The 71904-nt window shown below is 39.4% G+C and overlaps 6 protein-coding genes across 10 annotated transcripts in view; 1 reads left to right on the forward strand and 5 right to left on the reverse strand.

Annotated features, from left to right (window-relative positions):
- LOC122014998 (fra a 1-associated protein-like) overlaps positions 1 to 1063 on the forward strand; it is a 2299-nt gene extending 1236 nt beyond the window's left edge. The window contains exon 2 of the mRNA XM_042571591.1: positions 520 to 1063. Within this exon, the coding sequence (XP_042427525.1) occupies positions 520 to 883 (364 nt within the window). The 3' untranslated portion in view covers positions 884 to 1063. The remainder of the gene's footprint in view (positions 1 to 519) is intronic.
- A 131-nt stretch (positions 1064 to 1194) lies between these two features.
- Positions 1195 to 5346, reverse strand: LOC122014997 (beta-glucosidase BoGH3B-like). 2 transcript variants are annotated; one of them, XM_042571589.1, is made up of 10 exons: positions 5167 to 5346; positions 4084 to 4303; positions 3798 to 4002; positions 3401 to 3491; positions 3162 to 3307; positions 2685 to 2928; positions 2491 to 2595; positions 2222 to 2404; positions 1930 to 2131; positions 1195 to 1820 (listed from the first exon to the last, which is right to left on the reverse strand). In XM_042571589.1, the coding sequence occupies exons 2-10, from the start codon at positions 4301 to 4303 to the stop codon at positions 1333 to 1335; spliced, it is 1884 nt and encodes a 627-aa protein (XP_042427523.1). In that variant the 5' UTR covers positions 5167 to 5346; the 3' UTR covers positions 1195 to 1332. The 2 variants fall into 2 exon arrangements, with proteins under 2 accessions (XP_042427523.1, XP_042427524.1); XM_042571590.1 differs by having other exon boundaries at positions 4084 to 4345.
- An 8920-nt stretch (positions 5347 to 14266) lies between these two features.
- Positions 14267 to 24384, reverse strand: LOC122014832 (indole-3-acetaldehyde oxidase-like). Of its 4 annotated transcripts, none has more exons than XM_042571271.1 (10): positions 24120 to 24376; positions 21774 to 23537; positions 20223 to 20482; positions 19913 to 20080; positions 19218 to 19436; positions 17712 to 18677; positions 17297 to 17392; positions 17094 to 17192; positions 16371 to 16560; positions 14267 to 14846 (listed from the first exon to the last, which is right to left on the reverse strand). In XM_042571271.1, exons 1-10 carry the CDS (start codon positions 24250 to 24252, stop codon positions 14614 to 14616), a joined length of 4128 nt encoding a protein of 1375 aa, XP_042427205.1. In that variant the 5' UTR covers positions 24253 to 24376; the 3' UTR covers positions 14267 to 14613. The 4 variants fall into 4 exon arrangements, 3 of the variants coding, with proteins under 3 accessions (XP_042427205.1, XP_042427204.1, XP_042427206.1); XM_042571270.1 differs by having other exon boundaries at positions 19913 to 20122; positions 24120 to 24375; XM_042571272.1 differs by having other exon boundaries at positions 19913 to 20122; positions 21774 to 23437; positions 24120 to 24246.
- A 1691-nt stretch (positions 24385 to 26075) lies between these two features.
- On the reverse strand, positions 26076 to 29542 carry LOC122015823 (protein QUIRKY-like). Its single transcript, XM_042572879.1, has 2 exons — positions 29352 to 29542; positions 26076 to 29245 (listed from the first exon to the last, which is right to left on the reverse strand). Exon 2 carries the CDS (start codon positions 29217 to 29219, stop codon positions 26217 to 26219), a length of 3003 nt encoding a protein of 1000 aa, XP_042428813.1. The 5' UTR covers positions 29220 to 29245; positions 29352 to 29542; the 3' UTR covers positions 26076 to 26216.
- A 16562-nt stretch (positions 29543 to 46104) lies between these two features.
- On the reverse strand, positions 46105 to 47600 carry LOC122013632. Its single transcript, XM_042569882.1, has 2 exons — positions 47549 to 47600; positions 46105 to 46808 (listed from the first exon to the last, which is right to left on the reverse strand). The coding sequence occupies exons 1-2, from the start codon at positions 47598 to 47600 to the stop codon at positions 46105 to 46107; spliced, it is 756 nt and encodes a 251-aa protein (XP_042425816.1).
- A 2081-nt stretch (positions 47601 to 49681) lies between these two features.
- On the reverse strand, positions 49682 to 50288 carry LOC122017641. The gene has a single exon (XM_042575308.1). The coding sequence runs from the start codon at positions 50279 to 50281 to the stop codon at positions 49934 to 49936; it is 348 nt and encodes a 115-aa protein (XP_042431242.1). The 5' UTR covers positions 50282 to 50288; the 3' UTR covers positions 49682 to 49933.
- Between the last annotated feature and the right edge of the window lie 21616 nt (positions 50289 to 71904).

The raw sequence follows: 71904 nt of genomic DNA on the forward strand, positions 1-71904 counted from the left end.
GCGGCACCATAGCTGCGGGGACGGCGGTGGTGTTAGTTTAGAGGCCATTATACTGGTGGTAATTCTTTAAATGTATTGATTGCTTTGATCAAAATTTAGTGAAGCATAATACAAGCAGCGAGAGGTAAGATTATAGCATACTGCAGATGTGCTGTATGGTGATATGTTGATGGATATAAGTCAACATTAAGGAATTGTGTTTGGAAGTCTATATTCATAAAAATCAAGTTAGACAATTGTTAAGAGAATAATGGAAACAGAAAGTCCACAAAAGTAGTTCACATATGTCAACCACTGTTCTTATGTCAGTATATGATTCTTGTTTTGAATTGGGTGAGATCTTGGCTGATTCATAGAGATTTCACCCTGGTTCCAACTGAAGAACTCTGATTTGTTTTTTTTTTTCTAATTGTAAGCAATACCACTTTTCCATTCGGTCCGTGTGTTGAAAAAATATTTTATGTATGTTTCACTGTTGTTTTGTTTGCGAACTTTACATTGATAGGTTTTTGTCATCAGGCCTCCACAGGTAGTTGAATCAAACACTGAGCATACTGAAGTCGATGTCACTGAAGAAATGAACAAGGGACTCATTCCTTTTGACTCCCCTTCCCCAGAGCCCTTCACTTTTCCGGGGTTTCAACGTGATATTGGGGGCATCGAAAGAACGTTATTTGGAGGATTCAGGAATTTCATGGAGGCCGCTGAGGAGATGATGTCCAATGAGTTCTTCCCATCAATGAGAGATCCTTTTCAGCATTGGAGGGAATCAACGACATTTGGTTGCCCTGGGCCATCTGATAAGCAACTGAAGAAAGACCATCCGTCCCAACCAAGTGAATCAGGTACCTCTGACTATATAGGGCAGATGAGCGATGTATAAACAATAACACTTCTGCTTTGCTCTAGACTGAGTGCTATTCTATGGCAACATAAGTTCTGACAAATAAACAAATGTCACACTTGATGATTGTGCTAGATAGTACCCTTTGTCTGAAGCACTTTTCCATGCAAACCTTTTATCAGTATATTCTTAGTAATCTAAAGAATAATTTTCATTCAACTCTATCAAGTGGTATCAAAAATACTTGTGAGTAAGCTAGAAAGCAGAGCTGCGGCTCGTAAAGAATAGCAACTGAAAACAAAAACTGATCTCATCCAAATTGATGGGGTTTTATCAATGACACACACACAGGAAACTGAATAGTTAAGATTACCAAATTAGCTAAAGAAAGCAGCAATAGATGGTGTATCGACATATCATGGTTACTGATACTGAAATGGACCGAGTACATAAACTACCAAAAGGCATCACTTCCTTTTCATCTAGTTCTACCTGGTCACTTTTGGCTCGGTTGTTAAGCCGAAACCAAAGGGAAACAATGGATAGTAGTTTTTGTCTCCCACATTCATAGGCAGTTGGTCGACAGATTTGAACCAGGTGCGCGGAAGCTTCCCTGTGAATCCATAATCTCCAAAGAGTACATCGGTGATGCCTTGCCCTTCCGTCCCGGGAAGCCAAGCAGCGACAAGAGCATCCATAATGGTGACATAAGGCTCGATGACGAGAGGCCTACCAGAGATGATGACAACAACACATTTGGTGGCACCACAGACAGTCTGAATCAGGCCCGGGCCAGGGTCGGGAAGCGTGAGGTTGGTGTTGTCTCCGGCTGTCTCCGCGTAGGGGGGTTCTCCAACCACAACAATGGCATACGAGAAGCCGCTGTCTTTGACAAAATTTCCATCAGGATTCTCCGAATAGATAACTTCAGTCGAAGGATCAACTGCAGATTTCACGGCATCAAGTATTGTTGTTCCTGCACGGTATCATTCCATAACATGACTTGCTTAGTTAAAAGAACTAGCCGTTAACTCGTCAAACTCGACCTTTGCCTAAATTTAGAAATTTTAAAGTCGAGATCGTACCGACTGTGATGTTTCCGCTTGCTCCTTGCCATTGAATTGTCCATCCACCACACTGGTAGCCCAAGTTATCGGCATGACTTCCCGAAACAAGGATTTTTGCCGCCTTTTTAGGAAGAGGCAACAGAGAATCATTTGTACCTTTTCCATTTTTCAGCAACACGAGCGATTTCCGAACGGCTTCCCTTGCTAAATCCCTGTGTTCCTGTTATTTCAGCAACACGCGCCACATTCTACCATAAACAACACAGTTATTGCACACATGGAAACTGAAATTTCTCGCAAAACAGCGAACCTGCTTTCCTATCTGATCGACTAAGCTAAGGTCAGCCAGAGGGTTCTCGAATAGGCCACTTGCGAATTTGACCCTTAGGATCCTTCTTACGGCATCGTCAATTCGGCTCATGGGGATGAAGTTGTTGTCAACTAGGAAAGTAAGATCATTGATGAACTCGGTGTAGATGTATGGAACCATCACCTGCCGATAGACAGACACCATTAGTGACAGAGGAGAATATTAGTTTTACGACAAATTTCATGATCCAACGATTGAGAGATTATTACCATATCGATACCGGCATTGATTCCAGCTTGCACAGAGTAAGTGTAGTTTGCACCTGGTGGGCTTGTGATTCTATCGATTCCTTGCCAATCGGAGATTACAAAGCCCTAGTTTGTTGAATTTAAACAATCATCATGAAACTTCTTTTAACGAACATGAACTCTATAGTAAACAAGTCATGTGAAGTGGAACATACCCTAAACCGAAGAGTATTCTTGAGGAAGCCAGTGACTAGATCAGCATTGGCATGCATCTTGACACCATTCCAGCTTGAGTACGAAACCATAACCGTTGACACGCCTTTGATGATCGAGTTGTAGTAGGGAGGCATATGGATGCTAAGCAGTCCATGACGGTTGATAATCGTGTTGTTCTCGTCTATGCCATCGCGAGTGCCACCGTCACCGACAAAATGCTTTGCACAGGCCACAACTTTCTCCCTGATTGATCAACAGCAATAGACTTCATTTCATTTCTTGGCAGGTAGTGAATGAATTCGATTAGGCCAAACGATTGGTAAGTTGATAGGGAGACTAATGAGGCCTAATGTATCCAATAGGCATTCATTTATCATGAAAACTATCCATTCTCTTGAAATATGTAGCTACTACTCTATTCCTTATCTATTTCATTCGATGAACTAAACACGCGAGAAATATACAAAGGTTCTTACTTTCCAGAAACATAAGGAACACCCTTGCTGTGGTTAGCAGGTACATCACCCTGTAAACCGGGGATTATTTCGGTCATTTGCTGGACGAGATTGTGGTCTTCTCCATAGCTCTCGTAGCACCTACCCCATCTCGGATCTCTGCATACCTTCACAAACTCAAATAGGTGAAACTTCAAGTGTGAATATTTTCGTTAGCGAAGAAGTTGTCGTCGCAACGTCGAGCATATGTAGTAACTTACAGCTACACAAGGGGCAAAAACATACGGTATACCGGTCGCCCTTACTTCTAGAGCCGTTGCTGCGCCAATCCTCTTCACAAGTAGAGGGTCCCTTCAACGAAAGATGTAATTGAATTAGTAAACTCGAATCATCTTTAATGAATCATCAAAGTGTTTTTAGAAGAGAGTATCATCGTTTACAACATTAGGGAACTAAATTCGACAATTCCTCGATGAACTTATTCAACTCTTATGATTTGAAGAAACTAAATGATAGTTGCGTTAGTAATGCTAAGCAAACTATGAAATACCATAAGGGAACTAGAAGAGTTGAATGAATTAGTTGGAGGGACAACCCATTGCAATATTTGGGACTCGGGTGATATTGCGGGAAAACAAAATATGAATTTCGTCTTACCGGGTTGCTCCGAGGCCAATATTATGAGGGAATATCGTGGCTTTATAGACATTATTGTGCCCATGAACAGCATCGATCCCATATATGAGAGGAATCCCCAATCTTGTCGCAAGGGATCCCTTTTGAAAACCGTTAACCATATTCACCCAATCTTCAGGACTAGCTTGAGGGCCTGGCACACTCCCTCCACCACCCAGCACACTACCTGTATAGATTCATCATCCAACAAATAAATTGAAAAAAAAATCCCCCCAAAAATATAATAATAATGATACAGATATCTTACCAATGAAGTAGTCTTGCATGACTTGAGCTGATGCAACTCCACGCTCAATCTGTGTCATTTGACCAATCTTTTCGGGTAAGGTCATTCGTCTCATCAGGTCCTTGATTCGAACACTTATCGGTTGTTCAGGATCCTTGTACTTCATGTACTGTGCTTCTCGATTCGGTGCCCAAAACAGTATGAGCAGAAGTTGAAGCCATAGTGTTTGATGTCTACTCATCTTCGATTTTGTTTATTGTTCAGATAGTTTGAAAATGGCAAACTAAACCGAATTAAGATATTGGAAGAAGTTGCTCAAAGCATTGATCGTCTAATGATTTGAGATAAACACCAAAGCAGTAATTGCTACTTTCCTCCTCCATAGTAGAATTTGCACTTCAAAACTTAAAACTTGAATAAATGCCATTAGAGATACTTATTTTTGTTAATAATGTAACAAAATAATCTTAATTGTCGTAAAATTTTAAACACATTACAAAGTCCCTTTAATTTGCTTGATCTATACCATTTATTTTAACTTCTGAAATACAATATATATTGTCTGATGAAATAGCATGTAGATCGAAGAGGAAGAGAAAAGCATTTGGGTGTATAACTTCACCTAAACGTTATTAACCTAACTTTAGTTCAAAGGAATGATATATATGAAACACTTGTAGGTTTAGAACAGCATATATGCAATATCAAAATTGAAAAGATAGATTAAATAAGGAAAAATAAAACTTGAGAAATAAAAGAAGTTGAGCAAACATTCCATCTTGTTATAAGCAAAAGTTCATCTAAAAAGGATTATATTCAACCATAATTTTCTTCTCTTCCCTCATCTCTCCTACACTATCTCATTCTTCCTGTTTGGTAAAGTTCCCCTTTTCTTTCTTTTCCAGGGTTTTTAGCAGCTTTTTCTGTTTGGTAAAGCATTCCTGTTTCTTTGCCTCAAATAGAAAATAAAGACAAAGAAAGAAAGAAGATGAAGCACAACATATCAAATCCATGTCAATTCAGCAAATGGAAGAAGAGCACTTCAAAGAGGAAGAGGAACATCAAGAAATGGAGAGGTAAAAGCTCAAGTGAGTCGATTCATACCTTGAAATGCGTGGAAGATGGAGAGAACGGGGAGGGGAAGGAGAGCAGAGGAGGAATTTATAGAAGAAAAGACAGAGAAAGAGAAATTACATTAGAATTATAAATGAATATGGTTTCCGGGGAGGCAAGTTAAGGTTGTGTGCTTGTCTTGGCCTACATGCAGTGGGAGTGGAATTAAAGTTTTTATTTTTTTGTAAAGATTTTTTTTGAGGATTCATCAAAATATTAAGATCAGTAATTAGCAGGTCAATCTGGTGAATCATTTTCTAGTGTGGCCCAAATGGCACGAGTAATGATGATGGTGATAACTTTGGTATTATTTATTATTATTATTTTTTATGAAATGGAAGCAACTTTTGTTTAAGTTGGAACTCAGAACAGAACGTACTGCGCATGCCAACTTATTTAATTTGTTTGCAATTCAAGTAAAGTTGTCTTTTATGTATGAAAAATATGATCCAAGATTTCATGGTACTAAGAAAGGTATTATAATAGGTAAAGTTGTCTTTATGTATCAATCGGAATCTATAATCGTTCAAATAATCAAATACTTAGATTAATTAAAAAATATAAAAGTAAGATATTATAATAAATAAAAATTTAAAAAAAAACACTCTTGATTATTAAAATCATCAAAAAAAAAAAAAACCTTTTTAAATAAAGCTAAAAGCACATATTATTATATTTTCATAAAGAATATATTTTTTTCTGACGTTATTATAGCATACAATAATAATTGATATAATATTATTATATCAAGTTAATCATCATTATGATAATTTTATTATAAATTTATCATATCAAAATAATTCTAATTAAATTTAAATAATTGTAATTAAGTTGATAAAGATTTTTTTATATATAAATGATCCTGTCTTGAATCTGAGTCAGAGGGACCGCCGAATGAGGTGGATGGAATATTGACCGAATCGTGACGTCCCGAAGGGGATATGCTGAGATGACTTTTATGTTGACTAAGTCGTCAGAAGTCCTGTGGTCAATGTCATCTGCAGCCAGCGATCGGGTCGCCCCGACCCCTGGTATCCCGATACTCGAGGCAGATCCAACGAATATATAAGTAACAAACTAAGACATAAAATAATGAAATGCATATAGAATATGAACGAAGAACGTACCCTGGCCTATAGGACGCCCTTGGGTGGATCGATGAGCTGGTCGAGATACTACTTGAGTTGTCGTGACCCGAAATAGTAGATGAACGGGAGCCGGATGTGGAGCTGGGTCTGGTGGCGCAGAGCTGAATGCGACCTGGATCCGGAAGATGACCCACGGGCTGGGACTTAGCATAAACACGTAAACTAGGATATGGCATTGGCAGGCAGGCCGAGATATAATATTGGCACGCATGCAGGCATATGATAGCGACACATAGGCCGGAACAAGACAACGACATGTAGGTCGGGACACGACATACAAACTGGATCAGCGTAGGTTGGCACACAGTGCACAAGCCAAATTGGCGCAAAGGCCAGGACACTATCGAAGCGGAACACGATCTGATTGGTGACCTACGACAACAGTAAGTACTAGGGGCAGCTGCGCCCGTCGGAAGTGGCACATGGAGACGACTACTACGGCAGTGCTATGCCGGCGATGGCAGATAGCGGACGGAAGGGCTAGCGTGGTAACTGGGTGTGGTAGTGGCATGGTGCGATCGAGGAAGAAAGGAGGAAAAGGGTGGAGGCTAGCGGCGAGAGGCGTGGTCCGACAGCCGACGAAGGCAGCGAGGCGGCTTGCTGGGAGCGATGCCAGTGGCCGGAGACTGCTTGCGGGGGGCTATGGAGCGGATGACGACGTTGGAAGGCGAAGGTAGTCGACCGCGTGCTTAATCGATCGTGAAGGCTGGCCATGGCGATGGAGAAGAGGTGGAGGGGGGTGTGCCCCTTTGTCAGTGGCAGTGTCGACTTCGCCAGCCATCCTTGTGCGTGAGCGTGAGGCGGTGCCAACGCTGAGGGAGCTGGCATGAGAGGTCGTGACGGCCTGTTGAGGCAGCTGTGGCGAGCATAGAGGAAGAAGAAAAGGATGTAGTAGCCGACGGCATTGCCATGAAGAGGCGATGCAAGGAGTCCCCTGCGGGGTCGCCGGCAAAGAGGCACCGGACGAAGAGGAGGGGGGAGAGCAACGCCGGCGAGGAGTGGAGCATGAGGGAGAGAAGTTGCCCAAGTCTCTTGGCGGCGGAAGCAAAAACGAACCTCCGCCTTACAACAGTACCTCCTCCCCTCCCTTAAGCCCTAAACAGTGGAAAGACCAAAATACCCCTCCTCTTTCTCCTAATTCCTCCTTTGCCCTTAAGCTATATCCACATCACAAGCCTCCCCTCAAGTCTAGTCGAAGGAGACGTAAGTCCAACTAACAGACCAAGCCTTAACATAAAGCGGAATTGCTGCCGAATGCAGAGTCGAATGGCTGGACCTATTGTATAACGTTAAATGAATAGCAACGAACGATGAGTGCGGGGCAGAGCGAGGAATGAAGGGTAGAGCGACGAGTGATACACGAAAGATGAGCGCCGAGCAAAGCGACGAATGAGATGCGAACGATGAGTGCCGAGCAGAGCTAGGAATGCAGGGCAGAGCGACGAGTGAGACGCGAATGATGAGTGTAGGGTAGAACGACTAGTGAGACACGAACGATGAGCGCCGGGCAGAGCGGCGAATGAGGCACGAGCAATGAATGAGACGCGAACGATGAGCGTCAGGTAGAGCTAGGAGTGAGATGCGAACGATGAGCACCGGGCAGGGTGGTGAGTGAGAGGCGAATGATGAGCGCCGGATAGAGCGACAAATGAGGTGCAAGCGATGAATGAAATGAATGATGACCAGATGACGAGTGTCAAATAGAGCGGCAAGTGAGACCAGCACCTGATCGGGGAGAAAACCCGGTCGACTATTATGCCCGACCAAGAGGTCGTTGGCCATGAGAGCCTTACTCGCTTATAACTTGCTCTCGGGCGAGAGCCTAGAAAGCCGACCGAGCGGATTTGATTGACTGACCAAATGGTACCTAGGGGATGCCAAGCGAACAGAAGAATGTCAAGTGTGCGTATAAAGCGAAAGACCGAGTAGTGCCAAGTGTGCATATTAACGGAACAAAGCGAAAGTCCGAGAAACGCCGAGCGGGATATAGAAGAAATACCGACCGAGCACTCGGGAGAATGCCAAGTGGAGGAAAGACGATGGGTGAGCGGTGTCGAGCACGCGATCGAGAAAGTGCCGAGTGGGTGGAAAAACAATGGGCGCATGGTATGGACCGCGCGACCGAGAAAATGTCGACCTAGCGACAATAAACCGCGATTGGGCGACAGAAAAATGTTGACCGGGTGATCAGAGAATGTGACCAAGCGATCCAAAAATGCCGACTGAGCAATAGAGAGAATGTCGAGTGGGTCGAAAGACAATGGGCGAGCGATGTCAAGCACACGACAGAGAAAATGTCGACCGAGTGATAGTAACCACGATTGGGCGATCAAAAATTGTCGACTATGCAATAGGGAGAATGCCAAGAGGGTCGAGCCAAGAGGTTGATGGCAAACAAAAGCGAATCCCGTGAGCAGAAGCGGATCCCGTGAGCGAAAGCGGATCCCGTAAGCAGAGCAGATCCCGTGAGTGGAGTGGACGCAAAGCCTATGAAATCGAAGGTGAATGGGAGCTGAGCCCTTGAGCCGAGCAGCAAGTAAGACGCGAGTGTCAGGCAATGCGACGAGTGAGATGAGTGCCAGGCAGAGCAGCAATTGAGCAGTGAGTGTCGACCGAGCAACAGCGATGAGAGAAACGCGAATGGTGAGTACCGAGCAGAGCGGCGAGTGTGATGAGTGTCGGGCAAAACAGCGAATGAGCAGTGAGTGCCGACTGAGCAATAGCGGTGAGTGAAACACAAATGGTGAGTGCTGGGAAGAGCGACGTGTAAAGCGAGTGTGATGAGTGCTAGACATAACAACGAGTGAGCGGTGAGTGCCGACCGAGCAATAGCGGTGAGTGAAATACGAATGGTGAGTGTTGGGCAAAGCGGCGAGTGAAGCGAGTGTGATGAGTACCGGGCAGAGCGGTGAGTGAGATGAGTGCCTGACTAGGGAGTACACTCGACTGGCTAGTAGTTGGCTGCGAGAGCCCGACCGAGAGGTCGTTGGTCGCGAGAGCATACTCGCTTATAACTCGCACTCGGGTGAGAGTCCGGAGCCCGACCGGGAGGTCATTGGTCATGAGAGCATGATCGTTTATAACTCGTACTGGGGCGAGAATCTGGAAAGCCCGACTGAGAGGTCGTTGGTCGCGAGAGCACGCTCGCTTATAACTCGCACTGGGACGAGAGTCTGGAACCTGACCGAGAGGTCGTTGGTTGTGAGACCATGCTCGCTTATAATTCGCACTGGGACGAGAGTTTGGAAAGCCCGACCGAGAGGTCGTTGGTCGCGAGAGCACGCTCGCTTATAACTCGCACTGGGGCGAGAGTCTGGAGCTTGACTGGGAGGTCGTTGGTCGCGAGGACATGCTTGCTTATAACTCGCACTGAGGCGAGATTCTGGAAAGCCCGACCGAGAGGTCGTTGGTCGTGAGAACACGCTCACTTATAACTCGTACTGGGGCGAGAGTCTGGAGCCTGACCAGGAAGTCGTTGGTCGCGAGAGCACGCTCGCTTATAACTCGCGCTGGGGCGAGAGTCTAGAGCCCGATTGGGAGGTCGTTGGTCGCGAGAGCATGCTCGCTTATAACTCATGCTAGGACGAGAGTTTGGAGCCCGACCGGGAGGTCGTTGGTTGCGAGAGCATGCTCGTTTATAACTCGCGTTGGAGCGAGAGTCTGGAGCCCGACCGGGAGGTCGTTGATCGCGAGAGCATGCTCACTTATAACTCGCGTTGGAACGAGAGTCTGGAGCTTGACCGGGAGGTCGTTAATCGTGAGAGTATACTCGCTTATAACTCACACAAGGGCGAGAATCTGGAAAACTCGACCGACAGGTCATTGGTCGCGAGAGCATGCTAGCTTATAACTCACACTAGAGCAAGAGTCTGGAAAACCCAATCGACAGGTCATTGGTTGCGAGAGCATGCTCACTTATAACTCGTGCTGGGGCAAGAGTCTGGAGCCCGACCGGGAGGTCGTTGGTCGCTAGAGTATGCTCGCTTATAACTTGCGCTTGGGCAAGAGTCTGGAATCCCGACCAAGAAGTCGTTGGTTGTGAGAGCATGCTCACTTATAACTCGCGCTGGGGCGAGAGTTTGAAGCCCGATCGGGAGGTCATTAGTCGCGAGAGCATACTCACTTATAACTCACGCTGGGGCAAGAGTCTGAAGCCCGACCGGGATGTCGTTGGTCGCAAGAGCATGCTCTCTTATAACTTGCACTGGGTCGAGAGTCTGGAAAACCCGACCGGTAGGTCGTTGGTTGCGAGAGCATGCTTGCTTATAACTCATGTTGGGGCGAGAGTCTGGAGCTCGACCGGAAAGTCGTTGGTCGCGAGAGCATGCTCGCTTATAACTTGCGCGGGGGAGAGAGTTTGGAGCCCGACCGGGAAGTTGTTGGTCGCGAGAGCATGTTCGCTTATAACTCGTGCTGGGGCAAGAGTTTGGAATCCCGACTGAGAAGTCATTGGTTGTGAGGCATGCTCACTTTAACTCGTGTTGGGGATAGAGTTTGGACTCCCGACCGAGAGATTGTTGTCTAAGAGTATGCTCACTTATAACTCACACTGGGGCAAGAGTTTGGAATCCCGACCGAGAGGTCGTTGGCCATGAGAGTATGCTCTCTTATAACTCGCGCTGAGGCGAGAGTTTGGAATCCCGACCGAGAGGTCGTTGGTCGTGAGAGCATGCTCACTTATAACTAGCACTGGGGTGAGAGTATGAGACACCGACCAGGAGGTCGTTGGTTGTGAGAGCATGCTCACTTATAACTCACATTGGAGTGAGAGTCTAGAGCCCGACTGGGAGATCGTTGGTCATGAGAGTATGCTTGCTTATAACTCGCGCAGGGCGAGAGTCTAGAGCCCGACCGAGAGATCGTTGGTGATACTCCGGTCTGAGACCGATGGCAATATTCTAGTCCAAGACCAGTGGAGATACTCCGATCCGAGACCAGTGACGATAGCTCAACCCTGAACGGGAGAGGTGAAGCCCTGAAGTCCATAGAAGCGGAGCCCGTAGCAATATGAGAGAGCAGAGACTTTATCATACCTGGTCATGAAGCGGTGTCGAGGATTTGACTTGATCCCTTAACTCTGAAATGCCTGTGAAGTCGGGGAGAGAAATAGTGTCAATCCCTTGACTCCCAAATATTAGTGGAGTCAGGGAGAGAATAATCTGAGCCCTAACCGTCAAAGGGAATAAAGCCCATAGCAATATAAGGGAGCATAGTCCGTAGCAATAGAAGAAAGCAGAGCACCGTGGGTGAAAGGAGCAGAACCTGTAGATGTAAGAGGATGCAGAGCCCTATGGAGAAGGGTGCAAAGCCTATAGCAGTAAGAGGATGCAGAGCATTTAGTAGTAATAGAGTGCATCGCCTATAACAGTAAGAGGATGCAGAGCCCTGCGGCGAAGGGTGCAAAGCCTATATCAGTAAGAGGATGAAGAGCCCCATGGTGAAGGGTATACAGCTTATAACACACTTGATCGGGGAGCTGGGCCCCTAGTTCCTGATCGGAAAGTAAGGCCTCTAGCCTGTAATCAAAGAGTGAGACCCCTAGATCCTAATCGGGAAGCTGTACTGCGAGTCACTAATTGGGAAGTTGTGTCCCTAGTGTTTGATCGGGTAGCTATGCCCCTAATGTCTGATCGGGGAGTTGGGCCCCTAGTCTTTGATCAAGGAACTAGGATCTTACTCTCTTATCAGGGAGCTATAGCAGATCCTATAACTGTAAAAAGGGAGTAGAGCCCGTAATGTACCTGATCGAGAAGTCATGCCAACCAGCTAAGGGTTTGTCTCGGTCCCTTGACTCCCGAATACCCGTGGAGTCAAGGAAAAAATATAATAGAAAAACTAACTTGTCAGCCAGCTGAAGCTCCAACTCAATCCCTTGACTCCCAAATACCCATGGAGTGAGGGTAGAGGATAATATATTCGTCAGGATCCTCCGAGACTGTGAAAATGGTAAAGAACCTCTCGACGTCATCCATCTTCACGTTCCAGAACAGATGAAGAAGATTCCCACAAACGACGTCAAATTGATCCTGTCCAGAATCTAAGTCAGAGGGATCGCCGGGTGAGGTGGATGGAATATTGACTGAATTGCGACGTCCCGGAGGGAGGGGTATGCTGAGATGACTTTTATGCTGACCAAGTCATCAAAAGTCCTATGGTTAACACTACCTGCAATCAGCGATTAGGTCGCCTCGATCCTTGGTACCCCGATACTCGAAGCAGATTCAACGAATATATAAGCAACAGACTAAGACATAAAATAATGAAATACGCATAGAATATGAATGAAGAGCACCCTGGCGCAGGGGGCGCCCTCAGGTGGATCGGTGAGCTGGTCGAGATGCTGCTTGAGTTGTCGTGACCTGAAATAGTAGATGGACGGGAGTCGGATGTGGAGCTGGGTCTGGTGGCGTAGAGCTGAATGTGACCTAGATTCGGAAGACGACCCACAGGCCGGGACCTAGCAGAAACACGTAGACCAAGATATGGCATTGGCACACAGACTGGGATATAATATCGGCACATAGACCAGGATGTGACATCGACACACAGGCCGGAACACGACACACAAGTCAGAACAAGATAACGGCACACAGGCCAGGCACGACACACAAATTGGATCATCGCATAGGTTGGCACACAGTGCACAAGCCAAATCGACGCGAAGGTCGGAACACTATCGAAGCGGAACACGATCTAATCGGTGACCTACGACAACAGTAAGTACTAAGGGCGACTGTGCCCACCGGAGGTGGCAAGTGGAGACGACTACTGTGGCAGTGCTGTGTCGGCGATGGCAAATGGCGGACGGAAGGGTTGGCGTGGTAACTGGTTGTGGTAGTGGCATGGTGCGTTCGAGGAAGAAAAGGATGAAAAGGGTGGAGGCTAGCGACGAGAGGCGTGGTCCAACAGCCGGCGAAGGCAGCAAGGCAGCTTGCTGGGAGCGATGCTGGTGGTCGGAGACTGCTCGCCGGTGGTTGTGGAGCAGATGATGACGCTTGAAGGCGAAGGTGTGGTCGGCCGCTTGCTTAACTTGCGGTGAAGGCTGGCCGTGGCGATCGAGAAGAGGTGGAGGGGGTGTGTCCCTTTGTCTGCGGCACTGTCGACGTCGCCAACCATCCTTGTGCGTGAGCATGAGGCAGTGCCAACGCTGGGGGCGTTGGCATGAGAGGCCCGGTGGCCTATTGAGGTAGCTGTGGAACACAGAGGAAGAAGAAAAGGATGTACTGGTCGGCAATATCGCCATGAAGAGGCGATGCAAGGAGTCCCTTACGGGGTCATCAGCAAGGAGGTGTCGGACAAAGAGGCCGGGGGAAGAGGGCGACGTCGAGTCTATACAGTGGTGGTGTCGCAAGGAGGAGAATGAAAGGAGTGACGATCGGCGCCGGTTAAGAGCAGAGTGTGAGAGAAAGAAGTTGGCCAAGTCTCTTAACGGCGGAAGTAAAAAACGAACCTCCGCCTTACAACAGTACCTTCTCCCCTCCCTTGAATCCTAAATAGTAGAAAAATTGAAATACCCCTCCTTTGCCCTTAATCCATATCCACATTAATAAATATGCTCAATGTAAAGATTTTTTTTTGATGAAGTTAATTTTTTTTTAACACATTATACACCTACAAAATAATTGATAAGGATATTTTCGATATAAATATATAATAAAGTGCTCTTTTAGTTTTTTTCAAGAAAAAAAAATTTATCAAGAGTATCCTTTCAATTGTTACCCCATTACTTTTTCTAGAAAAAAAACGATATTGTTCTTCCCTTTTATGATAAAATAACTTCTACCTAAAATGAACAAAAGTCATTTCTCCTGTTTTTTTTTAAAAAATCACTATCAATTATATCTATCAAGACAAAGCTAAGGATAAAGATAGCAATAAGTACTTATTATTTGTTCTGATGGCTTAGAATTATTTAGCATTAATATCAAGTAATTACAGACATGTAGAAAAAGTTGAACAGGTTCAAATTATTTATTTAAATTACAAATAGTAGTTTTGATGTTTAAATTGATGAAAAAAAAGGAAGAATACGAAAATGTGTAAAAACAACACGCTGTTCATCAAGAGTTCTTGAAGATTATGAAGTTTTGCTGCTTGAATCCTTCTTCAAAACCCTTTATGGTTTGCCTTTCCTTCCTATCATCTTTAGGTTAATGAGTAAACTCAGCTCTGCAAAATAATATCCAATCATGGCACCAAATTTACCAAGTGAAGCAGCACGATAATTTCGGTGTAGTATATCAGATTCTGAATGCCGAAAACTAGCTTCAAGAAGTGTAACAAGAATTTGTTAGGCATCCTTGGGAGGTTGCCGAGTAGTTATGAAGGTTTCCAAGTATTTCTCCACATTGTTTAGTCCACATAGCTCCTTCACCACAGGCATGGTGGCAGGAGCATCAAATTGAAAGGCCAATGCAGAACTTTTAGTGTCGTTGGTAGAGAACTCAGTTCGAGTGGCTCTTATAGCTTCTCTTGTCGCACAATGAACTGAAACTGCTAAAAGCAAAGGTGGTTCTCCAGAAGCTGCAATAAGAAATTTATCAGCTGTTTACTGGCTTTCATCGTTCGGAAAAATAACCTCAGTTGGACAAGGCAGAGAGTGGGTGTTGCTGCGTATCGAGATATATGTTTTTCAAACAAGAACTAGTTATCAACAAACATAATAATGGTAACGCATAAACTGAATGAATACGAGTCGTACCAGTATAAACTTATTCATAATCACTAAACATTAAATTGAAGCAGAAGCCAAATCATCAAATAAATATTCATTGAACGAAGCTTAAATTATAGGTTGAGAAGGGAATACAACAATGCCCATCAGCCGCCAAAGTGTTGAATATAACAATATGAAAAGAAACACAAATACACAGGGTGGGTCTATTTGTGAATTAATTCAGATGTATTATTTGGATTTTTATGGTTTGCAATATCCTTATCAACATTCAAACTACCATTTTTTTCAGTTTACTGCATTAGGTGAAAGTTCAGGACGAGTGTCTTTTGATCAACAAGATTTTTTTTATTTTCTTTTTACAATCAATATAACTTCCTGCAAGGACGGCATGCAACCTAGAAATATGTGCAAAACGTAGTTCCAACTTCAAGTGTATCGGAATCAATAGTTAACATGGACGAAACATATAGTTTAGATAGTAGACTAACACCATATTGTATTCATGCAGACTAATACCATCCTGTAACAATACAGGTAAATGTAACTATATTATCCATGCTCGGAGAGTTTTAGTGGTTTCTATATTATCGGTGTTGGGATAGTTTTAATGGTCTCTATAAGAAAAACCTTTTCGTTCAATACCATTTGACACTCCTTTTGTTCAGTACCATTCGATGCTAATCAAGATTTGATGATTCTTTGTCCATGACATATCCTTCAATTTAGTATACTAGTCACAGGATGAGAGAAAAACCCAATAAGAAGAGTTAGGAGAATAAGTACCAAACAAACATTAGCATTAGCAAAGAGAAGAAACACAAAAGACGGAGAAATAATAATCCAATTTTAGTTGTGCTAGTCCAAGTTTAGCTTTTGTAATTAATCAAGATATATTTATAATCACGTAGAGAAATCAGTTGCCATACCAAATATCCTAAAATTATTTAATTTGGACCTTAAAAATTATGAGTTAGATTTTACTAGAAGGCTACAAGAATTAATTCTCTTGTCTTATGCACGAGACTCATTTTGGTATTCGAAAAGTTATAACCTTTAATCGAGATACCCTTTAGCCAGAGTTGAGATTTTTTTTGTATTTTTTATAATTTTGTTTTGTTTCATCAAATTTTAATTCAATTGACTTTCTAATTGTTATAGACTTTTATTTGGAGATAACCAAGCTGAGCTAAAGCATATTATCGATTGAAACACATTTGATATGATCGACACAAGAGAATCATTCCTATGGACGACTGCATTTCAGGCACAGAATGGTTTCTTAAGTCTTGTTGCAAAGCAATCACAATTTTCAGATAAAAGCAAAATCAATAGAGTTTTGAAGCGATATAATTCAAAATATGGATTCATACCCTTGGAGGAGAGAACGCGCTTTTGGTGATGCCGGCTGCTCAACAATTTAACATTGAAGTGCTTCGGGATTGTGTCGATGGTGGGGATCTTGTATGTCCAAGTACCATCAGAGACCACCAAACCATCTGAATTTTCCACAACTTCTTCATACATAAAGAAACCAATTCCTTGAACAAAGGCACCTTCAATCTGCCCAAAAGAGAGGCAAAGATTAATGTTTTATCATACTAATCGAGAAAAGTTTGAAGTTAACATCATGTCATTAGGAATAGAGAGTTTTACACACGGCTTGTTTAGTTTTGAGATTTATTAACTAAATCAATCTTGTTCCTGGCTAATTGGATTGGTTACATCAATCTTGTTCCTTCATTAGACTTCATGAAACTTATATCGATAATAATATTCTTATCTCTTAATCCTTTTAGTACAGTTACTAAGTTTATTTTGGTTCTCCCTCTATCGTATCTTTACCTTCAACTCTAAATCATTTCAACTTGTATAACTACGAATCTATTGGTAGTCTGCAGATTTCATACCATCTTTAATTTGTTTTCTTTCATTTTATAAAAAACCAAGATTTACAACAAAGATAATCCAATCATCAAATTACAAAGATTCTTATCTTGGCGCTTATAAAGTTTCGCTAATTGTCATTCTGTAATTTGCTCAGAGATTAACAACAAGGGATAAACAAGAAAAAGAACACAACAAGCAGACCAGACCTGGCCCATATCCACAGCTGGATTCAAGCTCTGTCCACAGTCATATATCAGATCAGAACGGATAATCGTAGTGGCTCCTGTAGCAATATCAACCTCTACCTACAATAGAACCACAAATTGGAAGTTGCAAACCAAGAAATATACTAAAGTGTCTTGAAAACCAACTAATTTTTTTAACTGTGTGCCACGATCGATACAATTACCTCACTTATAGCAGCTCCATAATTTAGATATTGCATAGAATCAGTACCAGGAACCCAATAAGTGCTTGCTGACAGGTTTACACCTTGCATATTTGCCTGAAAATAAAGAAGGTGATTCACCATGCAAGAAAAAAATGAAATTGTGATGGTTTAAACTATCGAATTAGACCAGAAAATAGCATCTTACTTCCATTTCAATATATTTTGTTTCATTGGGTGGTTGTTAGGAAGCAACACAGAGAATTGTTGCATCGATGAAATGAAGATAGAAAACAGGCTGATTCAGATACCTCATAAATGAATTAGAGAAATCACTTTAGCTACTGATAACTGATATGTGATAACTAACAATGGAACAAACAAAATACGGAAAATGAGAAATTGTTGTATTTATTTATAGGATTTAGATGTGCACCTGGGAAATTAGTGTCTCCCATGAGACGGAACTGATTTTTTCTTCTAAACTTTGCTTGAGAGACTTCAGTCTGTCAGCTAGAATACTGCACGAGAGACGAACAGCTTCACAACTTGATTCAGATGTAGTGCTCCCAGCAGTCCAGCCTCCCTGAACCATACTAAGAGTATCAGCTTGAATAATCCGTACCCTGTCCAAAAGCTTTTGGCTTCCACCTTCGAATAGTTGGCCAAGTCCAAATGCCGTAATCTGCTTCACCTTTGTCCACAGTCCCTGTCCTAACTCAACTCCTCCAACTTCAACAACAATCGAACTGTCATTTAGAATCGATACTTTCCCTGGAGTTGGTCTTAGTGTAACTTGGTGTACAATGGGTACCCAGGAAATTCCACGTTTTCTCCATTTATTGCAAAAGTTGAAGTGCCGGACCATTTCAAGGCGATCAAAATAGCTTCTTGATGAAATCAATTCATCAACTATAGCAGGTAATGTATATTCAGGGTTTTCTCCAGCACTGCTTCCATAAAACATCTTAATGCTTTCGTAAGTATGCAAATTCTTATTTCTCACAAGATTGGCATCCATGGAGAGGTATGCTGCTACATGTTCAATAACTGTTTCAGCAATAAAAGATCCCTGTGCTTCTCCTGGAGCCCTCATAGCTGATTTACTTGGAAGATTTGTCCGACAGACTTTGATATCGAATGAGAGAGCACCCCAGTTGTATTTCCTTAGAGCTCCTACCACATTATATGGGATAGATGGGCTAACATCTTTTGTTATGCCTGCATTAATTAGTAGATCTACATGCAAAGCTGTAATCTTCCCGTCGGACTTGAAACCAACAGAATAATTTATTTTCATTGGATGTCGTCCTCCAGTTATAACCATGTCTGTTTGGCGATCAAGGTACATCCTAACAGGACGCTGTAATTTATATGCAGCCAGAGCACATGCTGTTGCAACCTAAACATCAGAATATGACTTTTTAGAGTATTTAAAGATGAATTACATAGAGCACAGTTCAGAAATTTGTTTATGGATTCATCGAATGATTTGTTGTTTTGGGAGTCATAATCAAATGAATGAAACATCCAATTATAGTAACAAGATATATTGTTTGAATTATTTTAAGATTCATGCTTTGAAGCATATGGTCATGTTCCGGTAAACAGATAACCATGGGTTTGGCTATTCTCTTCAGCTCACACTTATCATGATATTTCATATTCAATAAAGGATTAGAGAAGTGTCCTCTGCAAACAAGGCGATATCTAATAGATAATCATTAACCAAACAAGAACATACAAAATGACAGTACAAACAAGCTTTTTATCGAAATCTAAATTCCTATTTCTTGGTGTTTTTTAAGTGGGAAGGGCATCATAATATAGTGTATGCACACTAATCATTCCAAATATGTGTGGCTAACCATTATTGAATGTAACCAAATCAATGCATAAGAGATTCAAATAATTGATAAAAATAAATTATTTATATGCTCACAGGAATCGCCCGTACAGCTTTCCCGCCAAAACCTCCTCCAACTCTTCTAGTTATAACACGAACATTGTGATCAGGAATTCCAAGACATTTAGCAATCAAACCCTGTGCAGTCTCAGGACATTGAGTTGAACTATAAACCACAATACAATTGTCTTCGTCTGGCACGGCAAGAGATGTTTGTGTTTCCATGTAAAAATAGTATTGTGAACCAAGTTTAACCTGCATATGACAATGGCATTTAAGTGAAGAAAAGAAGAATAAGCTTGAAGGATTAGAAAATATTGCTTATCCTTTAGTATATCCTTAATTTTACAATCTAGCTAAGAGGTCCCTGGTAGGCTATTCACCTTCCTTCAAAGAATACTGATCCTTAACATTAGAGCTTAGGTTAAAGCCCAATAGTCAAAAGTCATCATTTTTATTTTATCCTACAAACTGCATTATGAATAGGCATCTTCTCCAATTTATCATGCATCTAATTGAGGATATGCCTTAATCAGTAGATGATCAACATGCATGGTCCAGACTCCAAAGAGTTGTAGTTTGATACACAAAATAGTAAAATAAATTGTTTAAATTAAACTCAATCAAAAGACTCAATATAAGTCTGCATTAAACTCACAATCTCAACAGGAAGATGACAGTCAGCATTTATGTTGGTCCAGTAAAAAATATTCATGATAATATAAAATCACCTCTGCTGATAGAATTTTGTGCTCAGCTTCTGCCATTCCTCCAGATAGGTTTCCAACATTTTGAGGATATAAAAATGGAGGGATATCAAAGAAACTTGATCTTCTGACTGCCTCTTCAACACTTAGAATTGGAGGTTCTAAATTTTCAGTGGAATATTGCACATTTGCCTGTTTAGCAGCCATATTAGCATATCTCTGCGTTTCTGCAACCTAAAGCTCCCCGAAAATTAGATGTAATTTCTAGGAATGTATATATTTCAAACATGAAGAACACAAAACATAAGTCAAAATGGTGGAAGGATGGAAATACCACAAGGCCAAGAGGTTGACCAGCACATTCAGTCAGAGAGTCAGCAAATAAAGGTTCAGTGCCAAACATAGTGCCAGATCCAACATTTTTGCCACCAGCTGGAATATCATTGACACTTATATAGGTGATGATCTTCTCTGATGCCAACGTAGGGTTGAACTTAATACCCTTTATACAAGCTAAAGGATGTGTGCTGTATACAAATGCACCATATAGACAGTCCTTTGGAGAAGGAATATCATCCACATATATCGCTTCACCTGGTTTGGGCATAAGAGCAAAACTAATGGCCATTAGCTGCTTAATATATGGTAAAAATGGATCCTTCAGATAAACAATGATGCAATTTGAAGTGTTAACTAACTATCCAATATCAAAACAAAAGAAACATATTATAGAGATGTGAAAAATAAAGGGCAATTCGTTTTCTTACACACCAAGTATGAAAATTTAAATCTTGTATTTGGTAACTAAAAATTATTTGGAATTATAAAAGTCAGGAACATGATTTCATGATATTCCTACCATCGGGAATATCAGCATACCCCTAAAAATTTTGAACACCATACTATATCAGCAATCTTAGTTAAGACAACTAGACAAGAACACGTATCCATTTGTGTTTGATCTTTGAAGATAATAACCTTGAACTGAAATGACCTTCTACAGCTAGCCTTCCCTCATATTCATATCTACTTTGCCGCGACGCCCCCAAGCCTCTAATTGTAAACTTTTTTCATTAGTTTCTCCAGTACAATGACACCTCAGTTTAAAGGACCTATTCCTAACTTATCAAACTCCAGCATACAATTCAACAGGCAAAGTTCAAGTATGAAGCTGACAAATCTTTGTTGTAGGAAATTACCAGATAATTCTCAACCATATAGGAAATCTAGTGCAGTTACCAACGAAGCTCCTATTCATCAAAATTTTGCTCAGGACATTGATCAATTAATATCTCTCAAATGCAGCTTCCCTCAGATTTAGGGTTTTTGTCAGCGAATAATTGTGTTTTGCAACACTGACTCAGAGGATACTCATCAGCTGTATGGTGAATAGTTCTTTGTCATGTATGATTGGAAGTCTCTCACCAATAGAATACCACTAGAATACATTCCACACAGTTTTTGATCCCTCGAATGACTTGAATTTCAAATTTCAACCCCACTTCTAAGTGAAATTCTCCCATCAGATATGGGATGGACTTTGTTTGTTGGAACTTAAGAACAACGAGATTGTTAGAAATACTTTCAGTGGACTTGACATTTTGACCTTGGTACAATCTCACTGGTTGGCTTCATCCTTCCTGTATTGGTAATTCTCTTTCGCTGATTTTGGTTTGTTCCTCAAGAGCGTAACTATTTATCTCTCAAAAATAAACTATGGTGGATGTTCTCTATAGTGTCGCATGCTAGTCCAGACAACCATATTATGAAAAACAAATTAAAAGTCAAAAAAATGATTGAAAATATTTAACAGAAATAACATAAACAAAAAAAATGTAAATGATGAAAAATTCCAACTACAAAAAAAGAATGATGTAAAACATACCAGAGGTTTGAATTTCAGCTCCAACTTTTTCGATAGGCACACCAACCGGCTGATATTCCTTGCCATACTGAATCATCTGATTTGAGGACAAGAGAACACTGGAACTGTTAAATAGTTCAGAGTTTGATGCCTCATGATGTGATAAATCGGAATTCCTGTTGAAATTTTCATTAGGATGTTCAGTGATTACAGCAACACCAGAAGCATTGTTATGATAATTGTTCTCAGGCACAGCCAAGTCTTTAGATAGTGGTTGAAGAAATTTGAACAGAAAAGCAACTGCCAAACTTGATCTATAGCTTGAATGGGGAGTGCCTTGCTTTGGTATGATGGTCTCTTTGAGTAATTTAATAGCTTCCAGTAAAACTGAGACTTCTAGTACTTTACCCACCAAAAAATTCTCAACTTTCCTAGCTCTGATGGCATGTTCACTTCCATAAGCCCCAAAAGCCAAATGTAGATATAGCAAAACAGTATTCCCAGTAATCTTATCGGAAGAAACATGAGCCAAAAAAGCAGAATTCAAGTACGAAACAGCATTCCCTAGGGGGCGTGGAGCTGCTCTGTATGTTTCAAATATGATATTGGATTTACTTCTATGTGAAGACACACTGTGCTGCTCAGTTCCGTAAGATAACTCCACCATGGAAATCGAAGGAATAAGTATGCTCACAAGTATGGTTTTCTCATCTAATGGAGGCCACTCTAAAAAATCTTCCAGAGAAAGAATCCGCCTATCTGAAGCCGTCCTAACACAAACAGTTGTTCCAGCAGCTAGAAGTATAGTAGTAACATCTGATGCAAATTGAAATTTTTGTGCCATGATCAGATTGCCTCCCAAACTTGCCATATTTCTGACAAACGGTGAAGCTACCTTATCCAAATGATCAGCAATCTTATCAAAGACCATTTTTTCAGCTGAAGGCACACTATCAACATTTTCTTTTAGCACTTCAATAGCCCTGGAAATTGTTACAGCTGCTCCAAATGAAATACCTGTGTGATCCCTTTTGATCACTGAGAGCTCTGGTATCCCTTTGAGATCAATATATTTATCATATATGTTGTTCTCTTTGTAAACACCAGATCCAGTGTTTCCGACAACCAATTTTGTACGGCTCCCAATGAATGCATTAGAATTCAGGAGTTGATACAATCCGTCAAAGCTAGTAGGTCGGTACCACTGAGAATCCAGAAAGTTTGTATTCTTACCATTCATCAAAGTATCTAAAGATGTTTTGACAACAGATTTTAAGAAGTGAGGAAAAGTGAAGATTTTTCCTCGGTTGTGACGAGGCAACTTGCTGACAATTGCATCTTCCCCTTTCTTCCAGAATGTATTCAGACCCAGATCTTCCAAATCAACATCAGCTGCAAAGCTCCTGCAGACATCTGCAATGGGTCGATAACCAGTGCACCGACAAAGGTTGCCGGCAATAGCCTTCTCGGCCTCAAGTTTTGTGATCTTTGAGAACCCATTTGGAGGCTCAGGCCTATTAGTCTTGTCTGCATTGGTAAGAGCTGAGAAAAGTGACATACACATGCCTGGAGTGCAAAAGCCACACTGGGATGCATGAAATCCTGTAAACCTCTGATGAATTGGATGGAAGCCATCCCTACTATTTCCAAGCCCCTCGGTGGTAGTAATAGAACATAAATGTACACTGCAAAGTAGAGTAAGGCATGAACTGACACTTAAGTCCTTCACTTGATCACTAACTGGATCATAAGTTGAAAGAAGTACAACACATGCTCCACATCCACCTAAACCAAGAGATTGCAGATGTACATTAAACTAGAGCTGAAAAATCCAAGTCTTTAGGTGGCATGATACTCCAAGTAATTCAAAATTTTCTCAGCAGAAAAAAGGAGGCACCTTCCAGATACTAAGTAAAATGTGGAGCCAAGAGTTCTTAAGTAAAATGCATCTAACACGAGTTAAAAATAAAGCACCGCAGCAGTCATCTTTTCATGGTATTGAATGCACATATAACACATGATCAGACTCAAACAAATAGATGATTTACTCAAACGATAACAGAAGCAGAGAAATTATAAGATAAACGAAGCTCCAGAAGATAGGTTAATGGCCATGGGCAGGTATCAGACCAAAGTACTTGTTGAAACAAAACATCAATGGCGCTCATAAAAGAAAATAAATAAATATTCACTCGAATTTACAAAACTTAGTAGCGCCAGTAGAAAAGTCCAAAGGCCAATCAGAAAATTAGCATCTTTGCGAATCAAAATGACCAGCCATCGCAAAAGACGAGCTTTTAGGAACCAAACCAGAATATCACTTCCAGAAACCCAAAAACAACAACAGCATAGTGAGAAAATATTTACCTTCACCGCAGCCAAGCTTGGGCCCCGTGAACCGAGTCCGAGTCCTCAAGAACTCGAGCAACGAAGTGGAAGGATCGACCTCGGCGAGCTCGAAGCGCTTCCCGTTGACGGCGAACACCAATTTCCCTTCCATCGTATCTGCGGCCGGCCCCCTGCTAGTAGCAGTGAGCGAGCTTCCGATTTCCGCCGCTTATTACACCGGCGGATCGAACGACGAAGAGATGCTCCCGTCAAATCGGAGGGACGAACAAAAACCGTCATTTTTATTGCGACTTTGGCGGCGAGTTGCTGGAAGGACACGCTTCTATGGAATTTTCCAAATTCCTTTCCATTTTCAGCCTCCGAAGTAACTGTCTTTTTCCCAAAATCCCCTCCGAAGTTTCAAAATCATTTAAACACTTTTGATATGTTCCCTTTAATAAGTTAACATGCTAATGGATATCGCATTGATCATAAATTGGAAGGAGAGACATGAAAAGGATGGAGAAGAGATGATCCTTTCCATTAGAACTCCGCGTAATAGCGATGGAAGGGAGTTATCTAATGAGCAAAACGACTTCGATGGCCTTCTCTTTTAGGATGGAGACCTTGAGAACTAGGTTCAAAAAGTGATAAGGATTTCGCTGTATAGGCAAATGTTTTCCGTAATTTATTCTCTTTTATAGAGTGTGAAGCTATTTTAGAAGGACCATTAAGATAGACTGTTTCATTTTTTTAATCTAATAAGATGATAAGGATTGTCATAGCAACGAATTGGAAAAACTCACAGTTGAAGCAAAAGGTAAGGGATTCAAATGTGAGCTATAAGCATCTAGACATATATTGGTGAGGAGGAGAAATTAGTGATGGTGTCAAATGTAATGCTTGTTACCCTTCGCTTATTTTAAGATTGTTTGATATAATTGTAGTTTAGGTTTTATCCACTTATCAATCACTAGTTTAAAACTTTTAATTAAATTAAAAAAAGTTGAGCAATTCAAATAATTTAATAGACTAACATTGAAATATAAATCTTAAGAGATGTTTTAAGATTAATTAAAATTTTAAAAGTTATTTTAAAAAAATAATAAACAACAGAAGACATTTTAGAAACAAAAGGAAAGTCCAAAAATCCATGGTTATTTCAAGAGTCTTGCCTTTCAATTAGAAGGCATGTTAGGTTTATCTGTCCTATCAAATAATTTAAGTACATACGGATCCAAATAGATTGACATGCCTAGGCCGATGACCCACGTAGATCGGCCCATGATAGATTTGAGTCGCCCTGCGGATTGATGAATAATTTCTCAAAACTTAAAATTAAAATAGAAATTGTAATAAATTTATGGGTTTGATTCGTTATAATCCGCCCGGTGTAAGCTACTATACTTCAATTGATTTTTCCTCTTGTGTGTTGTTTAAACAGGTCAGCTTTGTCACAATAAAGGGTGGAACTCACGTTGAGTACGTGGATTTTCATCAATGCACTCATTAACAACCATGCCTTTGATTCTCACACCAAAGAAACCTGGATAACTCAATAAAGAAGACTTGGGTAGAAATGTGAACTTTAACGTGATTCCCTTAAAAAAACAGTTTGCTTGACTGTGACTATCACTTCAAAATTTTCAAATCCACTCAAAAATAATATGATCGTTTCATTTTTATTGACCGTCGCAAAGTTCGGAAGACACGCTGCTCACGTGAGCTGATTTTAATCAAAGCAAAGAATGAAAGAAAACAGATAGTGGCAAGAGGATCAGAATTTTCCATACTTAAAAATTTTATTTTATTTTGGGTGGATCCTTAGGTTGGAATCCACAATCCATGTTGAATTAAGTTGAGACAGATTGAATTAGAAATTGTTCAACCTATCAAAATGACGACCTATCCTACCTCGTCAATTGACCGACCCATCACAAATTGACCTATCTGACAGTTCGGCGTCGGATAGAATATGAACATCACTCATCAGCATTGAAATCCAAAAATAATTATATTCAAATACTTGATTATTTAATCGTGCCTAACAATTTACTTCATATCCTCCCTATAGGAAATACCCATCTCGCTTTGGAGGAAATTGAAATCCCTACTTCCAACAAGATCATTTTTTCTTCACAAAATTCTTTCACCTAGCGAAGGAAGCCGCCGGAAGAAGTTGGCAGCGGCCGACGGCAAACGGTCCCTGAACATTGGGTGTCTCAAGTAGTAGAATCCCGCCGCCACTGCGGTCATTCTCGCCGGCACCACATAGAGCGTCACTGCCACCACGAAGCACAGCACCACGAACATCCCCGTCGCCCGTGGGTCTCTCCAAGTCACCAGCGCCTGAACCCGCTCAGCCTGCGCTGCCACGTCCCCCAGCATCGCCTGAAACCTGGCCGCCACCGAGCGCATCTTGTCGTACCGGGCGCGAACAACATCCGATCCCCGCAGGCTCGGCACTGGGTCAAACTCTTCGTCCAGTTCCTCCCGCTCCACCACCTCCGCCTGCGACGCCCTCAGGCACAGGTGCGGCGTCAGCTCTCTTAGTCGTCTCCGGCGCCTCCACACCCCGACGACTGCCACGTGTCCCATGATCGACGGGGCGGCCAGCTCCGGGTACCAGACTAGCAGCACCAGCACCCCATGCGCCAGCACAGTGGCCGTCGGGTTCCGCCACGCCCGCATGTCCTCTGCCCACCTGGCCACGTCGGAGACCCACGAGAGCGCCACCATGATCCGGTACCAATTGGCGCGAACCCGTCGCATGCTGTACCCGCGCGGATTCCCAGCCGCGTCCAGCATCCACAGCACTACCTCTCGCCGCAGAGATGGCTCAGACCGCCCCAAGTGCGTCGCGACGATCCTCGCAGCCGCTAGGCGGAGGAACTCCAGCTGCTCAGCCGGTATGGGGCGGAGATGATGCATCGCCGGAAGAATGGGCCTGACGTAAACGTGGAGCAGATCAAGGTTGGAGCCTGCGTGGGAGAAGCGCACCGCGAGCTCGATCTCCCCCATTCGCTTGACGCCGGAAGGAAGAAGCTGCAGTAGCGGGTAGGTTCCGCGATAGATCCGATTGGTCTCCAGATTGGAGATACGAATCCGAACCTTCCCCATTGACCGCGACGTGGCGTCTTCAGATTCGTCGAAGACGGCAATCGTGAGAACCGTGGATGGTTCGTAGATGGGCCACGTGTACTGCTCGTTCCAGGCCGGGTCGAAGCTGTCAGAGACGGTGCGGGTTCGAGCCCATTTGGGCCCGTACTTGGCGACGGCGTACGGGTCGGTGGTTCCCTTGCCGTCGATGGCGCGCACAGGAAGGAGGCCCCTGCAACCGATGATCCCAAGCTCGATGACGCCTACCGGAGGCTGCCATAGCTGCCGTGCAGACGGCCGGAAATCGCTCTGACAGTGTTGCGCCTCCTCGAATACGTGGTAGCCGCCGTCGAGACACAAGCGCACGTGCAGGCGGCCGCCGAAGCCAGGCTTATGGCCCATTTTCGCCGGAGCCTCGTCGGCCTCCGGCAGGAGGTGAAGCCATCGGGATGCCACTTTCCTGTCGTCCACACGGCGTTCGACGGAGGAAAGGGGGATGGAGGCAGACCCCAGCGCGATGGCGTCCTTCCCGTGGCGGAGCTCGAGGGAGAGAACCAGCTTATGTTCGTCGCCAAACGGCTCGGCGGTCACGAAGAGGAGGTCCTCGTTCCACGTCGGCAGTGCACCGTTACGGCTCACGGCGTTTCGCGTCTTCAACACTTGGAAACCGAGCGCGGCCTTAACGGCGACGGCGTAGTCTCTGTTCGACGGCGCCAGGGCGTCGTGCGCCTCAATAACGGTGGCGCGGAGGTACCAGAGCTTGGGGGAGTGGTAGACCTTGGAGCGGGAACCGACGTGGGTGGGCGCGTCGGCCTTCCACGCGTCGGGAAACGACTCATCTGCCTGGGTGCCGATCCAGGTGGCGACCATGAGATCGCCGGATCGACCAGAAAAACCCTCGAGGCGGTACCACTGCAGGGCCAGTGGGCTATCCGGTGGGTCGCGCAGCGGGATCTCCGAAACGTCGAAGCGCACTCCGCCGAGAAAGTGATCATCCTCCTCGTCGTGGGTGTCGGAGTCCGGCGGTAGATCCCACACGGAGATCTCCAGGGCAGAGGGGTCGGCGGCGGCCGCCGATGCGTCGCGGATGAATGCGAAGGTCTGATTCCATTCGAAGAAGACCGACCGCAAGGCCGTCCTCGTGCTGACTTGGCGGCCGTAGGCAGCCACCCGGACGTGCGGCTTCGCGTCGGCGGGAAGGGCTCGGCTTCGAACGACCCGTACGAAGAGGTACTGCATCTTGTCCACCAGGTCGTACTTGGAGCGCTCCGCGACCTCCGGGGACCGCACCACCGGTGGAGCCATTTGCTTCGGGCGCGGAGCCCACATCGGGGCGGCCTCTTTCTCCGCTCCCGCCGCCGGAGCTGCGGCTTCTTCCGCACTGAGCTTCGGTGGCGGTGGCGTCGGATTGGCTTCGACCGTCTCCGAAACATTCTCCGCCGCTGGTTCCGGCGAACGAACGGGTTCAGCTGGCTTTTCGGCGTCAGCAGCTGCAGCTTCCGGCGATTTTTCAGGTTCGGGCTTTTCGTCGAGCACTTTCTCTGCAGCAGCCACCGGCGGCTCTTCCGCCTCATTAGCACCCGTCTCCACCGGATTCTCTGGCGGCACCGGAGGTGCGGGTTCGGGAACCGGTTCGTCGACATAATACACTTTCAGGTCAATCTCACCTCGAACCCAACCGAAGAAGTTCTTCTTCTGCAGCGGAAAGCCGACGGCAGCCTCCTCCCCCTTCCTCACCACCTTCGTTGGGTCGATCTTCACCCGCCCGAGGAAATTATTCCGGCTACTCGGCCCGGCGCGCCGATCGTGGTAGACCTCAACCTCGATTGGCTCCCCGGCGTCGTCGACGGGCCCAATTAGCGCGAACTCCAAGGCCTCATTCCACGCCGGATTCAGATCCCGGAGCACCGTCTGCGTCTTCTTCCGCTGCCCATCGAAATCAACAACCACATAGGGACTCGAAGACCCAGTCCCATCCTTGGGCAGCAAATCGTGAGCTTCCACCACCTCCACCACCAGCTTCCTCGCCACGGAGGCCATGGAAGTAGGATGAGGAGCTCCTGAAGCTATATAGAAAGATGCTTAGTGGAATCTCTAGTTCTGCAAAAGCTGTGGTTTCCTTGACGCCCAAGGAGCAACTTTTGATCTTTAATGACCGCATAGCGTTCTCACCTTCGCCTTTTTGAGGGGGCGGGAGATTCGCCGCGCCATTTTTAATCCGACCTTTCGCTTTTGGAGATCGGATTCAGCGGGGAGAAAGGAGGAGGCGAGGGAGGAGTGTGTCAGCTTCTGGGCGGCCATGAATCAAAAGCTTTCGCTTTTGCTTTCAGATCTCCACCGGCCACGACGACTCTTTGTCCTCAATTCATTCTGCCCCCAACTCTGTGGCACGTGACGTGCACGTGCATACGGCAATATTTTGAACATCTTGCAATTTACTCGACAAACTTTGGATTTTAACGGAAATCTAGTCATATTCTTATTGTTTTATTAGTTTTATAACCAAGTATATTATTATAATTGGGAATTTATACGGTTTATTAAAACATTTAAAAAAATGGACAAAAATCAAAAGAACCCAAATTAAACAAATCATCGTGAGGGTGTCTATGTTTTTTTTAAAAAAAAAAAATTAATAGGTGTACAATTAAATATTTTATCACGAAAATATCTTTATTTTCAATACTATTATGATAACTACTATTAGCTACTACAACATGAAAAATTTATTAGATAATTATTATAATATGTAACACTTAATATAATATTGTTTTAGTATTGTAATATTAACTGGATAATTATCATAATTATTTTTAAGTGATTTTAATCAATTTTAAATATTTTTATGAAGTATAAATAACTTTAATTAAGTTGGCAAAGAGTAGTTTGATATAACAATGTTTAAATTTTATAATTTAAGATTTTGATGAAATAATTTGTTTTTCTTATTATAACAATCATCGAGTAGTTTCTACGCGTTATAATAATATAAGGAATAATGTTATAACAACTACTCAGTAACGATTGTAACAATAAATAAAATATCTAATAGGGTGCCCTTTTATTTTTTATTTTTTAAAAATACCTTTCTATGATTTATATGACTTGGGCCCCTTTTAATTTTTGCTAGAAAAATTATGCTGGTTTTAACAGTTTTTTTTATTTACTATTATTTGAAATCTTAAATTTCAAGAAGTTGAAACGTATAGACGTGCTTAAATCGCAAAAATTATTCTCTATTTACTATCTTTAAGATTTGGATTAGAGGAAGATTTGGGAGACAATAAAATATCAGTCCTTTTGGACAAGAATAGTCTTTAAATCTTTAAAAATGTAGTGAGCTAGGGTATGCAACAAGGTGGACTCGGAAGGATAGTACATTGGAACAAGCTCGAAGGGTATTGTAATTTGACTACCTTTACTTAAACAAAAGGTTCATTTGATCATGGCTACTCCAACAAGTTGTGGATCCATCAAATTAAATCTTATCAATCGGTATCGGCTATCCTATCCGGGTAAGCAGGAATCAAGCTCTATCAACAATATTTGAGATGAGCTGCGGACCCTATCACCAATAAGTGCTTTGGCTAGTATTGACGATGAAAATCCCACCGTACGATAGCACAACTCGCTTGTTTATATCTCACAATATGGTATGTTGTCTTTGCTTATCCCCTTGCAAAGGCATTAGGTGGTCTCGGAAGGATAGTACATTGGAGCAAACTTGAAGGGGCATTGTAATGCGATTAATTACCGTAACTCAAACAAAAGGTTTATTGATTATGCATGGCTACTCAAACAAGTTGTGCATCCATCAAATCTCATGATCGATATATGCTATCCTATCACAATAAGCAGCAGGAATCAGGCTATATCAAATTTCCTCGGATGGATCTAGTGACTAACACATAAAATGTTATCACAATGAGGTCTGGGGTTTGAATTTTGGTAAAGTCGAGGTAAATACCTCCCTTATGTACTAGTTATTATTCCAAAGGCTAGTAGCCGCCCGTGATTTACCTTATCCGTGTTGACTCTGGGACAGATTAACGGGAGCACTGGGGGGAACGTATTCATCTTTTGTCACAAGGAATCAAACTCTATCACCAATAATTGAGGTGAGTCACGGTCCCTATCACCAATAAGGGCTATGGGCTAGTATCAACAATGACATCCATCCATACGATCACACAACTCATTTTATATCTCACAATATATATGATGCATTATCATTTCTTATCGCATTGTAAATACAATCAATAAACTCTAAAGGCATTAGGAAGTCTTCTTCGACAATCTAACCCTCATAAAAATAGAAAAATTAGTTTGAGAAATCTCAACACAAAACTTATACATTCTATTCAATTCTTAAAAAATTATAAACGGAATAGATAAAATTACGGAAGCGTACCAGAATCCATAGTATGTAATCAATTTTGAGCAAGATCTTCAATTTACAGATTTTCCTCAGTATCCAGAGAGTTTTGTCAATGTGAAAATAAAACAAAAACATCATATGCAAACTAGGATCATAACCCTTATTTATAGAAATATAAGTTTGCCTATTTCTAATTTGGCCCTTCAACAACTTGGAAATTACACATGGTATCCACATTAATCATAATTTAATGTGATCAAGTTTATGATCAATTAAATAAGTCATATTCCTTAATCATAAACTTGATCACATTAAATTATGACTTATTTAATTGATGACATTAGACATTTATAATTACAATTATGTCCCAAAATTCTAACAATTTCCCACTGGACCATACGTGTAAACTTATAAATGTTAACCTTAATGAGCTCATAACTTTTGTCATCATAGTTGTAGGGTTTCCTTAACAATCTCGTCCATTAATTATATAGACATAGGATCAATATAGTCTTCATTGTATCTTTCACAATAAAACCATCAATGGTCACGTACATCAATATAATCAAATGACATGGATCAATTATGAATATGTGGCATGAAAATTACATGCAAGATGATCTATTCATGTCAATTTTCAACTGACCCTCTTTAACCAAAGTGAGATCAAAACTTTAACTTAAGTTATACAAAGTGTAATGAAGTAAACATTGAACTTTATATCTAATCAGGTAATCTCCAAATACATATGTTTCATCAACATAACCAAACATATATAGAAAACATGTATAGTACAAACTCCCATTAGATTTAGATTTCACCAAATTGAATAACACCCATATGAGTGGTATGCTCATAGAAGACATTGGGTGGTAAACCTTTTGTAAAAGGATTTGCTATCATGGAGTTTGTGCCTATGTGTTCTATTGAAATTTGTCCACTTTGTACTCTTTCTTTAGCAACAAGGAACTTGATATCTATGTGCTTCAATTTTGTCGAGCTTCTATTGTTGTTAGAATACAATACAGCTGATCGATTGTCACAAAATAACTTTAGTGGTCTTTCAACCCTTCCCAAAATACACAACCTAGTGACAAAATTTTTCAACCATATTCCATGATTGGATACCTCATAACATGCTATAAACTCTGTTGCCATACTGGAAGAAGATGTCAATGCCTGTTTGGCACTTCTCCAAGAGATAGCTCTGCCGACCAATAGAAAAACATAGTCTGAAGTGGATCTCATGCTATCTTGGCATCCTGCAAAATCAGAGTCAGAATATCTCATAATCTCAAGGGTATCTGACCTCTGATATGTGAGCATGTAATCAATTGTTCTCTTTAAATATCTCATTACCCTCTTTGTTGCTTTCCAAAGATCAATTCCTGTGTTGCTTAAATATTTGCCCAATACTCCAACAATGTACGCAATATCTAGACACGTACAAACTTGAGCATACATAAGACTTCCTATAGCTGAAGCATAAATAAGACTTCCTTTAGGGCATTGTTTAAGACTAAACTTGTTAGCGACTGGGGTATTACCTGGTTTGCAATCTCGCATGCCAAATCTTTTAAGCACCTTATCGATATAGTTCTTTTGCGATAATCCAAGAATACCTCGAGAACGATCTCGATGTATTTGGATTCCTAATACCAAAGATGTGTTACCAAGATCTTTCATTTCAAAATATCTAGATAGAAATCTCTTGGTATCATTTAACATACTTATATCGTTTGTGGCAAGCAAAATGTCATCAACATATAGAACCAGGAATATATGCTTACTCTCACTGAACTTATGATATACACAATCATCTACCACATTTACCTCAAAACCAAATGAGATTATTATTTGATGAAATTTGTGGTACCATTGACGAGATGTTTGTTTTAACCCATAGATGGACTTCTTAAGTTTGCAAACCATACTCTTTGGATCTCTCAATACAAAGTATTCTGGTTGCACCATATAGATTATTTCCTCAATGTCTCCATTAAGAAAAGCTGTCTTGACATCCATTTGATGGAGTTCCATATCAAAGTGTGCAACAAGTGTCATGATTGTCCTTAAAGAGTCCTTCGTTGAAACTGGAGAAAATGTCTCTTTAAAGTCAATCTCATATTTCTGAGTATAGCCTTTAGCTAGAAGACGTGCTTTATACCTTTCCACATTACCATTTGAATCCCGTTTGATTTTAAAAATCCACTTACAACAAATGGGTTTCACACCTTCAGGTAATAGGACAAGTTCCCAAATATTATTGTCTTGCATTGACTTATACTCCTCATTCATTGCCTTAATCCACTTTTGAGAATTTGAATCTTGCATGGTTTGACGAAAGTTGATCGGATCATCCTTCGCCATACCATCATTTTGTTAGGACCTTGACGTCCACTAGAGGGGGGGTGAATAGCGTCTCACCCAAATCGATTGCTTCCTATAATGTTAGTTCACAGCGGAAATACAAAAACAAATACTAACAAAAGAAAGCAAACCTAACACGTTGATTTAACGTGGCTCGGAGATAAAGCTCCTACTCCACGGCTATCCGTAAGGTGGACAATCCCGATCCGTCGGTGGATGACTCCCTGGAAAACCTCCGGCTATCTCAAGCTCCTTGTCGGTGGAGAAACCTCGCCACAAACACTTGAATACAAGCACACCGAACACACGAAGGCTTGGGAGGCTCTAATAGGATTTAACCAAGTCTATTTCGTCAATCATGCCCAAGCACCCGAATTATATTAAATAGAGTTCGAGAGGAAAATACTAAGCTGCTTTCTCGCTACTAGACGACTGGTGTATGCACCAGTCGACTGGTCCTTTAAGTGAAACTGACCGTTATCCAACGGTCGACTACCAGTGGACTGCTACAGTGTACCAGTCGACTGCTACAGTGTCACTATTGTACTGCTACAGTGTCACAACAGTGATGCTACAGTGAAACCTAAGACCATAAGATTTCGCCTCGAGTACAATCACTCAGCACTCGTCCTCACCCGACCAACCTAGACCTAGCCTTCTAGCCTCCTCTATCAGCCTCGCATCCCTCGGATGTCTCCCCATCCTTCATGTCTTGCCTTCTGGAGCTTCCTTCGGCCTTGTCCTTATTGTCGGGTCTTCCTTTGCCAAGAGGCTCCTCACCTCCGGGACTTCATCCATTGCCAAGTCACACTTGGACTTACGTTGTCAAGACTACATACTTGGACTTACACCGCCAAGACTCATCCTTGGACTTTTCTCCTCTGCCAATATTACACTTGGACTTTCCTTATTGTACCTGTATCCTGCACACTCACAATGCATATCAAATACAACAATAAACCTAACTTAAACCTTTACCCAAATATCTAAACCTAGGGCACCTAGATTGCTCCAACAATCTCCGTCTTTTTGATGTTTGACAACATGTTTAAGTTAGGGAAACATAAATGCAATAACAATGTGAGTAAACATAAAATCTACACATGCATAACTCATGAAACCTAACCCTAGGCTCCCCCTTCACCTAAGCTCCCCCTTGAGCTAGGATTTTTCGTAAAGGTAAACTTCTCCTCCTTTCCCTGAACAATCACTCCCCCTTCACCTAAGCTACCCTTAGCTAGGATTTCTTGCAAAGGTGTGTAGGTTTCCCACTTAAACCTAAATTTCTCCCCCTTTGTCATACATTAAAAAGAGCTCCAACAATATCTCAATTATTGAAAACTTGTCATCCAAATTGACCCTAAACTCATGTATTTATCCCTCATGGATCTTATACCTTTAAACGAGTTGACACGATCAAGAACAAAGTTGAAAAACACTTTTAGGCTGGTATCAGTCGACTGAACTAGGTACCAGTCGACTGACCCCTTCGATTTCCACTCACAGAACCTTCTGTGTTCAAAATACACTGTTACCAATCGACTGCCCTCATAAAAATGAGCTTACAGAGACATTCTGTGCTAAAAAAACATTGTTACCAGTCGACTGGTACTCTTTTTGGGCAAAAATCAGTCTTTTTTACCCACTTTCAGAAATGTGCCAAAAATTTCACAGACTTCCAAAAATTCCTAAATTTTGTGGAGATGTCTATTTTAACCTTGTCTACTTGGAAAAAATATATATAAAAATATATTTATTACAGATCTCAAGATTGATATAAAATTCAAAACTAGCTAAATGGTTCAATTGAACCTTGACCTAAAGTCCTAGTTTTGGCTTCCTCTTGATGTATCTGCCCATACTAAACCATGATGCATCCCTAGCATTGGTTTATATGGCATCTATACATCAAAAACTAATTTTCATGTAATATGACCCCAATGTCATATTTTCATACATGAAACTTAACCCAATTGTGTCAACCAACTATAATAGAGACTCAAATCCATCTCTAATCTCTTTGGCACATCTTGGTTAACTTGAGATCATTTACCATATGTCTCAAAGACTCTTTGAGCTCCCCCTTGAGCTCTTAATCTTAACCACCTCCCTAGGTGACTCATTTACTATGGCTAGGTCACTTCGGTGCACCTCGGGTGACACTTGACCTACAAAACTCACCTTCTTAACTTCAGACACATTGTCTTTGGTTAGTTTCTTCTTGTCCTTCACCTTGGACACCTCATCCTTGCCATAATTATATGTCACCCTAACATATTCCTTCTTATTGGCCTTGGATGACTTTCCCTTGTCCTTAGTCACATCTCCCATACCAATGTCATGTGCTACCTTAACACTTGACCTCCTTTTGGTCTTGGAAAATATTTTTATGTTTTCAAAGAGTAACTCCCCCTAAAAACATGGTCAAACTTCTATCATTGCACCAACAATGATTTGGGGTTCTTAAATAATTATGAAAACCAAAACTCGAAGTTTTGAGGTTCAAAATTCAATAATGAAACTAAACCTCAAACGAAACTTCACTTTGGTTTTTCTTAACCAATCCATACTTGTTTTCATCATGAAAACTCATGTAGACATTATTTAGGGTATACTTTATCAGGGAAAAATAGTTTTCTATGAAAATACTTCCTATTTTCAAAGATTGACACAAATTTGAAAACTCTTGAAAACTTCAATATTTTCTCCTAGTTTGTGTCTAACTTTCCAATGATGATTACTATCAAAAGATAGTCTTCACCAAAGTTTTTCAAAAGCATTTTGAAATTATTTTTAAAATCAATATCCAACTGTTGGGTTTTTCGGGCCGCAAAAACCGCTTTTTGCGTTGCGGAAACTCCGAAATTCCCATGCCACGGATCCGTGCGAAGAAATAAAATTTCATATACATGTTTTCTAAGCCTAGATCTACTTTAGATCTACAAGATAAAAAGGTTACCCTTGATGCGAAGCCCTTCGCTTAATCCCGCTTGTCCAAGGTTTGCCGGATCTCGAGAGTATCAAAGTAGATACTCCTCTATGTGTATCCACACAAGCAAGAGATGGAGAAAATCACACAAAAGGTGTGCTAGCACCTTTGATGGATTCGGCCAAAGAGGCGGAGAGGGAGAGAAGAAAGAGCTTTTGGAAGAAGATGGAGGTTACTCACCAAATGAAAAACTCCCAATAGAATTAAGTGGCCGACCACATTGAAAAGAAGGCTTTTAAACCTCCATGGGATACCAAGAGTCACAACTCTTGGTCTCCCTCATGAGGTGACACACACATGTGCTAGCCTTGATGATGTTACACATCATTATTGACCCACTTAATGTCAACTCACCAATGAGGTGACAAATGGTCAAGTCAAACTTGACAACTTCTCTCCCATGGTTGATCTAATCTAACCATTGGTTTAAGTCAATTTTAATTTAATGAATCTCTATTCATTGAATTAAATTAATTAAATGAGTCTAAGTCCAAATTAGACTCGCTTAACACATGAACCAAATTGAGTCCAACTCAATTAGCTCAATTTGGATTACTCTTAATCAAATTTGGTTCATCACATGAGCCTAATCCTTTAGGTTCATCAAATGAACCTAATCTCCATCTAATTATCCTTTGTGTGTGACCCTATAGGTTCTTATAACGTTGGCAATGCTCCTAAACCCATTTAGAAGCATAAGTAATGAGCGGTATCTAGCAACATATCATTACTACCCAAGTTATAAGAATGTTGAGATCCAACATCACCTTGTAACTACTAATTGTGACTCTTCACAATATATGACAAGTGTCCTTCTATCCTAGACATCTAGATTGATCAATATGAGGCATAGACCGTGTCATCCTCTAATCAATCTAAATCTTGAACTCCAAGTAGACTCATTCAATCAAATGAGCTCAATATCTCATATTGACTCATTTGGGCATGACCATGCACTTAGTGATCTCACTCTATCAAGAATATCGATGTCACTCCCGTCATATAGGAGGGATATATCTCATCTACATCACTCACATCCCTCCGCATAATTTGTTACATACCCAGTAATCGCCTTTATAGTCCACCCAGTTACGGGTGACGTTTGACGAAGCCAAAGTATGTAACTCCTTATGTAGGGAACCATGGTGACTTCAGGTCCAAGGATTAATAGTCATACTAATAGCCACATGAGAAAGTATATGACACTCATATAACGATCCATGATACTTTCTCATGACGGGTCATTCAGTATACATTCTCCAATGCATACACATGTGTCAACTTGATATCTCTATATCCATGACTTGTGAGATCAAGTCATCGAGTTAACCTACATGCTAGTCTCGTCGCATTAACATTGTCCCTGAATGTTAATACTTGACTAGAAATGATTAAGAGTAGTGTTCTCTATATCATCTCACTATCGATTCAACCAATCGATTGATATAGGTAAGAGCCTTCTACTCAAGGACGCTATTATACTTAGTAATTTGGCACCAATACAAGTAAGTATAATAACCAAAATAAATGTCTTTATTTATATACAAGAATATGATACAACGAGTCCATACAACAATCATCAAATTATTGACTCTAGGGCTCTAACTAACACCAACTACGTTCTTTGGGCTCAATGCACATGACTTGTACATTAGCTTTCCCAATGATTGGAAGACACATAACTATGTATTTTGATGAACCTAAAACTCAACAAGATGCACTAAATCAATATCTTGAGTTTTGTTCACCATCCTAACATCTCACTTGTATCTAATGTGTACTAAAACACATACAAGTCACCTTATGATTCTTTGTGAGATGTATATTTGTTTTTGTCCTAAACTAAAGGATCATGCATAACTATCTAGGCATTATGAGACTTATGATCATCCACCTAGGATGTCATTTGGCATAATCTCACTTGTTGGGCTCTTTACCATTCATAATAAATGTCTTTTGTCCTTAATTACAAGGAGATTAACATAATGCATGATGTTACATGGCATACATCAAAATGAGCAATTTAAAAAAAAAATGTTATATATAGCTACATGATGTATGTATGACATGACATGATATTTTTGTATTTTTCATACTAAAAATGAATGCAACACATGATGTCATGACATGTGATAAGCAATCAATCATGGCACTTTAGCATATATAAAATATACCTAGATAGACTATCTAAGTATCCTTAATCCCTTAGCTAAGCCTTTAAATTCTAATCCTAGATTACCTATTGAAGAAATGTCGCAACCCAACTTGGCATGTCTTTTAACCTTTCCTATTTGTGCCAATTGAAATTAAAAATTAAATCCCCAAATTTTGTTTGGCACATGTTACTCTCTCAAGGAGTAATCTTCTTAGATTTAAGACTTAGATTTGCTCTTAACTCTTAAAGAAATTATCTAAGTCCTAACTTGACATTTCTTTTGCTTTCCCAAGTGTGTCAATTTAATCTAATTTCAAATCCTCAAAACTTGGCACATTTTTGCTCTTCAAGGCTTAATCACATTTGATTAAAGCATGGATTTTCTCTTAATTCCTTAAAAAAGTATCAAAATTCTAACTTAATTTTTCTTATACTTTTCTAATGTATGCCAACTTGTATTAAGTTCAACTCTTCAAATTTTGGCACATATATTACTCTTTCAAAGAGTAACCCAATAATCTTTTTCATTTTCTAAGGTTAACAATAACCTTGAAAATGCTCTCAAGTATCAACTTTACAAATGTTGGATTAACTACCTTTCCAATTGGAGTTGACACTCTCTAACCCCATCTAGGGTGTAGAGAATATGCTCCTAGGAACCCAATACCTATTGGTGCTCCTTAGATGTTTTAGGTACTCACTAGGGATGACTTCCCTAGATACCTTCCTAAGGACCTTTCTAGGCTTCTTAGAAGCCTTGGTCACCTTTACTAGGTCACTTCTAGGAATAACTTCCCTTGTAACCTTCTTTGTGACTTTATTAGGCCTTTTTGGAGCCTTAGTCACCTTTACTAGATCAACTTTAGGGATGACCTCCCTTGCAACCTTCTTTGTGACTTTGTTAGACTTCTTAGAAGTCTTAGTCACATTTGTCTTGTCAAAAGTACTCTTAGGGATTCCTTCCCTAGTATCTTTGACTTGACCTCTACACTTAGGGTTGACCCCATAGCTATATGGAACCCTATGAAAGGAAGTCACATCCTCCTTGGCTTTAGGTTTGTATCTCAAACCCCTATTGCCATTGGATGACTCTTGTCTAGCTTTTTCTAGGTTATGCTCATTTTGACCCCTAAGCATGTTTTCCATTCTTGCTAAGGTCCTTTCTAAATTATCAAGTCTTGTCCTCAAGACTTGATTTTCACTCCATAAATCCCTAGATTTTGATTTTTCATTGAATCCTTGAGCATTTCTATTTTTAGGCATATATCTAAAATCCTTGGTGTTATTATCTAAGTTGTTATTTACCTTCCTAACCTTAGGTGTGGCAAATCTAGCATGAGGAGGAATATATTTATCCTTAAGGTTATCATGCCTCCTATTCTCATGATAAATAACAATAAGATATAAGAGTTATTTCTATCATGCTTTTTATCATGTGTCAACGGAATGGATTCATTAAACGATACCTTGGTTTTTACCTTGGAAGCTCCCTTCTTCTCCCACTTCTTCAAGTGCGCCAATTTCTTGAACTCTCCTCTCCTTGGGCACTTTGTGTGGTAGTGACCCCACTCACCACATGTAAAGCACCTAATGTGCTTCTTCTTCTCCTTCTTCTTCCTACAACTCACATTAGTTTCTAAATTAACTTTAGTGAGTTTAGGGTTTACCTCCTTTACCTTCTTGAGTGAAGGACACCTACTCTTGTAGTGCCCCATCTTACCACACTCAAAACATTTGATGTGGTCCTTTGTGCTCTTTTTGGTAGTTGAGGTGGAGGGTTGAGCTTCCAAGATCTCCTCTTCCTTGGATTTCCCTTCTTCCTCTTCACTTGAAGATGTGGATGATTCCACTTCTTCCTCCCTTGAAAATGTGGATGATACCTCCTCATCTTCCTTCCCCTCCTCAGATGTTAAACTCGTGTCAACATTCGATTGGTTCTTCTCTTCTTGGACCAATGAGTCATTTTCCTTGGGTTCCTCTTCTTCTTGGATTTGTGTTGGACTCTCATGAAGTGCAATTACCTTTTTCCAAAGGTCGTTTGCATTCTCATACTCACCTACACTCAAAATTATGTTAGAGGGTAATAGATTTAACAAAATTTTTGTTACCTTCTTATCCGCCTCCCTTGCTCCCTTTGTTTCTCGATCCAATATCGAGGTCGGATGCACTTCCCCTTTTTTTCCCTTTGTGTTGATACAGTCTGACCTGGCTGTTGTTTTGATGTTGACACGGATTTAAGTTTGTATCAGATGTTAATTAAACTCGGTTTGATTAATGATCAAGGTTGATCAAGTGGAAGGGAAAAGTCCAAGTTGGAAACTTGGCACGCGAAGTCGGAAAGGGCTCGGTAGCTCGTTCTCCGCACTAGGTCGGAGAGGGCTCGGTAGCTCGTTCTCTGGACCGGACGAAGTCGGAGAGGGCTCGGTAGCTCGTTCTCCGGACTAGGTCAGAGAGGGCTCGGTAGCTCGTTCTCTGGACCTGACGAAGTCGGAGAGGGCTCGGTAGCTCGTTCTCCGGACTAGGTCAGAGAGGGCTCGGTAGCTCGTTCTCTGGACCGGACGAAGTCGGAGAGGGCTCGGTAGCTCATTCTCCGGACTAGGTCAGAGAGGGCTCGGTAGCTCGTTCTCTGGACCTGACGAAGTCGGAGAGGGCTCGGTAGTTTGTTCTCCAAATTAGGTCAGAGAGGGACCTAAGTGGACATTCCATGGTACATTGGATCGGTCGGCAGACCGATCCAGTGATACATAAGACAGTGGATCGGTCGGCAGACCGATCCAGTGAAACTAAGTTTCCATGGATCGGTCTGGTGACCGATCAGGAAACACTCAGTAGCACACTGAGTGTAATCTGATCGGTCTGTAGACCGATCAGGAAACACTCAGTAGCACACTGAGTGTAATCTGATCGGTCTGTAGACCGATCAGGAAACACTCAGTAGCACACTGAGTGCAATCTGATCGGTCTTGGAGACCTATCAGGAGATGGTATTGCGAAGAGAAGAAGGCAGGGGATCGGTCGTGGAGACCGATCCACCTGCAGTCTGATCGGTCTCCACGACCGATCAGACAAGCTGCGGACCGATCAGGATATGTCCTGATCGGTCCATGGATCGGTCTGGTGACCGATCCACACACAATCAGATTTGTTCGCTATTTCTGCGATTCCTCCACTGCATTTGATCTGCCTGATTCATGTGATATAACCCTCTGTGCTGTTAGCTTTTGAGTTTGCAGGATCTCAGGTATCATTCCAAGCCTAATTTCAAATTAAGTCCATAAGAGGAATACGACAAATGACCTTTCTGCTGTGATTCGCGGCGCATGGTGCATTTAAAGCATCAACGGCTACTGGTGTGATCTGGCTGCGATCCGCTTGACTCCTGGTGATTGGTTCGAGCTCAGAAGACACCAGTGAAGACTGTGATTTCATTGGTGTGAGTTTAGAGAACCAGGTAAGGAGTAAGAGGGATTGGCTGCAGCGATGATTCTGTGCAGTTTGACCACGATCCGTGACAGCAGAGAACAGGGGCTTAAGAAGCAGTAAAAAGCGAGAGGAAAGTACAACAAGAAAGCAAGAAAGTGAAAAAAGAAAACAAAATGTTCTGTTGATCGTTGAGGTGTGCTAAGTTCTTGAGCTCTCGGGTGAGAAACTGCTATCTGTGAGTTCTCTGTTTCCACTGATCCTCGCGTGGTTGTAAGCGTTAGTTCATTCTTCTTTGCCACCGAGCTCTGTAAGTCTTGTGCTTTAACATATATATTTCTTGAGACTTTGTGGAGAGGTTACTCCACCGAGAAGGAGGATCTTTAGCCGGAATTTATCCGGGGTGCGATCTACCGAAGATCAGGGGTCGTCCACCTTACGGACACGCCGAGGAGTAGGGGCAAGTTATCCCCGAACCTCGTAAATCCGTGTGTTAGTGTGCTTGTTTCCTTTTTGTTTTAGTTTCCTAATTCCACTGTGCTAACAAGTTTCTTTGTAGAAATTTGTGTTTAAGTTTTTAAGAGGCTATTCACCCCCCCTCTAGCCATCTAAGATCCCAACACTTTGGAGGCTCAAATGGATCTTCCAATGCAACCCATTGGTTCCAATCCATTTGGAACCATGTTTCCAACCGCGTCCTCCAATAATTGAAGTCTTCTTTGTTGTACGGAGGTGGAATTCGGATATCCCATCCGAGCGGTCCTTCGGACTCCATCTTCTTCTTCCTCTAGCTTCTTGCTCTCTTGGCGGTTAGTCCGTAGAAGAGAAACCTGGCTCTAATACCACTTGTTGGGACCTTGACATCCGCTAGAGGGGGGTGAATAGCATCTCACCCAAATCGATTGCTTCCTATAATGTTAGTTCACAGCGAAAATACAAAAACAAATATTAACAAGAGAAAGCAAACCTAACACATTGATTTAACGTGGTTTGGAGATAAAGATCCTACTCCACGACTGTCTGTAAGGTGGACGATCCCGATCCGTAGGTGGATGACTCCTCGGAAAACCTCCAGCTATCTTAAGCTCCTTGTCGGTGGAGAAACCTCGCCACAAACACTTGAATACAAGCACACCGATCACACGAAGGCTTGAGAGACTCTAATAGGCTTTAACAAAGTCTATTTCGTCAACCATGCCCAAGCACCCCGAGCTCTATTAAATAGAGCTCGAGAGGAAAACACTAAGCTGTTTTCCCGCTACCAGTCGATTGGTCCTTTAAGTGAAGCTGACCGTTACCCAACGATCGACTACTAGTCGGTACTGCTATAGTATACCAGTCGACTGCTACAGTGTATTAGTTACCTGCTACAGTAACCAGTCGACTGCTACAGTGTCGCATATTGCTGCTACAGTGAAACCTAAGACCATAAGATTTCGCCCCGAGTACAATCACTCAGCACTCGTCCTCGCCCGACCAACCTAGACCTAGCCTTCTTCATCAGCCTCGCATCCCTCGGATGTCTCCCCATCCTTCATGTCTTGCCTTCTGGAGCTTCCTTTGGCCTTGTCCTTATTGTCGGGTCTTCCTTTGCCAAGAGGCTCCTCACCTCCGGGACTTCATCCATTGCCAAGTCACACTTGGACTTACGTTGTCAAGACTACATACTTGGACTTACACCGCCAAGACTCATCCTTGGACTTTTCTCCTCTGCCAATATTACACTTGGACTTTCCTTATTGTACCTGTATCCTGCACACTCACAATGCATATCAAATACAATAATAAACCTAACTTAAACTTTTGCCCAAACATAAAAACCTAGGGCACCTAGATTGCTCCAACACATTTTCCTCATGTTCTTGAAGTAATACTATGTAATCATCCGAAATAGTACTCCTCCTTTCTCTAGTGGACCTTCGTAAAGGCACTTGTTCTACATACACTGGTTCTTGAGGTTGTTGAGTTTGTTCTTCTGGGAGTTGATTAACAATGTCTTATTGTTCTGGTATTGCATCCTGATCACTGACAAGAATAAAATCCTGATTATTATTATAAGCAATCATAGGAATATAAATCATTTCCTCTTAAAGAATAGTGGGAATACATTCCTCCTCAAAGACAATGTTAGTTACTTTGTTCTTCCCCCCAAACTCAATATCCTCAAAGAACGTTGTTGTTCTCATCTCAAAGATGGTCTTTACTTTGGGATCATAAAACTTATAGTCCCGTGATCGCTCAGAATATCCAATAAAGTAGTTACTCACAGTTCTGGAGTCCAATTTCTTTTCATGTGGCCTATACGGTCTAGCCTCAGCTGGACATCCCCAAATAAGAAAATGTTTGAGACTTGGCTTTCGCCTTGTCCAAAGCTCAAAAGGTGTTTTAGTAGTTGCTTTAGTGGGTATTCGATTTAGAATGTAAGCTGTTGTCTTCAATGCTTCTCTCCAGAGTGACATTGGTAAGGTTGAATGACTAATCATACTCCTTACCATATCCTTAAGAGTTCGATTACGTCGTTTAGTTACACCATTCATGCCTAGTGAGCCTTGCATGGTGTACTGTGGGACGATTCCACACTCCTCTAGGTATTGAGCAAAAGGTCCTGGACGTTGCTCACTTGAACCGTCATATCTACTGTAGTATTCACCACCACGATCAGATCTAACTTTCTTAATTCTTTTGTCTAGTTGATTCTCAACTTCATCCTTAAATGATTTAAAACGTCCAATGTTTGAGCCTTCTCATAAATAAGAAATAGATATGCATAACGAGAATAATCATCAATGAATGATACAAAATATTGTTGACCATTCCAAGAAGGTGTTGGAAATGGTCCACAAACATCTGTATGTATCAATTCCAATACTTCTGTAGCTCTATATGCACCCCCTTTCTTTCTTTTGGTTTGTTCGCCCTTAATGCATTCAACACAAACATTTAGGTTTGTAAAATCAATGGAGTGTAAAATTCCATCCGATATAAGTCGTTCAACTCTATTTCTAGAGATGTGTCATAAACGTTTGTGTCATAAGGCACTTGAGTTTTCATGATTAAATTTACGCTTAATAACACATGATTCCGCATTCAGGGTTTTAATATAAGAAGCATTTGTATCAAGCATATATAGATTGTCAGAAATTATAAGTGAACCGGTTCTAATAACAATAGAATTAATAGATAAACTGAATTGATTGTTTCCAAACGAACAACAATAACCTAATTTGTCCAAAACAGAAACAGAAACCAAATTCCGTCTAAATGACGGTACAACAAAAGTATCTATTAAGTCTAAATAATAACCAGTGTTTAACAACAATCTAAAATTCACTATTGTTTCCACCTCAACCAACTTGCCGTCACCCATATAAATGTATCTTTCAGCATCAGTTGGCTTTCGATAGCTCAGACAACTCTGCATTGAAACACTGATGTTAGTAGTAGCACCAGAGTCTAACCATCAAGTGTTTCGAGGTACTGAAGCTAAATTTACTTCAGAACAAACTAAATTAAAAAATGTACCTTTTTTCGCACGCCAGGCATGATTCTTAGGACATTCTTTTTTGACATGATCAGGCTTGTTACAGAAGAAACAACCTTTCTTGTCTGTATCCTACTTTTGTTTCTTCACATAACGACCTTTAGTAGCCTCATTCTTTCTTTTCTTGCCCTTATCTTTAGGGGTGCTTGCCAAATAGGCACTTTCAGCATTGATTTGTTTCAACCTCTTTTCCTCTTGAACACAATATGAAATGAGCTCATTAAGAGTACATTTCTCTCTTTGACAGTTATAATTGATCTGAAATTGACTAAATTGGTTCGGAAGAGAAATAAACACTAAATGCACAAGCATGTCATCCGACAATTCAAGATTAAGTGCCTTTAATTTTGATGCAAGGTGGGACATTTCCATAATATATTCTCGAATATTTCCCTTGCCTTTATACTTCATGGAAATCAAGCTCTTCAAAATTGTGCTTGTTTCCGCCTTATCATTTTTGGCAAAGCGCTTTTCAATCTCATCGAGATATTCCTTAACTTTGGTGACACTATGAGACACTGCACCCCTAAATGCCTCAGGTATACCGCGCTTGATGATCATAAGACTCATACAGTTAGAGCGATCCCACTTCTCATATTTAGCCCTCAGTTCAGAGGAACTAATATCTGTAGGAGCAGTGGATTGCTCTGTCCTAAGCGTAAGATCTAGATCCATGCAGCCAAGAACAATTAAAATGTTCTCCTTCCAATCCTTAAAATTTGTACCATTAAGGATCGACATTGAACTTAAGTTAACAGAAATAGTAACAACACTTGCTGAAAAAAGAACACAAGAATTATAATATAAATAACATGCTCATTTTGAATCAATTAAAATAAATGATAAATCTCATCTAAAGATATTTAGTGCGATAACAAATCAAGTCTTTGGACAGTAATATTATTTGTAAGTGGTACTTTTGTTGTAATAATCAAACACTAACAATAATGCATGACAAATAATAAACTTATCTTTGGATCGATTTATTACATGCATGAAACATAACAAATAAAAAAACCTGATAATTTTTGTTAATGTATATTTGTTAAGTATAAATTTTCCTTTGGGTCGATTAATACTCATATAAATATACACATTTACACTTTATTTAATACCTCAATAATATCTCAATATTTCAAATAAAATTAAATTCAAATAATAAAAGTTGACATATAATTCAAATTTAATTTAATTTAAAATAATAGATATTAATAAACCCCATATAATCTAATTAAATTAATAATATAAAATAAATTGATTATTTAATTCAAATAATAAATTTAATGGATTATCATTTAATAGGATAAATTATATTACTTATGTATAATATTTCGATTCCTCAGCGAAACATGCACCAATTGTTTTTATTTTTTTAATTATTTTTAATGTCAAAATTCAAAAATATCAAAAGTTGGCAAAAACGATTTCTTCCTAAATGTGGCCTCACTCCACGTTCCACGTAAGTGGCCAGCAGGCCATGTACGTGGCCTTTGGTTTTTTTTTTTTTTCTAAAAACCATTTACGAAGAAACGAACTGTTTCTTCGTCAGCTTCGTCACACGCATCCATGTCGCACAAACTGACACAACCACAGTTGCTGACCACGACAACCAACCGACTGGATATCGGGATAGTCAGCGGCCCTTTCTAGCGTCGGACGCCGATCATGAAATAGTGAGAGGCGGCCATGGCCAACTCACCGGCCAACTATAACGCTTTATTCTGTCTCAAAAAACTACCTCCAACATGATGTTGTTGCCGGTGGCACAATGTTGGTCATATGCGCTCGCTCGCAATGAGCAGAAAATGTGAGAAGCGGCGTTTAGCATGTTGTCTGTCATCTTGGATGTCGTCGCCGGCCTAGGAAACCGATTGCAAGCAACCTCCTATGACACTTTCCTTTCCCCGGTGGAATTTGCGATGCTATCGCAAATTTTTCCAACCGATTGCGACACAGAATAGTACCGAAAATCGCGATGAATAAAATCGCAACATGATATATCATGAACCAAAACCGAGATTGCACAAAACAAAACTTTGTACCCAAAATAAAAATTTTCCTTAAGAATAATAGAAGGCTCTGATACCAATTGATAAAAAAATTGGGTTGAGAAATCTCAACACAAAACTTATGCATTCTATTCAATTCTTAAGAAATTATAAACGGAATAGATAAAATTACGGAAGCGTACCAGAATTCATAGCATGCAATCGATTTTGGGCAAGATATTCAATTTGCAGATCTTCCTTAGTATCCAGAGAGTTTTGTCGATGAAGAAACAATACAAAAGTATCATCTGCAGATTGGGACTATAACTCTTATTTATAGAAACATAAATTTACCTATTTCTAATTTGACCCCTCAATAAATTAGAAATTGTACATGGTATCCATATTAATTTATTCATAATAATTAAACCCTTAAGTCATATTCCTTAATTGTAAACTTGATCCCATTAAATTATGACTTATTTAATTGATTACATTATATATTTATAATTATAATTATGATCAACAATGACATCCATCCATACGATCACACAACTCATTTTATATCTCACAATATATATATGATGGGTTATCATTTCTTATCGCATTGTGAATACAATCAATAAACTCTTTAAGGCATTAGGAAGTCTTCTTCGACAATCTAACCATCATAAAAATAGTTGCGTTGTGTTCTTCTTTCCCCTAGAATCTGATCGATAGCAACACATACGCTATCAAACAAACAGTCATAGGAATGGTTGTGCCTACGGGCATGGCGATCCATCGGTGCTACGAGTCCACACCCTTGTCGAGAAAGCAGGGATGAATGGAATGACCATCAATGGTTAATTGGTGGAGATGATGAAGCAAAAGGGAGCTCCACTAGATCGAACTCGATCACCTCGAGAGGGTGCCTAGAGTTGCTACTAGGCTAGGCTAGGCTAGCTGGTTGCTATTTATTAATTGTTGCTCTCCATCGCCCGATCGAGCAAGCTCATTGTCATCCTCCACCTCTCCCTCTGAGGTATATCAATCAACATGGAGCTTTTAATGATTGTGTTTACTTGGAAGGTTAAATTCTTCTTATTTTTCTTCCCCATTCAATCTCCAAATCAGGTAGAAATGGACTGAAATGGATATCGAAAAGGAAAGAGATAAATTGAAAGAAGAAAAAAATCAATTCTATTCATTTTATGTTATTTTCTTTTCATAATTTATCTTGGAAAGGAATAAAAGGAAGGAAGGAATTTAATTCGGTCTAATTTTACTATTTTATTTCGGTCCAATAAATAAATAAATAAATTCTGTATAATTAGGGAAGAGGAAGAAATGCAATTATGTATAACATGGAAATGAATTTAAGAGGTTAACAAACACACACAAAAATAATAATAATAAACTAAAAAAGAATAATTTAATTTCTTTCTTTCTTTCGATCAAATTAAAGGCTAAATTTTAATTAAAAGAGACGAAAAAAAATTTGAATCCCTACCCTGGAAGGGGTAAATCACAGAGGCCTATTCAGCCTTGGGTTCAAGTATCAACTCGGCTATCGGGAAAAGAAATCTACTATTGGTACCCTAACAAAGTTGGAAATTTGAATGCTGTGCTCAAAAAGAGCGATTTCTTTGAGCAAATATGCACCCAATGACGAGATCGAAGCAGGCAAGATAAGAAAAAGGGGGAAATGAATCGAAATCTAGGCGCCGATCGAAAAATAAAATTAAAAAATCTACAGTTCTAACCATTAGTCATCGATCCTGTTGATTGCGATCGAAATATTCAGCAAAGTTGGAACTCTGGATGATATCCCCAACTCAAGAGAGCGATTTCATTGGTCAAATATGTACACGGTGACGAGAAACCTCGACTCATGCAAGACGAGATAAAAGGGGCGAAACGAACCGGTAACCCTAATCGGCGATCCTCGCGATTCTGAATCCGCACTTGACGGGCGACGCGGGGGGCTTTGACAGATCGCCGGATCTCCGCCGCAGCATCATCCGCATGCCGTCGGCGACCTTGGTGGCCGGATTGGAGTTGGACGATTTCCTGCAGAAGGACATGTGGTCGGTGATGGCGTCCCGGAGAAAGCCGGGTGAGCTCCGCCGCTGCCGCCTGCTGAGCTCGTCGCGCACGGCCTCGGCGCAGAGCCCGCAGAGCCACTTGCCGTCGAAGTCGGCCTTCACGCTGCCGATGTACTCCAAGGTGCAGTCCTCGCGCAGGCCGCAGCAAGCGCACTTCGCCGACTCGATCGCCATTGCTGCTGCTTCTGCCCAGAGAAGGATTGCGGCTTTAGAGGGGAGGTCGCACATTTATAGCGTTGAAATGAGAGAACATTCACGTTGACCCCTCAATTTATCTAAAATTATTATAACTTCCTGTATATTAAAAAAGAAAATTTTCATTTCCACAATTTTTATAAGGTTTTTATAATAATAATAATTAAAAAAGCCTCAATTTATTTTTAATCAAAAAAGGAAGATATTCGACATATCTTAATTTGTCATCTGGTCTCCTATTCGAAGACATCCTTAATTGCTATGCTACTTATCTAGATTTGTATCATTATCATCAATTAAATCTTGTTATGACTTAAGTAGCATAGACGACTAAACACTCTACCGATCGATATCAAAAATTAGATGAAAATAAAAAATTAAGTTTAATAAGTATGAAACTAGTAGAGTTGAGTTGATTTTATATTAACTTAGCTTGATTTTTAATAAGTTATCCATAGTAAATTGAAAAGGTGGGTTAATACGTGAATTAAACCTCATTAAATGATTTAATACATGTTGTATGGAGAAGGTTTAAGCTATTCGATATGTATTGCATGTGTAGATTGAATAATTAGGTCCATTAACATAGATGAGATTGTTAATGGATTTTGATTTCACGATGGATGGTCCTTATAAAATGAGCATGGGCAAGAAGTCTGATTCAAATTGGTCACGCTTAAATCGAAGTTTCTTCTTCTTTCTCTTAACTTCCCCATTAAGATGGGGATTTCAATTGTCGCCTAACTTGTGGAGAAGATTCTTTGTCGTGCTTGCAGGAACTTTATCGACCGGGATTTCAATTGTCGCCCAACTCTTGGAGAAGATTCTTTGTCGTGCTTGCAGGAACTTTATCGGCCGGGATTTCAATTGTCGCCCAACTCTTGGAGAAGATTCTTTGTCGTGCTTGCAGGAACTTTATCGAGCGACCAATAAGACATAATAGCATTAGCTTTGAACTCAGGTCCACCCACTACAAAAAAAAAAAAAAAAAAAAAAAAAAAAAGTCATTTAGGATGAATTTAGCAACGAATTTCAAAAAAAAATTCGTTGCAAAATACTTTTGCAACGAAATTTGTGAGGAAAAAATATTCGTTGTAAATCAGTCTTCCCTAAATATAGCGATGAAAAAATGACCGATTTTGCCACAAAAAAAAATTTATCCCAAACTTCTCTTCAACCGAAAATCTATTTTTTGCAACGAAATTCTAAATTCATTGCAATCTTCAACGAAATCAAAATTTGTTGCAATATGCAACGAAAACTGAATTCGTCGCAATTGACAATGAATTTTAATATTCGTTGTAAATTGCAACGAATTCAGAATTTCGTTGCAAATCTAAGAAAAATTCTGAATTCGTTGTGGATCTACAATGAATTTAGATTCGTTGCAGATCTGCAACAAAAATTGAATTCGTTGTAGATCGGTAACAAAAACTGAATTCGTTGCAAATTTACAAGGAATCTGGATTCGTTATAGATTTGCAACGAATTAAATTTTCATTGCATATTGCGATAAATATTAATTTTTGTTACAAAATTTTGATAAAAATAGTACATTACAATAAATTTGCAACAAATCATTTTTTGTCGCAAAATTCGTTGCAAATAGTAATAAAATTATCAATAATTTTTTCTTTTTTGGTATTTATCATATATACATATGCTTAATGCAACAAAATTAAATTATCACACGAATACATCAAAAATCAATACAAACACAACAATATAACCCAAAACATTCATCATCACAAATATATCCAAACATGTTCCATATCTCCAAATACAACTAACAAACAATATGTTTATCAACCAAGTTTCAATACAACATATGACTAACAACTAATCAAGTTTTAGAATAGTCAAAAATACAACAACAAAAATAAATACAACCAAGTTAGAACAAAATAATATCTAACAATCTCATAGTCTCAAAACCAAGGAAAGATAAAATAGATAATTACTTAATAAATCATTCTCATTCCAATATTCTTCTGCTACCTGCATCAGAAAATAAACAAATAAAAAGTATCATTTTTAACAAAATGAAAATCCTATAAACTAACAAAAAATAAATATGTAAAGACTTACTTATTTTTACATGGATTTCCAATCATAATCTCACCAAAAACAAAATAGTAGTACTAATTAAAAAAATATAAAAATGAAGGTTTTTAAATCTCTATAAAATAAAAAATACTAAGTACAAACATTCATGCAATATCGTCGTCGTCCTCGGCGGCATCATCACAGTACCAGGAGGAATATAACTTGGACCAGAGCTAAATTGCTGAAATTGCCGCATAAGAAATTCTTGTTGTCAGCGCATTGCTATTATATCCTAATCCCTTTGTGAGTTTTGTTGTTGTATTTCTTGAATTTGCTGATCACTAGAGTTCTTCTGTGGGTCTTGGAGTGCTTGGATATAACATGGAGTCCCCTCTCCAATAGTTATTCACAATTTGATTATTTTCGCGAATAACACTTACAGAATTTTTAAAGCTATCATAAAGTTACAAATAAACAACGTTAAATAATTACGAAGGTTGAAAAATTATAATATTTTTAGTACTTATGAGTCTCCCAAAGGAACTATATACGATCGAGTGTCAATAATCTCAGCAGATGAGTGTCTGGCGGGTATCGACGACTGATGTGGAGAAGGTGAATGGGAAGGTCCTGTCGACGAATGGAGTGGGGAAGGTGAATGAGATGGTCCTATCGGCGACTGGCCATGTGAAGGTCCTACCGGCGACTGGCCATGCGAAGTTCCTGCCAACGACTGACCATGTGAAGGTCTTGCCTAAGGGGGGGCCGTAGGTACCGTGCTAGGAGGCGGTGAATCAGTCTGGCCAGTGCTAAACCTCTGTCGTCTATGGCCACCCCGTCGAAACTGACAACCAAAAATCAAAATTAAAATAAAGTAAATAAAAATTTTATGCTTAATGAAGAACAAATATAAAATATTATCATATGCATAATGAAGATTTGAGAGTGCAAGAATATGCAACGATAATGTCACCTCTACTAATCAATAGGAAAAAGATACACAACATAAATAGATAAAATATATAAAGTCAATAATATGACAGTATATAAACGACTAATTGAGCTATAAATTTTATAAATTTACATAAAAAGTTAAATTTAATCATAAAAAAACTTACCTTACATGTCAAAAATGATCCTCATCCTCCTCCTCATCATCGTCGTCGTCATTGTCGTCGTCGTCATCATCATCATCATCATCATCATCATCATTCTCATGAAATTCACTGACATCCACGTTTATCACTACGCCACTAGGATCTCGTAACATTGGAATAATATATTCCTAGGTCTGAAATATATTTATAACTTTCTCTTGTTGATATGCAATGTCTTCCCAACGTTCCTCAATTTTTTTTCCGACTTTCGTTTTACAAACAGACCACCAGTCAATTTTATCATGTTTCAAACTAGGATATGAAGCATAAAAAACTTGAATCGCTTGTTGTGCCAAAATAAATGGTTCATATCTCTTATACAATCTTTTATGATTTATTTCAATCAAATTATATCGTGGATGCACCTTCATCCCTCTGACAGGATCAAACCATCGACACATAAATAAGATAACTTGTATTTCTGGGCCAGGGTATTCTAGATCTATAATTTCATCCAGAAAATCATAAAAATTATTGCTTGCACCTCTATCGGTGGATGACTCAACACATACCCCACTATTCATTGTAGTCTTCCCTTTACCATATTCTTGAATATGAAAATTATATCCATTTATGAAATAAGCTGGCCAAGTGCGTACCATTGCTTTTGGACCCCATGACAGATGGAATAGTGATTCTTGGTCAAGGTAAGCTTGATTAGCATAAACCTAAACTCAAATGAATATGTTATTCATTTAAAAGTTAAGATATATGTAGACCAAATTTAGGTAAAACTACTTACATATGATTTGAACCATGATGCAAATTATTGATCGCAGAAGCGTCCAAACTCTAGTGTTGGCATTTCAAAATATAAATTTTGGAAAAATCCTATTATAAAAAATTGAATTATAACACTAATAATTTACGACATAAGGAAAACAATAGAAATTATATACTAACTCGGAATATGATAATACTTCTGGACAATTAAGAAAAATATATGTTTAGGTTGTCTGCCATTCTTGATCAATTAAGTATCTCTGCTTACATGAGCCACTTGGTCGACCGAGATAGTTAAAAATTGAGAATGAGTTCAAATTTGGATCAATAGGACCTTCATCATTTCTTCCCGATCTCCGTCTTTTAGTCTGAACGTGAGACTCAAAATAATATGATGCAAAAGTTGTTACTTGCTCCATAATGTATGCATTAACAATAGAGGCTTCAACATTTGCCTTATTTTTGACTTTTTTCTTCAAATGATATAAAAATCTGATTATAATATAGTAATTAGTATTGATATTAATATAATAAAAATTTATCAATTTTTATGCATTAATAACAAAAAATAGAAGATGCAAATTATACAATTCAAATGGATACATCCATAAAAAATGAACAAGTCCTCCAACTTTAGCCTCATATGGTAAGTGAACCAAAAGATGTTCCATTGAATCAAAAAAAGTAGGTGGAAAGATCCTTTTTAAATTACACAAAATGATTGGAATGTCTCTCTCTAACTTCTCCATATGTGAATGTGTCAAAACTGTTGAGCAAATATCATGAAGGAAAATACTTAACTCCGTAATAGCACCCCATACAAAATTTGGTAGGAGTTCCTTAAAAGCAATAGGAATTAATCTTTCCATGAATATATGACAATCATGACTTTTCAAACCAATTAATTTGCATTCTTGTATATCAACACATCTTCCAAGATTATAGACATACCCATTAGGAAATCTCAATGATTTCAACCATTCACAAACAACACGTCTTTATTCTTTATTCAATGTATAAACTGCTTTCGGCTTTGATCCCCTGCTACTTTCATCCACATCAAGAGTAGGTCGTCTACAAATGAGTCGCATATCCTTTCTTGCATTCAGATTGTCTTTTGTTTTTCTAATGATATCCATCACTGTATTTATAAGATTATCAAAATATTTTTTCAATATGCATTACATCGAGATTATGACGAATCATATTACTATACCAATATGGTAAATCCCATAATATACTTCGTTTATTCCATTTATGTGTACTTCCATATTCAGATGTTGTATCATGTGGCTCTTCAATAATAGATGGAAACTGAAGTACTCTGTACCAAATATCTTGACCTGTCAATCTTAATGGTGGAGGCGTTCTTTCAATTCTATTTCTAGTGATTTCATCTTTATTCCTTCTGAAATTATGATTTAGTGGTAAAAATTATCTATGACAATTAAAATAACTCGGCTTCTTCCCATGTTTCAATCTGATCGACTTTGATCACTCTATACATATTGGGCATCCTAAGATTCTAACAGTACTCCAACCAGACAGCATACCATAAGTTGGAAAGTCATTTATGGTCCAAAGAAGAGCAGCCTTCATTACAAACATCTGATTAGTATGAACGTCATATGTAGGAAAACCTTCATCTCATAGTTGTTTTAGCTCTACAATCAATGGTTGCATATAAATATCTATTAACTTCTTCGGATTTTGCGGGTCAGACACAACCAATGTTAAAAATATATACGGTGTTTTCATGCACATCCCAGGCGGAAGATTATATGGAGTTAATATAACTGGCCAACAAGAATATTGTCTTCCTGATTTACCAAATAAGGCAAATTTGTCAGCACATAGACCTAACCTAATGTTTCTAGCCTCCTTCGTAAATTCAGGATATGTCCTCTCAAAACTTTTCCAGGCCTCTGATCTGATGGATGACACTTTAGCCCATCTTCTGTTCGATGATTTGCATGCCAAGTCATGTGTTCTGTAGTGGTCTTTGATGCATAAAGCTTTTGTAACCTAGGAGTTAAAGGCAAATAAAATAACCGAATGTATGATTTATGTCGTTATTGACTCCTTTTGGTGCTCTTGTATCTATCTTGATTACAAAATTTACAAACAATTGCATCTACATCATCTCCCCAATATAGCATACAACCACTTCTGCAAACATTAATTCTTTCCACCGGAAGACCTAATTCTTTCGTAAGTTTTTTCATACTGTAAAAATCATTAGGAAGTATATTATCATGAGGCAATGCCTCTTCAAAAGTTTGAACAATAGTATTAAAATAATCTTCCGACAGATTAAACTCTGCCTTGACATTCAATAATCTTGCGGTGAATGATAATTTCGTGTGATTGTCACAACCATCCCATAATGGTTCATCTGTAGTACTCAATACTTCCTGAAATTTGAGATATATTTCATTATTTGCAATTTCATTGACACCTGGTACTTGTACCTCTTCTAACGGTGATGCATATGTATTAAACATTTGCTCAACTGTTGGAGGGCAACTAGAACTGGCACAATGTGATTCAAGAATTAAATTTGGACTCGTTGCATCAAATATCATTCTCTGATATGAATTTAGTTGATTATAATCACGTTGATCCCTAGAGACTTATATATTGTGCCCATAATTATCCTCATCAAATATGAATGGTTCATCATGACATGCCCAATTATAATAATTCGGAGTAAAACCAAATCTATAAAGATGCTCTGAAACTTTACTAGACGGTAAAAATTTACCATTATGACACTTTCTACACGGACATCGTATCTAATTACCATCCATAAACTCAACATTACTAGATGCAAAATTTAAAAACTGTCTCAACCCAATGATAAACTCATCAGTTAAACCGCGATGTTCGGGTAAATTTTTATTATACATCCAACTTCTTTCATTCTGCATTTTACCCATCTCCAATAAATTACATTAATAAAAACTCCTAGATAAAACACTAATGATTAATACGCACTTAGTTCACATACAAATAGAATTAAAACTATTCATATAATAAAGAAAAATATATCATTCCTATATTATTCTATCTCTATCAAAATATATTAATCCAACACGAATACTATCATTATAAAAGGAGTATCTCCAAGCAACGTCAAATACAAACCTACAAAAACAACAATATAAAATTTACAATTAAATATAACAGTTCACAATTTACCAAATATAATCTTGCTAGCTAGTAGATAAGATAATGCTGGCCACGACCACCAGAGGACCGCTACGCCCGCAAAGGGACCACCTAGGCCGGTGGAGGTCGCTAGCAACCAAGCCAACCCTGGCCAAGGCCGACAGCGGGCAGCCAAGGCCAATGGAGGCCGCCAACGGCGGAGCCACCCGGCAAAGGTCGGTCTCGACTGCTGGCGACCACTGGAGGAAGGAAATAGTAACCCACTGCAACTTGTGGCAGCCTCAGGCGATCGCTGGAGGAAGGAAAATGATCTGTGGCCGCTGGCGGCCTTAGGCGATCGCTGCCAACGGTCGCGCGAGGTCTCCAACGGCCATGCGAGGCCTCTAGCGGCCGGGCGAGGCCTCCAGCGGCCGCGCGACGCCGCCAGCGGCCACATGAGGCCTCCAGTGGCCACGCGACGCTTGGTGCGGCCATGCAACGCCTCTATCGGCCACGCGCGGCCGCCAACGGCCGCGCAACTCGGCCAACGGCCGCACGAGGCCTCCATCGGTCGCGCGACTCCACCAGCGGCCACGCGATTCCTGGTGCGGTCGCACAAGGCCTCTAGCGGTCAGAAGCCGACGAGAAAACAAGAATACTTACCGGCGAAAATTCTTCGTCGTTGAAGACGCTGGACAGAAAACAACGCTGCCGCCGCTAAGTTAGATCTAGATCTGGAACTGTAAATATTAAGGATTTTTGGGACAAAATTTTTTTTGTCCCTAATTTCGTTGCAATTTTAAAAAGATTAATTTTTAAAAAATATATATATACGAAGCCGGTTGTGGAACTAGAGATGTTGGAATTCGATGAAATCAGTTCCTGTGTGTTTGTATATTTGTCCTGATTATATAAATATCCTTAAATAAAAGAACTAGACCTTAATTATTATGGAAGTGTGTGCTCTTAATCCTAATATAATAACAAACACATATATTTAGTATTTATTTCTTTAACTTATCAAAGGGTGAGATTTAGCTTGATAAATCAATAGGCCCGATAAGTTAGGAAATGATATTACTTATAGTGTGTGTTGTTGATTATAGAAGGAAACTATGTCCTAGTAATCTAGGTTGAGAATATCCCTAAGAGGAGCTCATAAGGATTGTCATGTTAAACCCTGCAGGTGGACATAGTCCGACATGACAATAAGGTTGAGTGGTACTACTCTTGGACTAAGACATTAATTATAGTGAGTTGTCAGTAACTCAATTAAATTAATGGACATTCGTTATCTTAAACACAGGGAGACTAACACACTCATGATATGAAGGAACCCATAATGTAATTTGAAATTGGTGCGGTAGTGCAATAATAACTCTCTAGTGGAATGAGCTATTATTGATGAACTTTAGTTGTGTGTTCGGGGCGAACACAGGATACTCAAGCTCATCGGAAGGCCAAAATCAATTTCTCCTCTAGGTCCCTATCGTAGCCTCATTAATGCCACAAGTCCATCCAAATAAAAGCCCATCTTGGTGTCCAAGAAAGGGGCCGACCCAAGGCTTGGTGACCAAGCTAAGGGCCGACCACCATCTCCTCAAGAAGGGTCGGCCCTATGCTTGGTGCCCAAGCAAGTAGAGGCTGGCCATAATAAATTCAAATAGGAGGGGTGTTTTAAAATTTTAAAATCTTCTCTTTGTAGAAAACTGCAAGTTTTAAAAGAGAGTTTTTAAAATATAAAACTTTTCTTATTTGAATTAGACCACATGGTTTAAAAGAAAATTTAAAAGTTTTAAAACTTTCATTTTTTAATCATCCTCATGGTTTCAAGAAAAAAGGAAAAAAAGTTTTAAATTTGAAATTTTCTAACCATGTTAAAAAAAAAAGAAATTTTAGAAGAGAAGTTTTAAATTTTTAAAAACATGATTTTAATTTTTAAAACTTTCCTTTTTTAACATTCACTTTAGGAAGTTGAAAGAGAGCTTGTAAAATTTTATAAGAGTTTTTTCTTTGCTTATAAAATTTTTACAAAGGTTATTTCTTTCCTTTTATTGTGGCTTGCCACCCTTGCTTGGTGCCCAAGCAAGGGGTCGGCCAATCAAGTTGATCAATCCATGTTTGATGATTGAATCAATCAAGAGGAAAGAAAAAAAATAAAAAAGGGAAAAAGAAAAACAAGAGGAAGATTTTAATTTTTGTAAAAAGTCTTTCCTTATTTACCTTGGGCAAGTAATATAAAAGAAGGGGAGAGGAGACCTCATGAGATAACAATTTTTATTCTCTTGTTGGTGATCCTCTTGTGGCCGACCCTCTCTCCCTCTCTTTTCCCTTTGCTCTCTTTTCTTTGGTGGTGGTGGTGGTGGCCGAATTTTAGAAAAGGAGGAAGAAGGTTTTGGGTGGTGTTCATCTTGGAGGATCGTCGCCCACACGACGTCCAAGGCTAGACGAGGAATACGGCAGAAGATCTTGAGGTCATTAGCATACAAAGTAGAGGCATAATTAGTAATTATTTTCCGCATCATGCTAGTTATTTTTCTTTGTAAGAATTCCAAACACAAGAGGCATTAGATTCTTATTTTTCCGATTTGTTTCGAAGTTGTGTTTTTTTTTGTTTTTCGAATTTATGATTTGATTGTTCCTTTTGGTTAAACCTAGAGTTATATAAGGAAATTAAATATTAGCTTTCCTTAAAAGGCTTTGTCTAGGAAGTGGTGGTTACTCCCATATCCAAGAAGGCCTAGTGCCTCGTCATGTTTAACCTGGAAGCCAATTTTAAAAATTAATATTTAATTGAATTTATAACATAGGTGGATTTGGATCAATAGTGTTAAGTTCCGCTTGCGATCCAAGTCTAAACCATTAAGAACAGATAAGTTAAATTTGGAATCAATAATGTTAAGTTCCGTTTGTGATTCCTAATTTAACTTCTAAATAACACAATAAGTTGTTTAGGAAAGGTTCGACACTTGTACAAAATTTTTGTACAGTGGAACCGGTACGATCTTCCTAGGACTAACCAACAAACTTGGAAGTTAATTATTGAAATAAATATTTAATTTACTAATTGTTAAATCTTAGTCTAAGTTAAATGTAAATCAATCCTTAGATTTTGAATTTTAATTGAAGATAAAATTAACCATCTTATAAAATCCATAAGATTCCCTTACTGAAAATCTAGAAAGAGTAAGATGGATTTAGGTTTAAATTGAGAATTCGTCTAACCTAATTCAAACCAATCAAATTCAAAATTAATTAATTTCAAAATGTTAATTAATTTTGAAACCTTAATTAATTTCAAAACTTTAATTAATTTTAAAATTTTAATTAATTTTTAAACTCAATTATTCTAAAAACATTCAAACTTAATTAGTTTTAAACTTTCAAATTCAAACTTAATAATTTTTAAAATTTAAAATTTAATGATTCAAACGTAAATATTTTTAAAAACTCAAACTTAAAACTCTTTTTACAAATTCAAACTTAAAGATTTTGAAACTTTCAAATTCAGACTTAATAATTTTTAAAATTTAAAATTTAATGATTCAAACATAAATATTCTAAAAAATTTAAACTTAATTATTTTGAAACTCAAACTTAAAACTTAAATATTTTGAAATTTTCAAATTTAGACATAATAATTTTTAAATTTTAAAATAAAATATTTTTAAAATCCAAACTTAAATATTTTAAAATTCAAAAGTTAAACTTAAATATTTTAATTTTCAAAATTCAAAATCAACTTCAAAATTAACCAAACTCCATCTCACACAATCTCATAAGCTTAAAATGTATGACAACTTAGAAAGGATGAGATGGGAAATCTAGACAATAAATGATTCCCAAACTTAATTAAATTATTTAATATATTAATCAAGAGGGAGTGAAAGGAGTTATGTTAAATTAAATATTTTCTTAAAATTTAAAGTATTCTTTTTCAAAATTTTAAAGTTTAACTATTTTTGAAAAGCAACCGTAAATATTTTCTTTGAAAAAGGGTTTAAATATTTCTATCTGAAAAAATAAAATTTTAAAAAAGTATTCTTAAGTAAGTTTTTTATGTACTTAACTAAATTTTGATAAAGTAAAGTATTTGATAAAGTATTTTTAAGTATTTTTTTTTTAAAATCATTTTCTTAGCTAAGTATTTTTACAAGGAATTCTTTTAAAAGTTAAGTCGTTTTCAAAGCTTAAATTTAGCTAAGTTTTTAGTAAAAACTAAGTCACTTTCAAAACTTAAAAATTCGCTAATTTTTTCTTAATTAAAGTCTTGTTTCAAAACTAAGAATTTAGCCAATTTTGTTAAGCCAAGTAAGTGCTATCTTTCACGGGCAGCTTAAAGGAAAAAGATTAAAAACTAATCTTTTAGGTTTAAAGATTTTTTTTCTCTCTCTCTTACTTAGAACGCTTTTTGATATATGACAAAAGAGGAGAGAAAAACTAAAGTTAAGAGTTAAACATAAAACATAATTGTTAAGAGTTAAACATAAAACATAATTTTTTTATGAAAGGGGGAGCATAAGGGGGAGTTTATTTTTTTATGTCAAATTATTTTACTTATGCTCATGCTTAAGTTCTTTACATTATAGTAATTATTGTTATGTTTTACCTTTGAATCAGGTTGTCATAATCAAAAAGGGAGAGATTATTGGTGCAAGGAACACCAGACAATCGAACCTAAGTTTTGATTATGAAAAAGGATCCAAAGTTAATGTTACTTGTTGTCTAACAAGTGTGATTGAGCTTGCAGGAATGTCCTAAGTGTTCTTAGGTAAAAATCCTAGGGGGACGTAACCCTAGGTAAATGAAAGTCCTAGTTGCGATTAGGCACGAAGTCCTGATCCGGGGGATTGGGCAAAGTCTTGACGGGTTGAGCACTTTGGGTGAAATCCTAGAGTCGGAGACTCTAGGTGAAAATTCTAGTGGTATCGGATCAGGTGGAAGTCTGGATGGGTCATGGAGAGGACGTTCAGCATGAAGACCTAAAGTCTCAGACACTGAGCAAAAGTCCATATAATCTAAAGGACCAATTTGGAAAAAGGTAAACTCTTTTGAGAGAAGTAGGTGAGGACGCGTTCCCCGAAAAGGGAACAATAGGCGTTAGTTCGACCTAGAGTTTCAGCGAAACTCACAGTAAGAACTGGACAGTCGGATGTTGTCAAATTCATATTCTATATACTGTTTATTGCCTAAACTAACCTTATTTCGTAGAAAATAAAGAGGCTGGAAAAAGTTGGTCCGGGTGCTTGGGATACCTGGTCGGGAGGGCGAGGCGTCTGGGAGGGGGCCTTCGGGGTCCAGGAGGTTAGACTTGGTCTGGGTGCCCGGAACGTTAAATTTCATCTTTTTGCCACGCTGGAGCACGCTGATTGGATGACCCTACTGTTAGGATCGATGATCGCGGCTAGAGAGGGGGGTGTGAATAGCCGCCCCAAATCGCTCGTTTCTTTCTACAAATTAGAGTTAGCGCAGCGGAAATAAAACGAATAGAAACGACAGCGGAAAGATCAAACCTCAAACTCGTCGATGTAACGAGGTTCGTAGATAAACTCCTACTTCTCGTCGTGTCCGTAAGGTGGACGAAGCCTATCAATCCGTCGGTGGATGAGTCCCCGGAAACCCAGCTAATAATCACTCCTTCTGGGTGGAGAAACCTCGCAACAATGTCTTGCAACAGAAAGATAAACAGGAGTACAAGAATACAGCAAGAAACTAAGTACAATACAAAAATGTAATAACCCTTGCTTGCCTTCTTGTCGACTGGATGAAGCAGCAGCTTCAAACGACGCCTACAACAGCAGGAACCCAGCCGATGAAGCTCACACGAAGCTTCAAGCAGAAGCGAGCTCAGCAAAGCTCAGATTACGGCGGTGAAGAAGAACAGCAGCTCGAGAGGGAAGAAGAAGAAGAAGAAAGAACAGTAGCTCCTCAACCCCTTTTATAACCTACGAAGAAGACACAACAGAAACTAGCCGTTGCTACGCAACGGCTAGGATGTGGACCGATCAGGCTTCATCCTGATCGGTCCACAAGGGTCCTGATTGGTCATGGTGACCGATCAAGTCCTTCCCTGATCGGTCCCATGACCGATCAGAGCCTTTCCCTCCTTCTGATCGTCTCCTTCTGATCGTCTCCTGATCGGTCTGCAGACCGATCAGGAACTTCACTGTATGCTACTGATCGATCACTAATCGGTCTTCAGTCCGATCAGATAACACACAGAAGCTCACTGTGTGGCTACTGATCGGTCACCAGACCGATCCAGATACCCAGTGTATCACTGGATCGATCCACTGATCGATCCAGAGCTTGGTTTTCGCCCAAACCAAGTCCCGAGCCTTCTAAACCAACATCCGGTCAACCTTAACCTTTTGGTGCATCATGCTTAGCATCCGGTCACTCCCTTGACCTGCTAAGACTCCCCACCAAGTGTCTGGTCAATCCCTTTGACCCACTTGGACTTTTCTCTTCGTGTCAAGTATCCGATCACTCCCTTGACCTACTTGACCTTCTCAACACCAGATGTCCGATCACCCTTGATCCATCTGGATTTTTCCTTGCCCGGCTTCACTCACCAGGACTTTCACCTAGCTTCACTCACTAGGGTTTTCACCTGGCTTCACTCACCAGGATTTCCAATCTGCCCGGCTTCACTCACCAGGACTTTCCAACTGCCTAGCTTCACTCACCAGGACTTTCCCACTGCCTGACTTCACTCACCAGGACTTTCACCTAGCTTCACTCACTAGGGTTTTCACAATTGCCTGGCTTCACTCACCAGGACTTTCCCACTGCCTGGCTTCACTCACCAGGACTTTCACCTAGCTTCACTCACTAGGGTTTTCACAACTGCCTGGCTTCACTTACCAGGACTTTCCCACTTCCGGTCAAAAGAACGAGCTACCGAGCCCTCTCTGACCACAGTTCAGAGAACGAGCTACCGTGCCCTCTCCGACTTCCACTTGCCAAGTTCCCATACTTGGACTTCTCCGTGCCAAGTCTCCATACTTGGACTTTCTCCCGTGCCAAGCTCCCCGCTTGGACTTTTCCCGTGCCAAACCCCCTGCTTGGACTTTTCCGAGTCAGGTCAACTCCCATCAAAATATAACTCTTTTGTTCTTGTCAAACATCAAAATACAACTCGAGTCAGGTCAACTCGAGTCGGGTCAACCAGGTCAACCTTGACCTAAGGTTGCACCAACACCTACGTCACGGTCCAGGAAACCGGAAGGAATCTAGGCGCCCGAAACAACCTACAAAAGCAGCATTCGACCAGCACCTAAAACACAACATTCCGAACAACTTCTACTCTTGCGTGCTGCTCAGAAAACACTTCCACGACACCCAAACGCTGCTCCGACGACCTAGAACAAGAATCTTTAGATCTGTAATTGTCGGTATACTTTACTTTACAGTCATTTTAATAATGTAATTTCACACTTGTACTTATTCAAAATTATTAGTGAATTTTCCAATGAAAGCGATCAACAATCGTAGGCCTTGAAGTAGGAGTCGTCATAGGCTCCGAACAAAGTAAAAGAAACACATTAGGGATTGCTTTGTTTTCTTTCTTTCTTTCCTATCTCTATTCCGCTGCGTTTTACTCAAATGTTTTTAAATGAATGCGAAAGTCACGAGCGTTATTCACGTCCCTCTAGCGCATTGATCCTACAGTGAGGCCATCTACAAGTGCTATCATAACCTGATTTACAGCTTCGAAAACTTTTTGTTCCTCGAGTACATACTGTATCCTAAGGTGCCAGATCTTATACTTATCCCCATAAAGTTTTTTACCCTTATTGAGTTCTGCTATAATATTTTTAGTTGCCATAATCTATCATAAATAAACACATTATTTAGTATTCAGTGTAATTTATGAGTTAGTTTACAAAATCAAGTGATAACTACATTTTTACTCATCATTCTTATGACCAATCAAATTAATATTGATCAATTCTATTACACACATCCCAACAAATGAACTAATCATTATAGCATTATTTCTTTAATTAAATGAATTAATCATTTAATAAAATAAACTAATCATTTAATAAAATGAATTAATCATTTATCATGTATCATGTAAAGTAAACGACATAAATGAATGAATATATTATTAACATAAAAATGTGCTGCATATTGTTAACACATAATAAACTGACATGAACTAAATGGACTAATACTGTTCATACATAATGACAGTAATAATAACAAAACTCTAATAAACTAGATAGGCTAACACCACTCCCACTAGGACAGACACTTAGTGAAGTAGCCAACATTATCTCTTTCAACCTGGACTCATTTGGGGTAATCATAAATGAGACAACTTCAGGATTCTCTATTGAATCCACAATCGGATCCTCTTCTGGATCTTCCTCGATCATTTTCGGGTCCTCTTCGAACTCTTCAGCATCCTCTTCAGTCATATAGTGAAGTAGTTCTTCACATAATTTTGAATATGTGAGGTGTCCTTCATGACACCCCTATATATAGTCTACTATGACCTTAGGATACTCTGGCAATGAACACATCAAAGCCTAGATCCTATGACTATCCAGGACTGGAAATTCTTCTCACTCAATTTTCCAAAATAGGTCATCAAGCTGTCCAACGTGTCTGTTGACTCCATAAGCAGAGTTATACTCTATCTCCTGGATTTCCTTCCTGAGCCAGTTCCGTTGTACTTCATGATGAGTTAATGTGGTAATCGTCTGTGCTATTTGAAAAATTAAAATTAAGTAAGTCAGTACAAAACTGACTAACCAATATAAAACTAGCTTAATTCAATTTATACAGGCATAGAACCAATATAATAAATCAAGAAAATAAATCTTCTCAATTTTTAGGAGTATAAATCTAATAACCCATCGGATCGGTCGATCGGGAATTCAGTTCCTGAGTTTGGTCCATTATCCTCAATTAGAACATATCTAATTGGACAGAGATCTACTGTATCTATATTATGTTATTATTTAATTTAAGTCCATTTCAACCCATTTCAGACTTATTGATCAAATTCAGGGTTGTTTGATCAAACCAATATCCATTGGATTAAGTCTGACTTATTAGAATAAATCTAATCCATTTGATCAAATTTAACCCATTAGAACTAATCTGGTCACTTGATCATATTTGGTTCAAGCCCAATTCAATCAACCCAAATCAATTCCGATTTGGATCAAACTGGTTCAACTAAACTAACTAATAGTTTGAACCAAATCAGGGTCTTATTAGACCAAACTAATATGATTAAACCAACTAATAATTTGAACCAGACATGATTTAATTTAAATTAAACTGATTCAAACTAATTTACTAGGAAATCAGACTGTTACCAAACAAGTAAGAAATTTTTTTCTTACTTTTCCTTTTCGTGAAGCCCACTACTCATGTTTTTTTAAAATTTTTTTTATTAAAATCAAACTTTTTCTCATGAACCACGGTGCTTCGTGTTTCTTTTTCTTCTCAGCACTTTCTCCGTTGCATGCCACCCACGTCGCACGCCGCACGCCATTGCTTCCACACAACCGTGATAGATACGGCCGTTGACCACGAAGGCCAATCTCTGACCTACTTGGGCGGTCGTCGGTCCTTTCCTGTGCTGGACACCGGCCGACTTTGGCCCCGCTGATCGTTGTTCTATGCATCCTAGCGACTAGCGCATCGTCGGCTAGACGGGAAGCCATCACTGGCTTTGGAACGCCGTCGCTGACATATCCCCACAGCCCGAGCCCAACTCCGGTGGAAATCGCGACACTGTTGCGATTTTTTCAACCTGGCGCAGTGTATTGCCGAGCAGCAGTGCTAACGCCGATGAGCGATTCTTACCAGCGACCCTGTCGCCGACGAGCGACCCTGTCACTGGTCTCCCTATGACCCTACTGTCGGCATCCTACTGTCGTGATGCAGTCGTCAGCGCTTGTCTGCTATGACACATTAGTCATGTAAACAGCGATAAGAAATCACAACTAGGTATAATTCCTAATGCTCTGATACCAATAAAGGAATTATAATTAAAATTTACTATACAAGACAATAAATCATACCTTGTTGGGCAAAATCCAGAGAAGAAAAAATCGCCTGATGGAGGAAATCACCTTGCCGTCTACAAGAAGGTTACGATGACGAACGCTTCTCGACGATTCCATAAACCAAATCCTGCAACCTCAGATATTCTTCTTCCTCTCTTTCTTCCACACCCCCTCGTGAACCACCCTTAGACGTACCCTTTATATGAAAATTATCCCAAGGGTAAAAGGACTTTTTCCTTAAGAGTAGCGGGTAACGTGGGCTTCCCCACATTCCCATTTCCTACACACAAATCAAATGAGTGTTTTTTTTGGAAATATCTGCTTTTTCATTTATTTTTTTTTAATCAAAAGAGCATTTCACCCTACTAACCCTCTATAAAATGACATAGCTATCTTCAAGTACAATGTCTAATCTATTTTAGTTTTTTGACAGCTTAGTTTTAAGTTTAAATTGAGCGGATTAATATGTTCAACAATATGCACATTGAAGACGAATTTAATATTTTCATCTCATATCTATATTATAGTAATTACGATTTCATAATTATTGTAATACAAATTTTTCTTGTTTAATAATATTTATGCTTAATCATTATAAATTGTAATTGTTATAATTATAATAGTAAGTATGAAATCGTAGTTATTATAATTCAGATTTATCTTATTCATATATTTAATTAACTGATTCAGGATTTGATATTTATGATAAAAAATAATAATGTTGAATAATATACTTAGAATAATTATATTATTTTACATTGAATTAATATGATAGGACATTGTTTTGAAAAAATAAATAAAAGAGAAATACTCATGTAATGCCATGATTAAAAAAATTACTCTTTTGATGTTTATCCTTCTGGGCGACTTTTTCTAAATTTAAAAGCGCGAATTGTTCTAGTTATTTGAACACGAAGGACAATTTTTTATCGGTTGGAAGATTCGAATTTCTCTATGCATGAGAGAATCTGTTGGGGCCGCCGCTGCCCATTGCTGAGAGAGATTGGTCACATGGAATTCCTCCTATCAATTAATTAAATGTGCATCAGATTGATTGATTGGTTGATAAGACATAAATTTTGTTTGACACTGAAGTAGATATGTCTTCCACATGCACTCACATGGTGAAACATTGCTGATGGGACTACTTAATTCAATGGACCAAGTCTCATCTGACCCAACCCAACCCAACCCATTTCAATCATGAGCCACATTTGCATGGATGGTAATGGATCAAGTATCAATTCCATATCCTCCGTTTTCCTACTTTTCATGTATCTTATCCTCATATTCATACTTTCATTAAATCATCCGATAGCTTGTATGCTAATGATTTTTCTTTTTTCTATCTGACTATGTTAATTTAATAAAAATATATAATAACAATAACAATTAAGTATTTTCTCACTAAGTGAGATCGGTTATATAAATTTTTTTACGTCATTAAATTCTATCTCCTACTATATCATCATCTATATTTAAATAAATTTATCTTATTTTATTGTTACTAATCAGGTCTTTTTTAGTCTTTTTTTTTCTCGTTTGATATACGGTTTATCATAGTTTCACATCACCTAACTGGAGCATTTATTGGTCCTCTAAGTACATGTCCGTACCATCTTAAACGTGTCTCTCGAAGTTTTTCCTCAATATATGCAACTCCGACTTTCTCTCTAATGTTCTCATTTCTTATTTTGTCCATCCTCATATGTCCACACATCTATCTTAACATCCTCATCTCTGCAACTCTCATCTTCTGCTCATGTGCTCGAGTCATAGCCCAACATTCAGCTCCATATAATATAGCAGGTCTAACTGCTGCTTTATAGAATTTATCTTTAAGTTTAAGAGACATTTTACAGTCACATAAAACACTCGACGCTCCCCTCCATTTCAACCATCCTACTTATATTCTATGTAAGACATCTCTCTCAATCCCTCTATCGTTTTGCAAAAATGATCCTAAATATTTAAATCTCTATGTTCCGAGCAACTCCTCCTCTCCTATATTAGCAATTGTCTCATTACTTTTAATATTGCTAAAGTTAAATTTCATATATTCTGTCTTTAATTTACTAAACTTAAAACCTTTCTCTTCTAGTATTTTTCGCCAAGATTCTAATTTAGAATTTACTCCTTTAAGTGTTTCATCTACCAAAATAATATCATCTGCAAACAACATACACCACGGTACTGTGTCTTGAATGTGCACAGTGAGTTCGTCTATAATTAGTGTAATAAGATAGGGACTTGAGCTGATCCTTGATGTAACCCTATCTTTATTGGAAATGCTTCAGTGACTTCACCTGAAGTCTTTACTATGGTCGTTACTTTCTCGTACATATATTTAATTAGTTTAATATATATTACACTAACACCTCTCTTTTCTAGAATTCTCCATATAATTTCTCTTGGGACTTTATCATAAGTTTTTTCTAAGTCAATGAATACCATGTGTAGATCTTGTTTTTGCTCCTAATATTTTTTAACTAATTATCTAAGAAGATGTATAGCTTCTATTGTTAACATTCTAGGCATGAACCCAAATTGATTTTTGGTCACTGTGGTCTCCTTCCTTAATCTTTTTTTTATTACTTTTTTCTAAAATTTCATAGTATGACTCATTAGTTTAATACCCCTGTAGTTTGCATAATTTTGTACGTCTCCCTTGTTCTTATATAAGGGAACTAGATTACTTATCCTCTATTAATCAGACATTTTTTCATTTTTAATATCATGTTAAATAATTTTGTAAGTCATTCAATACCTTGTTTCCCTAGGCACTTCCATACCTCTATCGGAATATCATCTGGTCCAATGGCTTTTCCATTGTGCATCTCATTTAAAGTTTATTTTACTTCTAAAGTTTGAATTTTACGATAAAAATTAAAATTTCTATGCTAATTTGATCTACTTAGATTACCTAAGTTAAGTTGATCACCTAAACCTTCATTAAAAGGTTGATGAAAATATCTCTTCTACCGCTCTTTTATTTCTCCATCGTTTACTAATACTCTATTACATTCATCTTTAATACATTTTATTTAGTTAAGATATCTTATTTTCCTTTCTCTCACTTTAGCTATTCTATAAATGTATCATTCTCCTTATTTTGTATCCAATTTTTGATATAATCGTTCAAAAATTTCATTTTTTGCTTCGCTCACTACTTTCTTAACTTCTTTCTTGGTTATTGTATATTTTTTTAAGTTTTCCTCGTTCTTACAAATATATAATTTCTTATAAGCTATTCATTTTTAATTCATTTTCTCTTGTACTTTCTCATTCCACCACCAAGATTCCTTACTTAATGGTGCATGTTCCTTTGACTCACCGAGTACACTTTTAGCTACTATTTTCAACTTTGATACCATCTTATCCCATGTTGTATTAGAGTCATCATATATTTCACCTAATTCTTGTACTTCTACTTTCTCCTTAAATATATTTTGCTTTCCATCCTTTCACTTTTACCACTTAATTCTAGGAATCGTATATATTTTCTTTCTATTAATACTATGTTTGAGGCGTATATACAATACTACTAACCTATATTAGGTAGTTAAACTTTCTCCAGGGATGACTTTACAATCTTTACAAATCTTTCTATCCTTCTTCCTAACCATAAGAAAGTCAATTTGTGATTTATTATTCTTACTTTTGAATGTGACTAAGTGTTCTTTTTTCTTAAAAAACGTATTAGCTGTAGCGCCCGCCCTTCTTACCCAACCAAAGGCGGCGCTACGTTCTTATACTACTTACGTACATGTTTTACTATAACAGCGGAAGAATAAAATTTTTAAAGAATTTAATTTATTAAGCATAATATCACATATTCTGATTTGTTCAAATGTGCATATATTGAACTTATAACTAAAAATATTAATTTGTCCGAATCGTCCTAGCCGAGCCACCACCACACACATCACTATCTGCTCCTCCTGCTGCTCCGTTGTTCATCCAGCTTTCTCTTTTATCTGCGGTACAAGGAAAGTAAGCTATGAGCACTCATGGCTCAGTAAGTTCCTTTCCTACTCACTAAAACCGAGAATCATCGTATATCAAGAATGGATCAACATATCATCGTCTCAACTAATCATAACATAACATATCATTCTATTCAAACATATCATGCATATTTCTTATTCACATATCATTTCATAGAAGCATGAATATCATATCATAAAACAAATAAATCACAAGCATAAGACATACAAGGGCATCATATTCATCTCATAATATCACATGACATTATATCATATCATCATATAATTCAAGCACATATGAATGTAGGCAATGCATCGTGAATTTGAAAACTTATACTTAATAGTACTTGAAATTAATATCATCATCATTTGGGATCCCGGTTTGTACCACATACATAATGCGTAGGTCCAAGGTAGCAAGTCTTGAGCCCTACCATGCATACATACTAGGCCCGAGTCTTACTCCATCGACCTAGGGCACTCAAAGGCCCATTACTGACGAGGCC

This window comes from Zingiber officinale, chromosome 8B (genome assembly GCF_018446385.1).
Source record: "Zingiber officinale cultivar Zhangliang chromosome 8B, Zo_v1.1, whole genome shotgun sequence".
Lineage (NCBI taxonomy): Eukaryota > Viridiplantae > Streptophyta > Magnoliopsida > Zingiberales > Zingiberaceae > Zingiber > Zingiber officinale.

Bases quoted from the DNA above. Each gene is read 5' to 3' on its own strand.
- LOC122017641 (XM_042575308.1), bottom strand. From the start codon at position 50,281: ATGGCGATCGAGTCGGCGAAGTGCGCTTGCTGCGGCCTGCGCGAGGAC.
- LOC122014832 (XM_042571270.1), bottom strand. From the start codon at position 24,252: ATGGAAGGGAAATTGGTGTTCGCCGTCAACGGGAAGCGCTTCGAGCTC. The intron at 17,193-17,296 runs GTAATTGTATCG...GTTCTATTGTAG, and splicing joins ATGGAGCTGCTATAAGTGAG to GTAGAGGTTGATATTGCTAC. The intron at 16,561-17,093 runs GTCTGGTCTGCT...TCTTTTGGGCAG, and splicing joins CAGCTGTGGATATGGGCCAG to ATTGAAGGTGCCTTTGTTCA.
- LOC122015823 (XM_042572879.1), bottom strand. From the start codon at position 29,219: ATGGCCTCCGTGGCGAGGAAGCTGGTGGTGGAGGTGGTGGAAGCTCAC.
- LOC122013632 (XM_042569882.1), bottom strand. From the start codon at position 47,600: ATGGATGCGTGTGACGAAGCTGACGAAGAAACAGTTCGTTTCTTCGTA. The intron at 46,809-47,548 runs GTTTTTAGAAAA...TTCTTTTTTCAG, and splicing joins AGTTCGTTTCTTCGTAAATG to CAAGTGTTGTTACTATTTCT.
- LOC122014997 (XM_042571589.1), bottom strand. From the start codon at position 4,303: ATGAGTAGACATCAAACACTATGGCTTCAACTTCTGCTCATACTGTTT. The intron at 2,929-3,161 runs GTAAGAACCTTT...TTGATCAATCAG, and splicing joins GTTCCTTATGTTTCTGGAAA to GGAGAAAGTTGTGGCCTGTG. The intron at 2,132-2,221 runs GTTCGCTGTTTT...CTGAAATAACAG, and splicing joins TCGATCAGATAGGAAAGCAG to GAACACAGGGATTTAGCAAG.